The sequence below is a fragment of the Protopterus annectens genome, chromosome 2.part0, assembly GCF_019279795.1.
Source record: "Protopterus annectens isolate FY-2018-M chromosome 2.part0, PAN1.0, whole genome shotgun sequence".
Taxonomy (NCBI): Eukaryota; Metazoa; Chordata; order Ceratodontiformes; family Protopteridae; genus Protopterus; species Protopterus annectens.
In genome coordinates, this window is record NC_056728.1 from 1,498,252,616 (window position 1) to 1,498,324,704 (window position 72,089).

Genomic DNA, 72,089 nt, shown 5'->3' on the forward strand with positions numbered 1-72,089 from the left:
AACCGAAAGCATAGGTCCCGAAACATCACCCCCGGGTCCAGCCGAAGAAGTCAGCGTACCAAACTCGGACCCGAAGGCCCGGGTTGGAGTAAGGGTCGGAGCCGTCCCTGAGATCTCCACCGGCTCCAACAGCACCTGCTCGACGGAGCTGAAGCAGTCGGAGGAGGAATGGCAATGGGGTGGGCCAAGGTCATCGGTTCCGAAGCCAACTGGGTCGGAACCGAAACAAATTTTTGGAAGACTGGGGACTGGAACAGTCTTTGGAGCACCCTGTCTATATCAGAATCTGACATCCTCGAAGACCGAGAGGAAACAGAACGGGTTCGAGACGGCCTCTCCAACGGCCCCAAAGGGCTAGGGGACCGGCTCCGAGGCGACTCGATGAGTATCAGCGCCGAGGGAATGCACACAGCAGATTCCATCGGTGCCGAGGTGGACTTCGGCGCCGAGGAGGAAGTGTCTGAGCGGGCGACCCTTGTCGGCTCCGAGAGCAGTGGAGCCGACGAAGGTGACCCGCCTCTCGATGCCCCAGCCATCGGCTCCGAAGCCAGAGGAGTCGATACTGGTGGCATCGAGGCAGACCGTTCCGACCTCGGCTCTGAAGTCCTTGGAGCCGAAGGAGAGGCCTGCCTATGTTTCTTAGCGGTCGATCCGACGGACTGGTCGGAACCGACGCCCTTTTCTTTTTGGCCGGAGAAGGAGAGGAGGCCAAGGCTTCTTCGAAAGAAGGTTTAATTAATCCCTTAAGAATTAATTTATTTTTCCTCTCCTGGAGGACCCTTGAGGAAAAAGCGTGACATACGCTACATGATTCCTGTAAATGTTTTGCCCCTAAGCAATACACACAGAGCGAGTGATCGTCCGTGATGGACATTTTGAAACTACATTTTACACATTTTTTAAAGCCCGAAGGCCTAGGATTCTGAGACATTATGGGGAGAATTTCAGTAATCTGACTGGAAAAAAATACAATTACTGGAGACACCCCTAAGAATAGGCTTACAGATATCACTCGCTAATGACAGGGGACTTTGAAAACCCTGTAAGAACAAACAGCTACAAAGAATTTAAAGCCTTTTTTACTATATGTAGATATAGAAGGGTTGATTAACCGGGAAGGCCCTAGATGAAGGGGGGCCTGTCAAACTCAACCCAATCACACAACAAATTTCTACAACAAATCCAACCAATCACACAACAATTGAAAGAATAGCTGTTAAAACAGCTTTTTTGAGAGAAAAACAGCAAAAACTGACAGAAAGTTAGTTAAAAAATAACTACTCAGCTCAGCCAGCTCGAGACCACGTCTTCGCAGGTTAGCGGCAAACGAGATCTGGGGGACTGGTAGTGGTGCATCCTGGGATATAGTAAGCTCAGCCAATAAGAGACTTCGCTCTTTGGCATAAGCGTGCCGAGTCGGAGCCGAGGGATCGGCTCCGAACCCATCAGTCAGAATGTAGGCGAGATAGGATCACATAACATCTATAAAGCAATTAAGGCAAGAATTGTCACTGTTAGAAGACTATAGAAGAGGGAACAGATCAACAAAATACTCAGAAAGATAGACACGATAAAAGCAACACACAGTATTATAACAGATCAGGATCTATCATGCATTATCACAAATAATAAACTAAAAATATCAGTACAGGCAGAAAAACTTAGAAGACATGCAGATAAATATAAGGGAAAAGTGCTGAATAAGCTATTTACTGATGACCCAAAAATGTTTAATAGAGAATTGGGAAACAAGGCAAAAGGAATTAAAAGGCCACCAAAAAGGAAGAAATAGATACATTTTGGAGAAATATCTATGAAAATCATGTGGAACATAACAAAGATGTTAAATGGATAGAAGAAGTGAAAGAAAGAATAAGAAGTTCAAATGTACAGGGTATGAAATGGGATAAAGTATTGGCCAGAGAGATTGAGGCAATGTAAGAAAAGCTCCTAAATGGAAAATCCCAGGCCCAGATATAGTACCTAACTTCTTGCTAAACATATTAACATCTTTACATGAAGATTTAGCCATGAGTAAGAGACATTTATATGCAAACTCTGAACAGACACCAACATGGTTAACAACAGGAAACACAATAATCTTACTTAAGAGCAAACCTGCAAGCTATCCTAAAAACTATGGAGCAATAACTTGCCATCCGACGACATGTAAACTATACACTGGAATGGATGCTGACAGAGTTTATAGTCATTTAAAAGAAAACTAATTCATGGCAATAGAACAAAAGGGTAACAAAAAAGTCATATAGAACAAAGTATCATTTGTTGTTAAATAATTCCATAATGGAGAACTGTAAAAAGAGGAAGAATCTAAGAATGGCATGGATAGACTACAAAAAAGCATTCAACAGTATCCCACATTCATGGATAAAAAAGTGTTTAAAAATGTATAAGATACATCCTACACTGCTTGATTAAATTACAGTAAGCAAAAAACAGTGGCAAACCACTTTGCAGTTCAGGCACGATAAAGGATAAATTATTATTCCAAGGATAAAAATTAAAAAGGTGGATATTCCAGAGTGGCTATCTGTCACCGCTGCTCTTTTGTTTTGCCCTTAACCCATTAAGCTGTCTACTTAACTGATTAGGTCATGGCAACAATTTGGCTCACAGAAAACAACAAAGTGTAAAGACTTATCTTCTTTTGTAGATGACTTAAAACCATAAAGTTCATCAGATGAGACACCGAAAGCACAAATGCAAGTGGAGAAAACATTTTCAGATGATATAGGAATGTGAGTAGGTCTTTAAATGTGCAAAAGTAACCTCTAAAGCAGGAAAGTTGCAGCAACAAGAAAACATCAGTTTGGGACAGGAATGTGATATAAAAGAACTTGAGCAATATGGAATGTATAAATGTGTGCGGACTGATGAAGGATCAACAATAAAATATGAACAAATTCTTATAGTAGGGGATACTTTAGAAGACTTAAATTAATATTGAAAACACCATTGACATCTAGGAATAAAGTCCAAGCTATAAACCAATTACCTCTTTCTGTCTTAACTTAAAGCTTTGGAGTGACTGACTGGTCCCAAATGGTGTTGGATAGTTTGGACAGGAAAACAAGAAGGATGCTTAATGTTCCTGAAATGATTTATAAAAATCAGTACACACCAAAATTTCCCCATTCTGAAGGAGGTATGGGCCTCCTCAAAATTGATTACATGTATAGAGCTTCATCGTGGAACTGCATACATATCGCCTGACCTCACAAGGCCCAAACATAGTAAAGGTATTGAAACACGAGGAGAATAAGTCTAATATGACTTCACTGCTTAGGAGAAGCATATCAGTGTCAAGTTGAAATGGAAATCAAACTGGAAATAGTTAAAAAACAGGCAGCAACTGAATGTGCCAAAAAATAAAAGAAAGAATATGAGATGAAGGATCAGATGAGACAGCAAGACATGTGGAAAATGCATAAATATAGTTGCAAGTATAGAAAACTCTTGGAAAAACCTTATGTTGATCAGAACTGCATGCAGGAATGGTTAAAGAGAGGTGAAGTTAAACTAAAAGACGAAAGGTTAAAATTGGCTGCCCAAGACAGTGAGCTACGCACACGTTGGCTTACAAAGTCCATTGAACATGTAGGAGAAATAGACAAATGTAGGTTTTATAAAACAGAAGTAGAAACAGTCACATATCTTGTTGCTGATTGTGATATACTAATGGCAAAAAGACTGTATACAGAAAGGTATAATAATGTAGCAAGACTGTTGCACTGGGGATTGTACAAACACTATAATAATGAAGTTGCTGAAAAACACTGGAAACATGAGCCACAAAGCATCATAGAAAATGTTGAAGTTTATATGACATGAGATCAACCATTACCAACAGTTCAAAAAATAAATGCGAGAAAACCAGTTATAGTAGTCCATGAAAAGAAGACAAAAGTATCATTAATAATTGAAATAGCTATACACGGTGACTACAGTGTCTTACTTACAGAGAGACGCAAAGTCATAAAAGGATTTGCAGGCAGAAATTAGGTCAATGTGGAAGAAGGATAAACAGGCAGTTCCATTAGTAGTAGGAGAAATGGGTCTTTTAAAAATGAAACTACAATTGTATTTAGATACGTTACTGATACATGTAACTCCATACAAATTGCAGGAGGAGTCACTACTGGGCACATTGCAGGTGCTGCATAGAGCACTTCTGGTTAACATCAAAGATTGAAACAATACTAATTTCATGAACTTTAATCATACTTTGACTTAGGAATGGAGTCATTCCCATCATGGCATTAGAAACCCAAAAGACTTGGAGAATTTAAAAAAGCAAGAAACAATGCAGCTGTGTGTCTGCAGCCCCTTTGCAACTGCAAAGGGAGCTATCTAACAGTTTTGAATGCTATAAATCACCATACTGGCACACAGATTGTAGTCAGAGAGGAAGTACCTGTTAACTCTCTGATCTTCAGGAAGTCCTTGATTTTGGCCTAAATGCTGTCTCTATCCATCCTAAAACTTTTAAATGTGTGAGACAGCTGTGATCAGACTAAGTGAATCATGGTGGATATTACAATTAAAGGCTTTTTACACTCCAGAAAATTGGTTGCTAATGCAAATTCTGTTATCACATCAATATCAGCATTTAAAAAGATAAACTTTATTTATGGCCTTTGCCCCTAGCTCTATGTGGCTTTTTCCCTTATTCTTGAGATAAACCACCAAGAGCTTTAAGAAATTACGTTGTCATACTTTTTATTTTTAGATTAGTAATATATTAAGGCAGTTAAAATTATGAAAGACTTTTATCTGATCTAACCTTTTCTTACATGTTCGCAAAATATTATAAAGAAATTCACTTCTTGAGGTTGGCATCAAGGTGAATGTTTTAAGCCCATTTCTAGAATGCATAACATCTTGGTTATAATCAGAGACCCAGTCATAGTAGTCATGTATCTTATATCCAGATTCGTACATATGCACCTGGCTTTAGCAGCATTATTTTCTCTCACCATTAGAGTATAATCTGACTTCTGTATGTACAGATCTCATCCTACTTGCTCAAGAATCAATGACAAGTCCAGACATAATGGGGGGGGGTACACAAAGCCTAAAATCCCCTGAAATGTTTACATTTTCATATAATTCACATAAAAGGGTATAGAGAATAGGTTTTGTATCACCACTGATTTTTGAATGATAGGAAGTATGAAACTCTAATCTCTGTCACTAATGACGCATCTATAATCTTGAGTATTATAAACCTGATCACAATCACAAGCATAACTTTTGTTCTAAAAAATTGTTTCTTTAAGAATATCTAGACATGTACTAATGCTTTTAAATATTCTGATGTCAGACATTTTTGTAAAAGAGTAATTCATATTTATATCCATATCTATATCTATACATGTATATTTATGAAAATACATACACACACATATATATATATATATATATATATATATATATATATATATATACACATATACATATATATATGGGTCTACCTGATAACACCAACACGCTACAACACCGAAAATGAAATCACCGACACCACAAAACCAAAAGTTCAAAAACACGAAACTTCACATGCCCGACAAACCACAATATCGACAGTCAACAAACAAAACAAATCCCCTGTTCAAAAACACACACACAACACAAGCATACCAAAAACCTTACAAACCTACACTAAACCTTACATACACAACTATCTATGCACTAACCTTAACCCAAACCCTAACCCTAAGGTCTGTCACTATCGCACACTCACCTAACCCACGCCCTAACCCTAACTCACTTAACCCACCCTTAACCCTACAGTCTGTCACTATCGCACACTCACCTGACCTGCACCCTAACCCTAACTCACTTAATCCGCCCCTAACCCTACAGTCCATCACTATCACACACTTACCTTAACATGCAGGTGTTCTCAGCATCGAGATTTTCAACTGTCGATCATCTCCGTTGCCGATCTTCCGGTGTCGGTGTTCTCGTCATCAGCGTTGTAGACTTTCGGCGTTTTCAGGTAGACCTATATATATATATATATATATATATATATATATATATATATATATATATATATATATGGATCCCATTTAGATGATCGAAATCTTAAAACATTGAATTTCATATGGCCGACACCATATGATCAAAGTTTTAAGACTTTGAACGTTCTAAACGGAGATCTCCATACAGCGCAGAATAGGAAACTTTCCCTTTTTCTTGCTGTAGTGCAATCTGGGAGTTTGTATATTTAAGTTGCGGGGGTGTGGGGGGTGCAGGGGGGGCTGACCCCCTGCACAAATGTTCAGGAAAGTTTTTTTTTTGTTTTTAGGTGTTGGAAGTCTAAAAACTTTGATCAAATGGTGTCAGCAGTATGATATTCGAAGTTTAAGACTTTGATCATCTAAATGGGACCCATATAAATATATATATATATATATATATATATATATATATATATATATATATATATATATATTATATGTATGTATGTATATACAGTTTCACTTTATAATCTCAAAAGACTAAAATATTGAATTTTAGTATCTGGAGACTATAAGGATGAAAGTGCAGTTATCTGAAACTGCATAATATTGAATGGAGAAATGTGGAATCCGTGGTTGTGTTGGCACGTTCGTGATGTGCAGTGTGGTTTGTTAATTTAGATGTGGATTCAGGTACATGGTGTTTCTGTAAGGGTATTGGGTAGGGATTTTAGTGTGTGTGAGTGTGTAGTGGTGGGTTTTATGTGTTTGTGTGTTTAGTGCAACCTCGGAGTTAGTATATATAAGTAGCGAGGGTGTGGGGGGGTTCCGGAGGGCTTACCCCCCTGACTATAGGTAGGGTAGGTGTGTTTGTTTGTTATGTTGCGTTTGTGTGTGTTGTTTTATTTGTTGTAGTCTAGTTAGGTATGAGTATTTCTGCTTGTTTGTGTGGTGGTGTGTGTATATGTGCATGTTCGCGATTTTGAATTTTGCGGTTGTAGGTTGTCGTTTTTTTAAATTTTTGGCTTTATAGTCTCGAGATAGTAAACTTCTGTATTTTAGTATTTTGAGATTATAAAGTGAATCCATGTATGTCTATAAATATATATATATATATATATATATATATATATATATATATATATACATATATATATATATATATATATATATATATATATATATATATACACACATATAAAATATATATATATATATATATATATATATATATATATATATATATATATATATATATATATACATACATGCACATACAACAAAACCTAGAGCTGAGGAAATGTAGTCTTCCAGTCTTAAGGGTAGTAAACAAATTCTTTAAGAAGAACAAACCAAACCAAAAAAAAAAAAAGGAAAACTAGTTGTACAAGAAAATATTGATATAGAAATTGCTAAAATAGACTGTTGCCATAAATTCTAATGTAAAATCCATGTTAAAGATCACTTTGCATTCTTATTAAAAACAGGAAAACAGGATTTAGGCTGGTATTGCTTGTTTAAACCATGGTTTATAAAGTAGAAATAAAAGATGAGTGCTTTCACATTTGTCAGAGCTTCATCATATCTAAGTTATACAAGTTACAGATAATATATATTTTACTATTTTCCATATAAAAGACATGTAAATTACAATGAAGGAATTAATCAAAGAGCACTTTCACAGAACACTTTCATTGACAGTGACTGGAGCAGTGGTACATGCACAGTTTGCAGTTTTATTTTGATTGGTGCTGTTTAGTCCTTCTAAGTAAGTACAAGGTCAGTGTGCATCTGGCTGTTAATCAGTGTGCTAGTTATAATGTCAAATAACAATATAAACACCTAGTCATGCATTTTACTGCTTACTGTAGCAATATAACAAAAACAATGTCATGATATTCCCCTCTGCTTGGAATGCTGTGATTCTAGAGGGGAAGAGCTTGATGATTATCCAAACTCAATATAATATTTACGCTGCTAAGGACAGACTAGTAATTAGGACTGAGTAACTGCGTGTGAGTCTCGGAAGTATTTAAGAAAAGAGAATAAAGGAATTGCCCTTCAGGCTGATACAAAGACAAGTGTTCTGACAGTCCCCCACCTTAGGATACCACAGTTTTTTGGCATCCCAATACCTCATAGAAATGTGGAAAATCCTCCTTATCACCCAGTGTTAGCAGGAGGCACTTCAGCCACTGACACTTTACCCATTTTTATGGAATTTAAGATTATAGAGCTCACTAGGATTACTCCCTCTTTCATTTTGGACTATTCAATTTCCTGAAAAATTCATAAACATACAACGGAGACGATGCCTCCATGATTGATGTACAAGCCCTATACACTGTTCTTCTCATAGTATTGTATTGCTGCTGTGAAAGAGTACATGGGCTCAAGGGCCGGCACCAACCACAGAGAAGTTAGAGCTCTTGAGAATATGGTGCATGCTTACAAACAACTACTTTCACTTAATCAAAAATGGTGCAAACAAACAGGGGGGACAGCTATGAGAGGTACTATGGCCCTAGCTTAGCCAATAGCATGTTGGGAAAAGAACAGAACACCATATTTTCCTCAAAATTTTGGTAGGCATCATGATTTTCTGGATACTGATCACTGTTGCTGTACTCTTATTTGTACATCTGCATGCCTATTTGTACATGTGCCTGCTATCCCTCCTTCCCACATCTACCTCTTAGAGCAAGAATTCTGGACAAAGCCAAAAGTTCTCACACCACAACACAGGCCCAGTAATCAAGGATTCTCAATCCTCACCCCAGGCACCAGTGGGGCTGCTCATTGGGAGGATGAAAAGTCACACACACCATTTCCAGATGGAGCTCTCTGCATCAAGTGCAATTCCCCTTAAAAGCAGACAGAGACCACAGTCAGCTTAAGGCTGGTTTCTTCCTCTTTCTCCAGATCTCCAATTAGACTCCCACTGGCATAGCTATGGAGTTGAGATCTCAAATGAGTGGCCAAGCCAAGACCTCCAACACTCTCCATGTCCAACCAGTGCTTTGTGTCTCTGCTCAAGTATCTGACACACACACTCCTTGATGTTTTCTTTATACACACACACACACACACACACACACACACACACACACACACACACACACACACACACACCTGGGAAAGGCTGGCACAGGTTAACTAGCTATGCCCCCTTCTGCCTAGACTATAAGGTAGTTACTACTGCCACCAGTCACCCTTATCAGCTACTTTAAGGGCCTTAACAAAGGGTGTCCAATATTACTGTGTAATGTTACTATTAATCCAAATGGTAGTTTGACTAAGAGCAAGGCTATTAGGTGTGGCCTACCGTGTCACCAAATAAATATTGCATGTACTCCCAGAACTTAAATATTTCTCACAGAGATCAGCCACAATGAAAAGTTTAAATATATTTAATTATAAATAATAAGAGAACAAGAAAATAGTATGTAATCACGGTTACATCAGAGCTCAAAATCACAGGAAATATTTAAAACAACATTGCAGGGTAGTCTGAAATAAATACAGACAACATCTAAACTATACATCACTATATTCCTTAATAGAGCTAAAAGAATTATACTGTTTCCTATATTTAGTTACTGAGCAAGCAGGCAGATGTAGTGAGTGGATGTTCTTGTCAGATCAAAGGCAAAATACATAATGCTTCCTCTCTTTCAGAGACTTCCCAAATTAATTTCCCAAATATTACTATGGGATACTTGCAGAATGACATAATTTATTGTCACCTGACTTCAGTTTCTAGGCTCAAAAACAACAACATTTAGCTAAACATGTTTTTTTTTTCCATAGATCTAAGTCAGATCCTGAAAGTCATAAAACAATTAACACTTCCAAGACAATACAAAAAACTTCTAGTTCTAGACATTGTGTCTGTTACTGCAATGGAACTGAGAGATAACATATTTTGTTTATGGCCCTGCAATAAAATGACTTAATTTCAAGTATTTTTCTGAAGTTTTGCAAGTTAATCTCCTGTGTTCCAGTCTCCCCTGTTAAAATGCATACATCTAAACAGTTGCAATAGTGCACATAAATTTCTGCTCAGTACTTTAAAAAATATCTCATCAGCACACGTCTGTACAATATGACATACAGTTCTAATACATCTGTAACACAAGCATCTTACATGAAGCATGTTGACATTCACAAATGACACACAACCACTTAGAAAATTCCAGATAGCTGGGCTGGCAGTATCGTCTTCTGTCACACTTCTATATAAATCATGTTAATATTCACAAATGACATATAATTATTTATAAAATTCCAGCTAGCTGGGCTGGCAGTATCGCTTTTTGTGACAAAAGTTAAAACAAAAAAAAATGAGTGTTTTGTCATTGTCAGAGCTTTGTCAGATCTAAATTTTACATATAACTAACAAGTAATATATACTTTTCAACAAAAGCCAAAAAAATGGTTGGACAAACGCCAAAAAATAGGGACAGTTTTTAAGTATTGCTCTTATAAACTTCAAACATTGATAGAATAATGGGTTTTGCAGTGGCATGCATTTTCTGAAGGGTATAAAGTCTGGTATGCAAATGTCCATCATTATTTAGTGACTTAAGCCCTCAATGACTATTCAGAAAAGCACAAATTTTATGAGGAATACATCAAAAATATGAGGCAAAAATCTGGACTGTTGAGAGTCAAGATCTATAACATTGTGGTCGATCATGCAGAGAGTCTCTGAAAGACTGTTGAATCTCACAGACTGGCAGGACTAAGTACTTCTCTCTCATTCTCCAGCTTGTACTGTCACTTAAATATGGTGGGCAATACTGCAGGAGACCTGATTGCCTGAAGCTATCCTAAGATTTCTTTTTTCATGAAAATGCCTTGCTAAATTCGGGGCTGCTTTTAGTTCCCAGAATTGCTTATTTTTTCTACTTTATATACAGTTAAATTGCAATCATAAGTATAAATTTCATAGTTATAATATGCAAACTACTTATATAAGTTCCATTACAGGTAATCATGATCAAAAACATGAATTTCATGGTTAGAATATGCAGTCTATTAAGTTAAGTTCCATTTCAAATATAGGGTTTGCTTTTTTGCTAACACTGACTATAGTTATCCTGTAGCATGAATGCAAACAGTATGACATTTCTTTCTGGCAGACATAAGGCTGCATAATTGTTCAGTTATGCTGAGTGCTGTCTTAGCAACGTGTCTTGTTCCTGATTACCATTTAGTAAATAATTTAAAGGTGAAAATGTAATGTGCATCCTCAAGTCTACCCTCTTACATGTTTTATTGGTACATCACTGATTCTACTATGTCCAGCCACAACAAAATGCATTACTCATGACAGGAGAAAATCTAAATGTTTGTGGAACCTGACTCCTTGCCATTCTTTCTGTAATAGACAATAACGTCTCTTGTAAGAGTATCAGTTATTGTTTGGCAGACACTTTCCTTTCTTCTGAAAGCAATCCTTTGCTAAGAGCACAGTGTTTACCTCATTAATTTTAGTGATGATTTCTTTCCCATACCATGATACAAACATCATGAATATATTGTTTGTATTATTTTTGTTCCCATCCATTTCTCCACCCATCCATCCACAACCCATTTTTTCACATGAGGTCAAGGTGTCACTTCTAAAGTGACAATCATCTAGAGCCATGGTTTACACCACTGGTTGGATAGCCCTGCCTTGCGAGTTCTTCCATACCACACACAAACACATACCACACACAAACACACACACACACACACACACACACATACACACACAAACACACACACACACACACACACACACACACACACACACACAGTCATACCTATGGCCAGTTTAGAATGTCAATCCACTTACAACATGTATTTAGAATGTGGGAGGAAACTGGAGAACCTGGAGGAAACACACTCAAATGCAGGGAGGAAATGCAGACTCTGTACAGAAAACACCAGGCTAATAATTGAACTAGGGAGCCTCTTGCTGTAAGGTGACAATGTTAACCTCTTTGCCACTGTGCTGCCCAATCCCCTGCTAATCATGTCACTCTATCATCCTAGCTGCTAAGCTGGCCTATTAGTTCCCAACATGCAATCACCTTATAGGTTCATAGGTTCATATGTAGGTACCAGGCTATTGGCCCTAGGGCCTATATAAGCCTAGCCTAAAAGGTACCCTGGCTTTCGCCACCCAAGAAAATTATTTTCTTGTGCCCCTGTCGAGCAGAGCCAGATAAATGATCCCCAGGGTGAGTTTCCTATTTTCCATCCAATCATCAAGATTTTTCTTGAAGAGTGCTAATGAGGAGCTATGTTTGATATAGACAGGTAGTTTGTTGCAGAGTATGGGAAGTCTCTGGGACAGGAATCTATCCCTCCAACATGTTCTGTTTATTGTGGTGACAAGGTTTAGGTCCCTAGAGCATGTAGCTTGGAGGGATTGGGATTTCTTTAAGTGGAGCATATCCAACAGATCTGGGTTTGACATAGTTTTGTATGTTAGGCAGAGATCACCTCTGAATAGGCGATATGCAACGGAGTAAAGCTGGAGTTTTTTGAGACAGTCTGCATAGGGCATCTGTTTGGGGCCGGTAATCCTCTTTGTGAGGTATTTCTGCGACCTTTCCAGTTGTTGTAGATGTCTTGTGAGGTACATACCAAAAGGGGCATTGTACTTTTTAATGGGTCTAATGAGTGACGAGTAGAGAGGAACAATGACCTCTTTTTTTCCTGGATGAAAAACCTTTTGTGATGAGGTGTGCCACGTAGAAGGATTTTCTGACTAATGTGGCAATATGATTATCAAAGGAGAGATTACTGTCCACCTGTGTCCCAAGGTCTCTTATCATACTTTCAGTGTTAAGTAGACTGCCACCTATGTGGTAGTTCATGGGTACAGAGTTTTTACCAAAGGGGATGACAATGCACTTTTTGCCATTGAGCTTGAGTCATGGCTTTGACACCAGGCATCTGTTTCAGTGAGGCTCTTTTGTAGGATGTCCACATCATTAGGAGTTTCAATTATGGCTCCTAGTTTGCAGTCATCTGCGAACTTCATTAGCCAAAGACCTTCTGTGTTAGCCTGTACTTCAGAGAAGCAGATACCAATCAGGAGTGGACCCAGGACTGAACCCTGTGGTACTCCATTTGTCACTGGTCTGAAGTCGGATTTGGAGTCTGCTACTTTCACAGTATGGGTTCTGTCAGTGAGCCATTTGGCAACTCATCTTGTGACATAGAGATTGATAGCTACTTTAGTGAGTTTATCTATAATTCCAGAGAGGGGGATGGTGTCGAAAGCCTTGGCAAGATCTAGATAGGCTGTGTGAACCACCTTACCCTCATCTACGGTTTTGATGACTGCTTCGAAGAAGTCTGTCAGGTTTTGGAGACATGATCTGCCTTTTACAAACCTGAACTGGGGTGGGGTCCTGAGTTTGGAGATTAACAATGTCTTTGTTTATAAGTCCCATGATGATACGTTCCATGGTCTTGCAGACCAGGCTCATCAGGCTAATGGGGTGGTAGTTCCCAGGGTCTGTGCTGGCTCCCCCTTTATGGAGTAGGATAACCATTGCTGTGTGCCATTCAGTGGGCACAAAGCCTGAGGCGAGGTTATGATTGAACATGGTCCTTAGGTGGGGTGCCAGTTCATTCTGTAGTTCGTGTAGAACGCAGCCTGGGATGTTCTCAGGTCCCATGGATGCTGTTTTCTTGGCTTTGAATAGTGTGTTTTTTACCTCTGCAGCCATGATTACAGGAACTTTGCAGTCTTGCAGTATAGAGATGGGGTGAGAGGGGGGGTAAAGTTAGCACTGAACCTATCTATCAGGATGTTGGCAATATCAGTTGGTTCTGTATAATTAGTGCCATTGTGCTGTAATTCAGAGCAGATCTGAGTGTTGCCATTGAAATTCTTGACATTGCTATAGAATGCTTTGTGGTTGTCTTTAGAATCTGTGGTGATTTTGTTTTTGTAACTTACTTTGGAGGATTTTATGAGGGATCTCATCTTCTTACTGAGGCTGACCAGGGAGTTCCTCCAATAATGGGATCTTACTCTTTTTTGCAACAGTTTCTTTTTTTCTGTTGTAGAGTTTGTTTATGGCAGGCAACCACCAGATTGGCTTCCTTTTTTGGAGGATAGCATCTTGGTTCTGTTAGGGATAGCATGATCCATGCACTCATATAAGTGCTTATAAAGTGTATTTGTGTAGGATTCAACAGTCGTACCTCTATTGTCCATCTGCATGGGTGTCGTGAAGGTTGCCACTTCTGTCTTTAGAAGCGTGAAGTTGGCTTTGGAGAAATTTTTTACGGTGGTTTCCCAAATGGGGGGTAAGGGTGGGATGTGGATGTCTAGGGTGATTAGCTTGTGGTTGGATCTGACCAATGAGGAATTGATCTCTGATGTGGAACACCAGTCACCCATGTTGGTAATGACCAGGTCTAAGATACTGCTGCCGCTGGTGGGGGTGTGGATAAGTTGATCCAAGGCATTGGAATTTATGAATTCCCGAAAAGGTTGAGCAAAAGAGTTGGTACATGAGTAGTTTTCCCAGTTAATGGTGGGGTAGTTGAAATCGCCCATTATTAGGGTGTTGGGTTGTACCCTAGTTTTTTCCAGTGTGTCAAGAAATGAGGAGTGGGAATCATGGGGCATGGTGGGGGATCTGTAGCAAGCTATAATTTGGATTGTGGTCTTGCCCAGAGTTAGTTGCACTTGGATAATCTCGGATGCATTATGCTGAGCAACTAACCTGGAGGTGTGGATATTCTTAATGAATATGGACACACCTCCACCTTTAGTCTTTCGGTCCAGGTTAGGTGGCCAAAAGGTGTGGTATGAATTATAGCCTGGTAATGCACGGGTGCTCTCTGGTGCCTTGAACCAGGTCTCTGTCACTGCACAGATGACGATGTTCTCCATTTTAAGGAGTGCAATGAGTGAGTGCATTTTGAGGTTTAGATTTCTAGCACAGAGTAGCATTACCCTCAGATTTTGCTTACTTGTACCTGTTACGGTGATGAATTTGTTATTTGAACCTTGCCTAAGAAAGGCACTGTAGGGGTGGCAAGAGCTTTAGCCAGTATCCGGAATCCCAAGATTGACAGGTGCAGGCCTTCTCTGGCAACGCATGATGGTCTGTCGATCATGTCATCCCAGGCAGACAGATACTGGATTCCCTTAAAATGACACCAGAAGCTTAACCAATTGTTGAAGTCAATCATTTTGTCCTTGTACTGTGGTATCATTCTGGGTGATGGCAGGATGCTACTCAGGGCTAGGGTTATACCTGCCCGGGCTACAAGATCGGAGAATGCCTCCATGTCTCTTTTCATGTAGTCTAGGGAGGTATGTCTCAGGTCATCCACAACAACATGGACAATGACAGAGTCATATTTGTACTTGTGGAGTGAACTGAGTGCATGCGTTATGTGGTGGATCCTGGCACCGACAGGCAGCTGACAGTAACTTTCTCCTTGTTTAGCCTGGTGAGTGGAACATCAGTGTGCCTGACTATAGAGTCACACTAGAGTGCTGGGTACATTGTTGTACCTTATAAGCTGTGGTTGAGTGGCACACTGAGTTTGTGGGCTATGTGTCATTTGGGTTGTGTTGGGGGTGGAGGTTGCTTGTTTTTCTGCTTTGGAGGTATCTGTTTCTTGAGCAGATTTTTATTGAGAGCCTCCATGAATGTAGGTGTATGTTTTGTCTTTCGATATGTGTGCTTTGGTGGTGTAGGTTTTGAGGGACTATGTGATGAGTGTGGTGTGGTGTAAGTGTTTACCTTCTCCTCTTGATTGTCTAGTCCAGTCTTGGGTGAAGAGAGCTTTGCTTCCAGTTTGGCTATATAAGTGCATCTCTCACAGGTTGTAGTGTTGGGTGGTAGGAGGAGAGGGTTGTCTGTGTACATGAGGCAATTGCTGCATTTCCCCAAGATGCCCAGATTCATCAGGTAGACAGGATGAGAGCCAAGTGAACCTGGAGCAGGAGCTGTCATCCCACCATAAGAGATTGGATTGCCCATTTACCTAACTCCTCCCTGTGTTGACTTGTGAACTGCTGTTCAGAGAAGACAGATGACTTCTAGCTGTCATGCAGCCCCCTTATTTTATTTATTTATTTATTTTATTTTACATTTGTTGACTCGGATTGTCAGACTGAACTGAAGATCCCTTTTTCAGCAGAGGCCTGGGGAGAAAAGCTCCAACATATTATACAATTTTCATTGTAAATTAGCCTTAAACAGCAATGTTGCAGGATTATTACAAGGCATTAAGCCACGGTGGTGGTGCTGCGGTAGCATTGTCACCTCACAGTAGGATGCTGTCCGGTTCAATTCTCAGCTAGAGCGTCTTCTGCATGGAGACATGCGTGAATGGTGTGCCTTCGTTGAAGGTTGTGAGTCAGGGATGGTAACTCGGCAAGTAAAAATCAACTACCAATCATTAGCAGACAGGAGTTCCGCTGTGGAGACCCCTAACCGGGAAAAGCCGAAAGACACAACAACAACAACATTAAGTAGCAATACAATGTTATACAGTGACAATAATCAGGAGTATAGCATAAATATTTCAAGATGTATAAAATGAAATATGTCATTAAGATGAGTATAGCTTCTGGAGTAAGTGGTTAAAAAAACAGTTTTATCATGATGTAGTTGCATGAAGGCAAGACAATTACAATATAATGTTTCTCTAAGGCAATTTGCTTAATAGATTTTAGAAGACAGTAGAAAAAGTTGTCAAGGAAGATTAAAGTGAGCTAGTGAGAAGAGTGAGTTAGGGGCAGAAATTAGATTAAGGTATGAGAAGTAGGGGATGTTAAGGAGGGAGAGTGCAGTGGTAGAACCAGTGACTTTTTAAGTGCTCTTTGGTGGCTGTCTTAAATTGTTTAGGATTTGTAAGGGTCCTGATTTCTAGTGGGAGCCTATTCCAGGCAATAGTGGGGTGATAGCTGTACATGTTGCCTCCAAATTTAGACTTGGGTTTGTAGATTTGTAGTAGGTCTTGGTTAGAGCTCCGGAGAGGTCTGGAGGGAGAATAATGGGAGATGAGAGGGGATAGTGCTGGGAAGTAGGAAGGCTGGTATAGGACAGAATGGATGATCTGGAGCTGAGAGAGAAGAAGCTGGTGGGGTAATTCAAGCCAGTTTAGGTGTTTTAGAGAGAGACAGTGATGTGATTTGTAGGTTTGTAGGTACCTTATAGGTAAACTACCACTACTGCAGCTTAGTGACGCTGAGCGTTTCAATGCCTGTGACACATGTGCACTACTGCAGTCATAAGTGTAGTGATCTGACCCAACAATCCCTCCCCCAGGATGAGCAAGCTAGCAAGAGCTGCAACCTATCACCCCTGCCAGTTCTCTAGCTCTCCGGCCAATAGCAACATGAGACATCTTATATGAAGTTAGCAATTTATCCCACGAAGTCATCGGGCTGTGGTAATATCATGAACACATTTTTCACATTACAAAAGCCAAAAGCTCTGTGATAAATTGTGCAAAAAGTTGGGTAGTAGTGGGAAGATCTGTTTTTTGTTAATATTTCTGAAATTGATGAACATAATTCAAACAAAGAAGAGTGAATTTTCAAAATGGTATTTTCAGCTAAATAGGTATGCTTTCACGGTTCCTTCTGTGACCTTTTTAGTTGTTCGCATTGAAATATATCAGCAATTGTGATTTATATTTAATAAGTACCATTTCTCTGTTTTGCTTTGCTGTCATTGGTTAAAACTGTTGGAATTTAATAACTTATGATGGCCTTCTAAATCACAAGATTTACTAGGTTAGAGTCACTGCATATCCTGCTAAGTAAATTTCTGTGTTCACCCAACATTACGTAAACAGAAGTATGACTTTGGTATCACTGAGTAGTGAAAAAATGAAGAAAAGAATGTCACAATAATAAACAAGCAAACAAGTGCATTAATTAAATGGTTTCAGCTCTAACCCTAAATTCTGAAGGACACTGTCAAATCACTGCAGAATTTATTAGCACAACTACTACCTGGATCCTAAGAAAAACAACAGTCCCAAGGATGAAGCAGCAGCAAAAACTAATAAAAAACAAACCATCAGTCTGACCAAACAATGAAGGAAACCACCAGCAATAGTGAAAAACACAGTTTAGTATCACCTTCATCTCAAAACACTTCTTCAGAATGAAATAAAATGCACACAGCAGCATCCCCTTATATATCAAATCAAAATAATTACATAATTAAACAATCAATTACTTAAAGTGTACTAGCAAAAGGAATACAGTCATTTAAAGGCACACATCTAATAACACAACATAGACAGTTAATTTTAAAATCTTCAGTCTTCTATTCTGGAGAAAACATTTAATATTCACTGACTCATTAATACTAACCTGAGCTGCCACATCGTTTCTCTTTGTTCTAGTTGGTCCTTATGGGAGCCCCCCCCCCTTATATTTCTAACTACATGTTCCAAAACAGCAAACAGAAACTTTTTAAAACCACTATATATAATGGAATGTTTAAATAGAGCATTGTTGATGTTCTTAGTTCTAATACAATAATAATGCTATTTAATTCTTTTACTAAGTGGTCGTGTGGACATACCTACATAAATTTCATTGCACACAGAACAAACAGCAACATAGACTATGCCACTAGTATTGCAATTATATACACCATCAATGGAAAGTGTCCTGTTCAAACAGGATAAATCAATATAGGGTCCCTCTAAAATAAAATGACATGAAGAACAAAAAACACATTTATACATCCCTTTACAGCATTTGCTGTTGTCATGGGGACTTACATATATATGGATTCAACTTTTTTAAACATTCAGTTTTTTTTATATACAAAATTGGGTCTGTCACCTACAACTTGTATTTATTCACTATTTCCACATAAGATGTTCCAATTTCTAGTAATAATGGACCTGATGTTAAATGCATCAACAAACATATCCACAATGCAAGAAGTACCAAAAGTATTTGTGTTAGTGTTGTTAGAACTTGAATTATTAACACCTGGGACTCCATGTGGCTTAGTTGTAATAGTAGTAAAACCATTTTTCAAAATCGGTGGAAAATCAGTAGCCCTTCTTGTTCTAATTTCATTAGCTAGTTTGCCAAGTAAATCTGAGGGGTAACCTCTAGCCAAAAGCATATTCTGCATAAAGCTGACTTCTGATTCAGAATCAGCTTCTTCAGAAATCATTTGTGAAGCACGAATAAACTGACCCTTCGGTATATTATTTTTCATAAAAACAGGATGGTTGCTCAAATAATGCAAATAACTGTTAACAAAAGTCTCCTTCCTATGTATTCCACTTGTGAAGCATTTATTACAAGTATCACAAGTCAGGGTAACATCCAAAAAATGCACTGATAGCCCAGCATTCCCCAATACAAATTAAAAAAAATCACTGGAATTGTTAATACTATCACAAAAAGAATGAACCTGGTCTATGCCACTTTCCAGGATAAAAAACAAATCATCCGCATATCTGCCATAAAAAATTACATGATATTGTTCCATAATAGATCCGAGAACACTATGCTCCCACCACCCAAGAACTAGATTGGCGTAAGCTGGTGCAACAGCGGACCCCATAGCTACCCCTCTTAGCTGCTTGTAAATTTTCTTGTCAAATAGAAAATAATTGTTATTAAGCACTAGTTCGATTAAGGTGCATAAAACAAACATGCTGTCAGAATGAAGGTGGGCTACATTTCCCAAGAACTAACAAAATCGACCCCTTGATCATGGGGGATGCTTGTAAGCAATGATTGGACATCCACTGTAAACAAAATGTTCTTCTTAGAATCAAAGGAATATACAGAACTAAAAGTCCTAATCAAATCCAAAAAATACGAGTCCTTAATAAATTAACCTAATTTTTGGACAAGTGGATTTAACACGCAGTCAACTACTAAAGAAATACCTTCTGTGACTAAATTAGGTAAAGATACTATGGGTCTAAATGGGGGGGGGTTAAGATTTTTGTGAATTTTGGGGATACCAAACATGGTCCCCAAAGTGGATGTTCAACTAACATAAAATAATACATGTCATTAGTAATATACGCATTGACTGACAGATCATATAAAATAGAACATATACTGTGATATGCCTTAAAAAACAGCTGTTGACTAACTAGTGAATATTCAGTCTCAAGACTTAGCATATTTTCCGTAGAGTTGACATATTTATCTTGTTCAAGAATTACCAGCCCCCCTCCCTTATCGGCTTTCATAAACTGAAGATGGCTTAAAGACCTCAGTTCTTTTAAGGCTGTTCTTTGAGCTCTAGTAAGATTATAAAACTTATAAACTACCTTAGTGTGAACAAGTTGTCTGATGTCTTAAGTGCAACAATTTTCAAAAACACATAAGGTGTTAGTTAAGGGGGGAGTAATGGTACTTGGTTTGGCAAACAGACATTTATTAAACTCCATACTAGAAAAAACATAACTTAAATTTAGTTTACGACAAAACATTTTAAATCCAACAATGTGTGTCCTAAATTCATCCTTTTGCTAGGCACAAAGTTAAAACCAAGCCCTAAAACAAATAACTGATCAGAAGTAAAGACAAGTTATAACATTTTTCATTCAAAAAGTCAGTATTAGAATGTTCAGTAAAAGCAGTTACTTTTTCTTGTTCCTTGTGGAAGTCTTTCTTGTTGAAATGTCACCTGTCTCATTCTGACATAAAACAGGTCTATTCTCTAAAGGGGCTCACCCTGTGTTAACTGGAATCTGAACAGAACCATTAATAGCATCCTGCTCATCACCAGAAGTATCAGACATATCATTCATATCTAATACATTCTCAGCAGGAGCAACACCAGGCACTTCACTTGTGGAACAGTCAGAATTCAAAGTCAAACAGGAAGTGACATCACCATCTGTCTTAACTTCATTAAAGAAAGTAGGAAGAAGATCAGAAGCTCCTTGGTTTCTATCATGACCCCTAAGTTGGTTCTGTGTCTTAAAGGGGCCAATAGCCTTTTTAACATCAGCGAAATGGGAAAAAGCAGTATTGTTGGAATATGCATCAATGTCCTGTCGTAACTTCTTTAGCTTCCTCTGTATTAAACCCTGCTCAAATTCTTCCATAGAAAAAAGCAAAGCAGAGTAGTCTTTGTTTAAACAGGGTATATTTCTTATAAGCTTCTGCAAATAAGCTTCTGTCTTAATATCATTGCATACCTCCTCAATTCATTTCTTATTACGACCAACAAACAATTTTAAGAAGTCAAGACCTGTTTTAGAAAAAAATTGCACCAATTCAGAAAAACAGGACTCAGTTGGAAGTACACCATTAGGGCATTTTAAAAAAATGCATACCCTTAGGTACTACTCTCACTTGTATGCATTTATCAAAGGACTTAGTTTCAACAACCAAAACTCTGTACTTTTTTAGAAGTTTTCCAACAAAGATATGTATTTTACCCTCTTTTTCCACTTCTACATCCCTGCCATTAAGCATAGTAGAAGTTAAAACTAAATAGTAGGCATCAAATGGGTCTGAATCAAAGTCTAAGACTCTAGTAATGTCACTAAACACAATATTGTTCTCAGAATGAAGTACTGAAGCAGTCTTATCAATTACAGTCTCCATACTTTCATTTTCTGAAATAAGTGAAGACAGTTTACTTAAACCAGTCTTTTGATAATTACTTGCCATCAAAGTTTCAAGAGTCTTTTGCATGTCTTTCATAGTGCACACCAACATGGAAAGCAGGTTGGTATCTTGAAAATCAGAGGTACCAGGGGTATGATGAACAGACATCTCCAAAAGTGGGTCCTCGTTCAGGCCAGCCATCCACAGGAAAGACACATCAACTAAGAAAAATAACAGTCCCAAGGATGAAGCATCAGCAAAAACTAATAATAAACAAACCACCAGTCTGACCGAACAATGAAGGAAACCACCAGCAATAGCGAAAACCACAGTTTAATATCACCTTCATCTCAAAACACTTCTTCAGAATGAAATAAAATGCACACAGCAGCATCCCCTTATATATCAAATCAAAATAATTACATAATAAAACAATTACTTAAAGTACTCTAGCAAAAGGAATACAGTCATTTAAAGGCACACCTCTAATAACATAACATAGACAGTTCATTTTAAAATCTTCAGTCTTCTATTCTTCAGAAAACATTTAATATTTACTGAGTCATTAATACCAGGTTTTTTGTCAGCCCCTAACCTGAGCTGCCACATAGTTTCTCTTTGTTCCAGTTGGTCCTTATAGGACCTCCCTTATATTTCTAACTACATGTTCCAAAACAGCAAACAGAAACTTTTTAAAACCACTTCATGTAATGGAATGTTTAAATAGAGCATTGTTGATGTTCTTAGTTCTAATACAATAATAATGCTCTTTAATTCTTTTACTAAGTGGTCGTATGGACATACCTACATACAATTAATTGCACACAGAACAAACAGCAAGATAGACTATGCCACTACTATTGCAATTGTGTACACTATCAATGTGTACTGTTCAACCAGGGTAAATCAATACAGGGTCCCTCGAAAATAAAACATGAAGAACAAAAACCACATTTATCATATCTATACATCTTCATGTCATTTTAATTTAGAGGGAGAATTAAATAGCATTATTATTGTATTAGAACTAAGAACATCAACAATGCTCTATTTAAACATTCCATTATATGTAGTGGTTTTAAAAAGTTTCTGTTTGCTGTTTTGGAACATGTAGTTAGAAATATAAGGGGGGGGTTCCTATAAAGACCAACTGGAACAAAGAGAAACTATGTGGCAGCTCAGGTTAGGGGCTGACAAAAAAAACTGGTATTAATGACTCAGTAAATATTAAATGTTTTCTGAATAATAGAAGACTGAAGATTTTAAAATGAACTGTCTATGTTATGTTATTAGATGTGTGCCTTTAAATGACTGTATTCATTTTGCTAGTGTACTTTAAGTAATTGATTGTTTTATTATGTAATTATTTTTATTTGATATATAAGAGGATGCTGCTGTGTGTAATGTATTTCATTCTGAAGAAGTCTTTTGAGACAGAAGCCATATTAAACTGTTTTTTGCTATTGTTGACGGTTTCCTTCATTGTTCGGTCAGACTGAAGGTTTGGGTTTTGCGATATGGATCCTCCAAAATTAAAAACAAAAATTTCTCTCAAGGATCACATAAAAGCTAGAATAAAAAGAAAAATGTATTTCTGTTACTGAGGACTGGTGAATTTGAAGGAAATTTGACTTTAAAACTCCACAGAAAACATCAGAGTGTATTGCGAAGAAGTGCTAGACATTAAGGAATGTTGTCAGTATTCACAACTGAATTAACAAATGACTTCCTCAGCTTGCAGTTGCCAAGTGTTTTACATAAAAGTGTTCAGCAGACTTTAGCTGATGTAACAGATTACTTTAAACAAAATGAACAAAATGTAACTGGGAAAGCTGATTATACAGCAAGACTGGTGTCTGCATTTTAGTTTTGAACTCTGTGTTCCTCCTCATTCAAAATGCTTAATTTCCAGATTTTGGTGGCAATATTTTTTATTAAAACTAAACTAGATTTTATCTAGAATGCAAGACACTTTAGGATCTCTCAAGTTTTTCAACTGAATATAATTCACACAATTTTTGAAGCCGTTTAATATCAAATTCTAGATTTGCTATGTTACAGGCTAACTATTCTTTAATGATGGAAATAAATAATTAGCAATGCAACAAAAACACTGAATTTATGTTCAGGAATTTTCTCAGAGAAAAGTGTTGAAGCTGTAACCTATTGTATTCTGGTGCTATGCATTTAAACTATTTAAAATTGTTGTTAAAATGTAATTATATATAACATCGTCTGGTGCTATGCATTTAAAATATTTAAAATTGTTGTTAAAATGTAATTATATATAACATAATTTTACTATGATATACTGCAGTGGTGGTGCTGCGGTAGCATTGTCGCCTCACAATAATATGTTGTCTGGTTCGATTCTCAGCTAGAGTGTCTTCTGTGTGGAGACATGTGTGAATGGGTGTACCTTTGTTGAAGGTTGTGCATCAGGGCTGGCAAATCGGCATGTAAAAATCTACTGCCAATCATTAGCGGACCTGCGTTCTGCTGTGGTGACCCCTAACTGGGAAAAGCCGAAAGACACAACAAAATCATTTTATTATGATCTACAGCCCTTAAGAACTTCAGATAACAGATCTTTGAGCTTATTCAAAAAAATGGATAACTTGAACTGCAGGATTATTGTCTTCAAAAACCTTCTAATTCAAAGACAGGAAATGTTAAGTAGAGATAATCTTACTTCATTTCATTTGCTTATTTTATCACTTTGACAAATCCACTTGGAGATGATAACTTACAGTTTACTTGGTGCAAATGAAAAACTAGGGACTGTTCAGAATAACATAACATGTGGTGTAGCATGAAGGCTCTGACAAATAGCACATCAGTGGTCTTATGGTATAGCATCATGCAGCTACAGCTGTTTGTCTACAAGGCTAATATAAATTAGCCACGTGATCTGCCGTGGAGGTACACAATGTGACTGAAATAAGGCAGAGGGGTGATTCAGTGGCAAATGTGCTGCTGCAGAGCAAAACTAAAGGAATTTTTGTGAACCCATTGTTGCCCATGGTAAGAGAGGTCCTGTTAGTACATAAACAGGTAAGTACTGTAAAGGTGTGTGTGTGTGTGTGTGTGTGTGTGTGTGTGTGTGTGTGTGTGTGTGTGTGTGTGTGTGTGTGTGTGTGTGTGTGTGTGTGTGTGTGTGTGTGTGTGTGTGTGTGTGTGTGTGTGTTCATAGGTTCATAGGTTCATAGGTTTATACTAGGCTATCTGCCCTAAGGCATTTATAAGCCTAGCTCAAATTATTGTGGCTTACGCCACCCCTTATATGAAAAATACTGTGCCCATTAGTTTGTTGTGCCTCTGTCCAGCAGTGACCCAGAGATGATTCCCGGGGTAAACCTACGATCTCCCATCCACAGGTCTAGATTTCTCTTGAACAGAGTCAGCGAGGTGCTCTGCCTCACATGGACCGGGATTTTATTCCACAGCATAGGAGTCTCTGAGTGATAAATCTATCCCTCCAGCACGCCCTATTTATATCCGTGCTAAGGTTTAAGTCGCTTGCTCTAGTGGTTTTGGTGGATTTGGATTTTTGAGGTGGAGCATGTCCATTAATTCCGGGTTGGACATGGCCTTGTATGTCAGGCACATGTCACCTCTGAGCAGACGGTATGCGACTGAATAGAGCTGGAGTTTCTTCAATCTGGCAGCATATGACAGATTTTGGAGTCCCTTTATCCTTTTGGTGAGGAACTTTGGGGCCTCTCCAATTGCTGCAGATGTCGGGTGAGATACATCCCGAATGGGGCATTGTACTCGATCATTGGTCTGATAAGTGAAGAGTACAGGGAACAATGACCTCACTAGATCTGGATGTGAATCCTTCATGATCAGGTGGGCAATGTAGAAGGTCTTTCTAACCACTTTAGCAATGTGAGTGTCAAAAGAAAGGCCACTGTCAACCTGGGTCCCCAGGTCCCTGATAACCTCTTCTGTGCTTAGTGGATTGCCACCTATATGGTAGCTTGGGGTTACCTTGTTTTTCCCGAAGGGTATGACTATACATTTTTGGCGTTTAACTTCAGGCCATGGCTCTGGCACCAGCTATCTGTTTCCGTGAGTCCCTTCTGAAGGATATCAGTGTCCGATGCACTTTCCACTATGGCCCAGTTTGCAGTCATCTGCAAACTTTGTCAGCCAAAGTCCTCCCATGTTGGCCTGTACTTCTGAGAAGTAGATGCCAAACAATAGGGGCCAAGGACCGAGCCCTGTGGGACACCACTTGTGACCGGCTTGGAGTCTGACACAGCGCCAGCAACTCTAACCCTGTGGGTTCTGTCCTTAAGCCAGTTTGCAACCCATCTTGTGACATATGGGTTTACATTTAAGCTGGTAAGTTTTTCTACAATACCCGAGTGGGGTATTGTGTCGAAAGCCTTTGCAAGGTCAAGGTAGGCTGTATGGACTGCCTTTCCTCATCAATGGCCTTGGTGACTATTTCAAGAAGTCGACCAAGTTCAAAAGGCATGATCTTCCCTTGACAAAGCCAAACTGGGTCGGGTCCAATGTCTGCAAGTCCCCTATATCTTTGTTTATGAGCTCCATTATGATCCTCTCCATAGCTTTGCAGACTAGACTTGTTAAGCTTATGGGGCGGTAATTACCAGGGTCCGAGAGGCGCCACCTTTGTGGAGTGGGACCACAGTTGCCGACGCCACTCCTTGGGCACGTATCCTGTGGTAAGGCTGAGATTAAACAGCTGCCTTATGTGCGGGTTTAATTCCTCATTTAGCTCTGTAGCACACAGCCGGGGACACCATCCGGTCCCATTGATGCTGTGTTTTTAGCTTTAGAGAGAGCAGCTTTCACCTGCGCATTTGAGATGTCCGGGAGGCTACACTCGGCTGGGATAGTTATCTCTCCTTTAGGGGGGAGGGGGTGAAGTTTGCACTGAACCTGTCTGCCAGTATGTTGGCAATGTCTGTGGGTTCAGTGATTTTTGTATCATTTTGGACTAATTCTGAGCATATCTGTGAGTTTCCACCCAGGTTCCTAACATAGCTGAAAAAGGCCTTATGATTGTCCTTTTGAATCCATGGCAATTTTTCTCTCAAAATTGGCCTTAGTTGATTTTATGAGTGCTCGTAATTTTTACTAATAATGATCAGGGGTGACTTCCCTTTTATGGATTTTGTTCTATCATGTAATAGCTTTCTCCTCTTATTGTAAAGTTTGTTAATGGCTGGGGTCCACCAGACTGGACGTTTGCCCTTTGTGGAAAGAGTCTTGGTTTTATTTGGGATTGCCTGATCCATGCAGTCCTGGAGGTGTTCATAGAAGGCATTTGTAAGGGCTTCCAGCTTGGGTTGTAGTTTCCTCTGACTCAGGGGCCTTGAAGGATACCACACCAGTCTTGAGTAGTGTGAAGTTTGCTTTAGAGAAGTTCTTCACTATGGTCTTTTTGTTTGTGGTGGGCGACGGATGTGGATTTCCAGTGAGATTAGTTTATGATCAGATCTCACCAATGAGGGATATACTTCCGTAGTGGAGCATTTTGTCCCCATGTTTGTGACAATGAGATCTAGTATATTTTCTCCTCTCGTGGGAACAGTGACTAGCTGTTCCATGGCATTTGAATTTATGAACTCCAGGAACCGTTGGGCTAGAAAGTTAGGGCTTGAGTAATGTTCCCAGTCTATATTCGGGTAGTTGAAGTCACCCAATATGATGGTGTTTGGAGATACATTTATACCCTCCAGTGTCTTCAGGAAGGCTGTGTGGGGTTCCTGAGTTTGAGAGGGTGGCCTGTAGCATGCTACAATTTGTAGAGCAGTTTTGCCTATTGTTAGTTGCACCTGGATGGTTTCCGAAGCTTCATGCGTTGCCACCAACCTGGAGGTGTGAGTATCCTTTATGAATATGGATACACCCTCCTTTTGTGGAGTGGTCCGGGTTTTGGGGCCGAACGCATGATATGAGGTAAAACCTAATAGTGCCGGGTGCTCTCAGGAGCCTTGAACCAGGTTTCAGTTACAGCACAGACATCGATGTTCTCCATACTGAGAAGGGCCTCGAGTGCATTTTGAGATTTAGACTTCTGGCATTGAGCAGCATTACCCTCAATTTCTTCCCATTTTTGTTTTCTAGGGTGGTAGGTTTAGAATTTGAGCCTTGCCTGAAAAAGGCACTATGGGGGTGGCAAGAGCCTTAGCCAATAACCGGAATCCCAGGGGTGACAGGTGCAAGCCGTCCCTCATGGCAGCGTGGCTTGTCAAGCATGTCATCCCAGGCAGACAGACACTGGATCCCCTTTGAATGACACCAGACATTAAGCCAACTGTTAAAGCTGATCATCTTGTCTCTATATTGTGGCATCATTCTTGGTGAAGGAAGGATACTGCTCAGGGTTAGGGTCATACCTGCCTGGGCTACATAATCAGAGAGCTCCTCTATGTCTCTTTTCATGCAGTCCAGGGAGGTACGCCTCAGGTCGTTCACACCAGCATGGACAATGACTGTGTCATATTTGTACTTGCTGTGGAGTGACCAGTGCTTGTGTTATGTGGCGGATTCTAGCGCCCGATAGGCAGCTTACTGTGACCCTCTCCTTGTTCAGCCTGGTGAGTGGGACGCCAGTGTGTCTGACTATGGAGTCACCTATGACAAGTATGTTTGGTGTTGTATTTGGCCTTAAGGGCTGTGACTGCTTTGCACACTGCTTTTGTGGTTTATGTGTTGCTTTTGGGGTGTCTTGAGGTAGCAGTTGTTTGGGTGTCTGCTTTGGAGGCCTCTGCTGTTTAGGTAAATTTTACTCAGAGCCTCGAGTATGTCTTTGTGTGTTTATGTGTTTGATTCAGTGGAGTGGTAGCATTATGTGAGGCTGGTTTTGTGGTGTGTGTAGTTGCCTTCTCCTCCTGTCTGGTCTTGCCAGTCCTGAGTTGAGAGAGCTCAGCCTCCAGTTTGGCTAAATAGCTGCATCTCTCGCAAGTATTTGTGTTATGTGGGAGGAGGAGAGGGTTGTCTGTGTACATGAGGCAGTTATAACATTGCCTCAAGATTCCCAGATTCACCAGCTGGACCGGAGAGGAGATTGACAACTGACCTTTGGACATGCTAGAATAATATTGGGAAATCCTTAATTGAAAACAAGGGCCAGTGGGGAGTGAGGGTGTAGTGCTTTTAATTTTTAGTGCTGACTTATATAATTGCTTTAGTGAGCAAGTGCCAGGTAACTTGAGTGCAATGTGATACAAGTAACTAAATGCAAAACGACAAACAGTAACTTTCTTTCAAGTGAAACAAGGAAATAAGTACAGTAAGCAATGCAGATATCACTAGTGATCCACAGAAATGCTGAGAAGTTGCGTATTAGGTGAATTAGCTTCCAGGGAAATAACAAGCAAACAAACAACAAGTATATAAACAAAGCTAGATTCAGTAGGCCTGGATCTAGTCTATGATAGAGCAAACAAGGTGAACCAATTTCAGTAAGATACAGTTCAAATATTCAGGCACTATAAACCTTTAACCAGAAAATTCCCAGCTCAGAAGGGCAGAGTCCAGCCTCTTCTCCCACAAGAGTGCAGTCCACGAACCTTCTTAATGTAAAATAACTGGCCTGAAGCCCAAGTGCCTAAACCAGAACTAATACACTTGGACACTGGGCTCTCAATCAGCAGTTCCCAACTTAGAAGGATGAAAGCTACCTGTCCTGCCACCACAGTGCTTGCCACAAACCTTCCTAATGTAAAACAACTGGTCTGAAGCCCAAGTGCTTAATCCAAAAGACTTGAATGATAGCTACACTTTAATCAAGTTACAACCAAGCAGTAATAAATACCATTGAATACTTTAGAGAATGTCTGGATTAGTGCTCAAGTTACACAAACAAAGCTAGATCCAGCAGGCCCAAATCCAGTCTATGCCACAGCAAACAAGGCGCACCAACTTCAGTAAGAAACAGTTCAGATATGCATGCACTATAAGCCTTTAACCAGAAATTCCCAGCTCAGAAGGGCAGAGTCCAGCCTCTCCTCCCACAAGAGTGCAGACCACGAACCCTCTTAATGTAAAATAACTGGCTTGAAAGCCCAAGTGCTTAAACCAGAATTAATACACTTTTAGAATAACAGACACTGAGCCCTCAATCAGCAGTTCTCAACCTAGAAGGATGTAAGCTACATGTTCTGCCACAACAGTGCAGACCACAAACCTCTCAGTGCAAAACAACTAACTGGTCCGAAGCCCAAGTGTTTAAACCAAAAGGCTTAGAATGAGTTACACCAAGCAGTAATAAATACAATTGAGTATTTTAAGATGATGCAAAAGTAAAAAGAAGTAGGTAAAAACACAAGTACAGTAAAAGCAGATGAAATTTTTTTTTTTTTTTTTTTTTTTTTTTCTGAACAAGTGCTGAGATCAAAGAAACAGATTTGAGTGCTGAAACTAGAAAACTGGCTAGTTACAAGAAAAAAAAAAACAAGCTAGAAGGCTTCCCTCAAACACAGAAGGGCTTGGGGGCTCAGAAGCCTACAAATAGTCTGTACCACTTAACAAGAAAGGCAGGAAATAAGCTTAATTTTTTTTTTTTTTTCTATTTCCCAGATGCTCTCTTTGTACACAGTAGGAGTGCCTGAAATCAGAATATGATCTCACTGCACTCAGTTGAGTGAGCAAATGAGATGGGCCCAGAGGCAGGCTGAGGGGCGGGCAGTTTCAATGCCACTAAGATTAACACCAAAACAAAACAGGGTGGGTGGGAATAACTGAAGAGCAGAATAACCAGTTAAAAATTCCTTCAACACTCCTTCATACACAGTTTAAATCAATTTAAATACTGTATTTTTGAAAGTAAAAGTGCATAAAAGGTACTTAAATTCTCTTATACGTCCAGTTGAATATAACCAAGTTCTTAGCTTGCCAAGCTGAAGTTTTAAAGCAGGAATTATTTCACATGCACCAGTTTAAATATGCAAGGACAGGAAATCACTGACTGTGGCTACCCCACACCTGTAATTACTAGCAAATAACAAAATTCAGCCAACACTAGCTTTTAGTTCAAGTTACTGAAGAGCAGAATAACCAGTTAAAAATTCCTTCAACACTCCTTCATACACAGTTTAAATCAATTTAAATACTGTATTTTTAAAAGTAAAAGTGCATAAAAGGTACTTAAATTCTCTTATACGTCCAGTTGAATATAACCAAGTTCTTAGCTTGCCAAGCTGAAGTTTTAAAGCAGGAATTATTTCACATGCACCAGTTTAAATATGCAAGGACAGGAAATCACTGACTGTGGCTACCCCGACACCTGTAATTACTAGCAAATAACAAAATTCAGCCAACACTAGCTTTTAGTTCAAGTTACTGAAGAGCAGAATAACCAGTTAAAAATTCCTTCAACACTCCTTCATACACAGTTTAAATCAATTTAAATACTGTATTTTTAAAAGTAAAAGTGCATAAAAAGGTACTTAAATTCTCTTATACGTCCAGTTGAATATAACCAAGTTCTTAGCTTGCCAAGCTGAAGTTTTAAAGCAGGAATGATTTCACATGCACCAGTTTAAATATGCAAGGACAGGAAATCACTGACTGTGGCTACCCCCACACCTGTAATTACTAGCAAATAACAAAATTCAGCCAACACTAGCTTTTAGTTCAAGTTACTGAAGAGCAGAATAACCAGTTAAAAATTCCTTCAACACTCCTTCATACACAGTTTAAATCAATTTAAATACTGTATTTTTAAAAGTAAAAGTGCATAAAAGGTACTTAAATTCTCTTATACGTCCAGTTGAATATAACCAAGTTCTTAGCTTGCCAAGCTGAAGTTTTAAAGCAGGAATTATTTCACATGCACCAGTTTAAATATGCAAGGACAGGAAATCACTGACTGTGGCTACCCCACACCTGTAATTACTAGCAAATAACAAAATTCAGCCAACACTAGCTTTTAGTTCAAGTTACTGAAGAGCAGAATAACCAGTTAAAAATTCCTTCAACACTCCTTCATACACAGTTTAAATCAATTTAAATACTGTATTTTTAAAAGTAAAAGTGCATAAAAAGGTACTTAAATTCTCTTATACGTCCAGTTGAATATAACCAAGTTCTTAGCTTGCCAAGCTGAAGTTTTAAAGCAGGAATGATTTCACATGCACCAGTTTAAATATGCAAGGACAGGAAATCACTGACTGTGGCTACCCCCACACCTGTAATTACTAGCAAATAACAAAATTCAGCCAACACTAGCTTTTAGTTCAAGTTACTGAAGAGCAGAATAACCAGTTAAAAATTCCTTCAACACTCCTTCATACACAGTTTAAATCAATTTAAATACTGTATTTTTAAAAGTAAAAGTGCATAAAAAGGTACTTAAATTCTCTTATACGTCCAGTTGAATATAACCAAGTTCTTAGCTTGCCAAGCTGAAGTTTTAAAGCAGGAATTATTTCACATGCACCAGTTTAAATATGCAAGGACAGGAAATCACTGACTGTGGCTACCCCCACACCTGTAATTACTAGCAAATAACAAAATTCAGCCAACACTAGCTTTTAGTTCAAGTTAATGAAGAGCAGAATAACCAGTTAAAAATTCCTTCAACACTCCTTCAAACACAGTTTAAATCAATTTAAATACTGTATTTTTTAAAAGTAAAAGTGCATAAAAAGGTACTTAAATTCTCTTATACGTCCAGTTGAATATAACCAAGTTCTTGTGTGTGTGTGTGTGAGATTAGGATGCAGGCAGGGCCAGGCTTAGTTGAAATGTAGCCCTGGGAAAAGAATTTCATGATACTCTGCCTACTGCCCACAAGTCCCCACTATTTCCCCCTCTCCTGGATACCTAACACTATAATAATAAATTTTGTTTTTCTTTATTTTTTCATTTTTCACACAATGTCCTCCTCTTGTGGACCTCTAAGCTCTCAGAAGTCATAGGTTTTTAGATGCTGTGAGGTGCATTTTTTTCCAACCTTTTGGTCGAGTCGTTTTTGCATTTAAGTTACCTGTAACACATTGCACTTAAGTTACCTGGCACTTGCTCACTAAAGCAATTATATAAGTCAGCACTAAAAATTAAAAGCACTACACCCTCACTCCCCACTGGCCCTGGTTTTCAATTATTAAGGAATTCCCAATATTATTCTAGCATGTCCAAAGGTCAGTTGTCAATCTCCTCTCCGGTCCAGCTGGTGAATCTGGGAATCTTGAGGCAATGTTACAACTGCCTCATGTACACAGACAACCCTCTCCTCCTCCCAACAAATTCCAACACATGTGAGAGATGCAACCATATAGCCAAACTGGAGGCTAAGCTCTCTCAACTCAGTACTGGCATAACCAGTCAGGAGGAGAAGGAAACCACATTCACTACAATTCCAGTCTCACATAGACCTACCACGACAGCAAACCAAACACATAATCACACAAAACATACCGGAGGCTCTAAATAAAGATCTGCCGAAGCAGCAGAGACCTCCAAAGCAGACACCCAAGCAGCCGCTAACCCAAAACAAAACACGTGCAACACATGTCTCACAAAGCCAGTGTGCCGAACAGTCACAGCCCTTAAGACTAAACAACACACCTGATACACTTGTAATAGGTGACTCTATCGTCAGGCACACTGACGTCCCGCTCACCAGGCTGAACAAGGAGAGGGTCATGGTGAGCAGCCTGTCGGGCGCTAGGATCCGCCACATAACACAAGCACTCAGGTCACTCCAAGGCAAGTACAAATATGACTCAGTCATTGTCCATGCTGGTGTGAATGACCTGAGACGTACCTCCCTGGACTACATGAAAAGAGACATAAAGGAGCTCTCTGAGCATGTAGTCCAGGCCGGTATGACCCTGACCTTGAGTAGCATCTTACCCTCACCAAGAATGATGCCACAATATGAAGACAAGATGATCAATTTCAACAACTGGCTTAAGTACTGGTGTCATTCAAAGGGGATCCAATGCCTGTCAGCTTGGGATGATATGCTTGACAAGCCACGATGCTTTGCTAGGGACGGCTTGCACCTGTCACCCCTGGACTTTCGGATATTGGCAAAGGCTCTTGCTACCCCCATAGTGCCTTTTTTAGGCAAGGCTCAAAAGACAAACCCACCTCCATAGGTATCACAAGGGATAAGAAACTAAGAGTAATGCTACTCAATGCCAGAAGTCTAAACCTCAAGATGCATGCACTCGAAACTCTCCTTAGCATGGAGAACATCGATATCTGTGTAGTAACAGAAACCTGGTTCAGGGCTCCCGAGAGCACCCCAACACTACCAGGTTATACCTCATACCATGCTTTTCGGCCCCAAAACTTGGACCAAACCACAAAAGGAGGGGGAGTATCGATATTCATCAAAGATACCCACACCTCCAGGTTGGTGGCAAAGCACAAAGCATCAGAGACTATCCATGTGCAACTAACAGTGGGTAAAACTGCCTTCCAGTTTATAGCCTGCTACAGACCACCCTCCCAAACCCAGGAACCCCACTCGGCCTTCCTGAGAACACTGGAAAATATGAAGGTCTCTCCAAACACCATTATATTGGGTGACTTCAACTACCCAAACATAGACTGGGAGCATTACTCTAGCTCCAACACCCTAGCCCAAAGGTTCCTAGAATTTATAAACTCAAATGCTATGGAACAACTTGTTACCACTCCCACAAGAGGGGAAACATACTGGACCTGATCATCACCCACATGGGGACTCTATGCTCCAGACCAGAAGTGTATCCCTCACTGGTAAGATCAGACCATAAACTAATCTCACTGGATATTCACATCCCGGCCCCACCCCCTGCCCAGAAAACCACAGTGAAAAACTTCTCTAAAGCAAATTTCAAACTCCTGAAAACTGAGGTGGAATCCTTCAAAGCCCCCGGGCCTGTGGAAAATACGGCCCAGACCGCAGAATCCTTTATAAATGCATTCTATGAACACCTTCAGGAATGCATGGATCATGCAATCCCAAATAAAACCAAGACCCAATCCTCCAAAGGCAGACGTCCTGTCTGGTGGACCCTAGCCATAAACAAACTATGCAATAGAAGGAGGAAGCTACTAAATGATAGAGCAAAATCCCAAAAAGGGAAGGCATCACTGATCAGTATTAGCAAAAAACTATGGGCACACATAAAATTGTCTAAGGCCAGCTTCGAGAGAAAAATTGCACAGGACACTAAGGATAATCACAAGGCTTTCTTTAGTTATGTTAGGAACCTGGGTGGTAATTCCCAGATATGCTCAGAATTAGTCCAAAATGACAAAAAATACATTGAACCCACAGACATTGCCAACATCCTAGCTGACAGGTTCAGCGCAAACTTCTCCCCTCCCACCAAAAGGGCAAATATCTATCCCAGCAGAGTGCTGCCCCTGACATCTCAGATGCTCAGGTAAGAGCCGCCCTCTCCAAAGCAAAAAACACAGCATCAATGGAACCAGACGGTGTCCCGGGCCGCATCCTACATGAACTCCAAGAAGAGCTAAACCCAAACATAAAACTACTGTTCAATCTCAGCCTTACTACAGGATATGTGCCCAAAGAGTGGCGTACAGCAACAGTGGTCCCTCTTCATAAAGGTGGTGCCTCAACGGATCCTGGAAACTATCGCCCCATAAGCCTGACTAGCTTGGTCTGCAAAGCTATGGAAAGGATCATCATGGACCTCATAAATAAATATATTGGGGACCTACAAACACTGGATCCTACCCAGTTCGGCTTTGTTAAGGGCAGATCCTGCCTCTTAAACCTGGTTAATTTCTTTGAAACAGTCACCAAGGCCATTGACGAGGGGAAGGTGGTCCACACAGCCTACCTGGACCTCGCAAAAGCCTTCGATACAATACCCCACTCGGGCATTATAGATAAGCTCACCAGCTTAAATATAAACCCCTATGTCACTAGATGGATTGCAAACTGGCTCAAGGACAGAACCCACATGGTTAGAATTGCTGGAGCCATGTCAGACTCCAAACCAGTTACAAGTGGTGTCCCACAAGGCTCAGTCCTGGGACCTCTCTTGTTTGGTTTATATTTCTCGGAGGTACAGGCCAACACGGAAGGACTGTGGATGACCAAGTTCGCAGATGACTGCAAACTGGGCGCCATAATCGACTCTCCAGCCAACACAAGCATCCTCCAAAAGGGCCTCACAGAAACAGACAACTGGTGCCAGAGCCATGGCCTCAAGCTAAATGCCAAAAAATGTATAGTCATCCCCTTTGGCAAAAACAAAGTGCCCACAAATTACCACATAGGTGGTAATCCATTAAGTACAGAAGAAGTAGTTAGGGACCTGGGGACCCAAGTTGATAGCAATCTCTCATTTGACAACCACGTGGCCAAAGTGGTTAGGAAAACATTTTATATAGCTCACCTAATCATGAAGGGATTCACATCTAGATCAGGGGACGTCATCGTGCCTCTTTACTCATCCCTCATCAGGCCCATAATTGAGTACAATGCCCCTTTGGGATGTACCTTACCAGACACCTGCAGCAACTGGAAAGACCCCAAAAGTACCTCACCAAGAGGATCAAAGGGCTCAAACAGATGCCATATGCTGCCCGGTTAAAGAACCTCCAGCTCTACTCAGTGGCATACCGCCTGTTCAGAGGCGATCTGTGCCTGACGTATAAAGCCATGTCCAACCCGGAATTAATGGACATGCTGCACCTCAGAAAATCCAAATCCCATTGAGCTACGCTCGAGAGACTTGAACCTCAGCACTGAAATAAATAGGACATGCTGGAGGGACAGATTCATAACCCAGAGGCTCCCTTCACTCTGGAATAAAATCACAGTCCACGTTAGGCAGATTCCCTCATTGACTCTCTTCAAGAGGAATCTTGATGAGTGGATGGGAGATCGTAGGTTTACCCCAGGTATCACTTCTGTGTCACTGTTAGACAGAGGCACAGTATACTAACCTCGAAAAAGGGCATAGCAAAATAAATTTAAAATTTAGGCTTATAAATGCCCTAGGGCAGATAGCCTAGTATGAACCTATGAACCTATGAACCTATGAGTGATAGCCAGAAGAAAAAGTATGACTAAGGAACAAAATTAATTTTCTCATTTTGAGTTGCTTTTAACTTTTTCCTCCAACCTTTCAAGAGACCTTAACTGAGCAAGACTGCACTGTAATAACTGTGAGGAAATAAATGAATTAAGCAGGTGATGTGGAGCCGCTAAGGCCCCACAACTCACATGATTCTCGATATTCTGAGGTGCATTTTAGACCTTTTTTACCTCAAGCAATGAGCTGGTTCCTATTGTCCTGGTATTGATTCCTTCAGACTTTGTCTATTGAGTTATTCTGAGCATGTCAGTTAATCAAACCGCATTCTAGGGCAACCGCGAACCCTAATTAACCAGGCTCCTCAATAGTCTCACTGACTGCATCCCTAGTAACTGGCAATGATTTTCCTGATTTATTCAGGACCTGATCAAAAAGCAATGAGTATGGAAAGAAATGAATTTACTGGCTTAGTCTTACTCTGCACCTTTTTCTTCCATCCTCCTAACGCATGATAATTGGCCGAGATTGCAAAATAATAACAGCACAGGAAGCAAAATAATTAAATACGGCAACTGGGGTTTGCTACTCTCTCAGAAACCATATGGTCCAGATGCTATGAGGTGGAGTTTAGAGCTTTTTACAACCTTATGATCAAATGCTGGCCAAAACAGAAATTATGAGTAAGAAAAGAAAGCCAGTTTTATATAAGGTTGTAAACCGCAAAAACAGAAAAACTGTGTCAAAAGCAAAAAGTAAAGCAGCAAAATGCTGAAGCAAAGGCTAGGCAGGTACCAGTCAAATAACCCTTTATTTGTAAGCACTTTCGGTAGAGAGATTCTCCCCACCTTCCTCAGACAAAATATTACAATCATAAGAAAGCCATCAACATGCTAAATACTATGACTAATTATGACATCACAATCAATCACAAGTAATTGAAAAATATAATAATATATATATTAAGCATGACACTTAGCATTCATTAAAAACCTTGGTTTAAAATAAAATGTTGATTAGTTGTATAAAAACTAATTATGTAAAAAAGTTATATACTAAAACCAAATTGTATTAAAACTATAAGTTTATATACAAATGCAAGCCACTGATCGGCAAGACGCAAGCAAGCAAAAAAAGTATCGAAGAAAAAATATATATATGTTTAACACAATACATATATATAATATATCAATATATCATAAGCTCCTCAATAAAATATTATATTTAATTTATATATATTTTATACTAAATAAGACATATAAATATAAACCATTACTCTATGTATGTATCATAAAAAATGTATATATGAATGTACAACTGTTGTATATTAATATATGCACTAATAGCACAAAATACTCATAAAATTGAATTCATCTATTTAATGCCATTACTTTCAAAAAGCATTTAATGGACAATATCTCATTTAGACCCGGAGTCATATAAGCAGCAGTACGAATCTGCCAAAAAGCCTCTTGTTGTTCCAATTTTAGCTGCCATGGACCCCCCCTCAAATGTGGTTGTACTTGTTGTACCACTGAGAAATAAAAACCATGACCTGAATTATAACATACATGTTTTGCAAGTGCATTATTCAGATCTCTCCTTTCAATGGCATAGAGGTGTTCGTACATTCTTTTCTTGAGTGGTCTGTCGGTCTTGCCTATGTAAAAAGCCGGACACTTTTTACATAGTGCCACATAGACCACTCCTTTAGAATTACAATTAAAAGAGCCATTGATGTCGAAATTTCTCCCAGCCATGTTAATATTGGTATTGACTGAAATGTACTTACAATAATGACATGTGCCACACCTACTCATACCTAAGCTCTTCTTATTTGTTTTAATTTTTATCTGTTCTAATAATTGTTTTAAATTTTGCCCACGCCTATACATGATTGTGGGCCTATCACCAAATAGTTTAACCAATTGTTGATCTTCTGCAATAATTCTCCAGTTTTTAAAAATGATATTATTTATGATCTGAGCATCCATGCTATAGGTAAAGAGAAAGCTGGTGTTAGACACTCTGTCGTTGTTATCAATCCTACTAACCATGTTTCCACCTCGAAGTAGTGGTTCAAAATGTCTGGACTCTCTTTTTGTGTAAACCTCTTGTTTTATGTCTTCCACAAAAAGAGTGGGATATCCCCTTGCTGTAAACATGGATTGAATATTCTCACATTCAATTCTAAAATCTGATAAATTGGACACCATTTGGGCTGCTCGGACAAATTGTCCCTTAACTACACTTCTTTTTTGGTGTATGGGGTGGGAACTATTAAAGTGTAGATAATTATTAGAAAATGTACATTTTCTGAAAATAGTTGACTTAAATTGTTCAGAATTATAGTCTTTACTTATTTAAACGTCAAGGAAGGAAATTTCGTCCAAATTGGTGACATAAGTGAATTCCAGAAATTGTGTCATTTTAGATACATTCTCAATAAATGCTGGAATGCCTTCTATAGACCCTCTCCACAAAAAGAACATGTCATCTTTGTACCTTGTGTACTAAGTGACATTTTCCTGGTATAGCTCATTTTGAAAAAGGAATTCATATTCCCAGTAAGCTAAGACACTGTTAGCGAAGGTGCATCCACAGGGTGAACCCATGGCAATCCCAGTGGTTTGAAGATAGTAATCATTCTTAAAAATTAGAAAATTATTAGAAAGAATGATGTCTAACAACGTTTCCACTAGGTACATCTGATCTTTAGAAGCACCCTTTTTGAGCATGAAATCAACTGTCCATTGTACTCCTACACCATGCGGAATAACAGTGTACAGGTCCTTGATGTCTACAACCAGGAAGATTAAAGTTGGATCATATGCAATTTTACTAATATTTTCAAGAAAGCCCCAAGAATCTCTACATAGTTGACCTTCTTGTTTTAATAAAGGCTTTAGAATACTGTCAACCAATTTGGCACAAGCATAAGTAACTGACCCTCTACCTTCAACAATTGGTCTAAAAGGAGGGTCAGTTAAATTTTTATGAATTTTGGGAGTGCCGAAAAGAGTTGGAATTCTTGGGGCTGTCATGGTAAGATATTGAAGTAAATCAGAATCTATTGTTCCCTCAAGAAACAAATCATCCAACATGTCTTTGATTCTTTTGTTGGCAATGTTGACCTCATTTAAACTTGAAAGTACATAAGGGCCTGTATTAAGGTATTCCGACATTTTGTTTTCATATTCAAAATTGCCCATAAATATTAGGCCCCCACCTTTGTCAGGTGCCATGACTAGAACATGGCACTCATTAAGTAACTGAATGAATGCCAGTTCATTATTGTTAACATTCAAGTTTGTCCGTTTTTTATTTCCAAGAGGAAAATATTGCTTGTTAGCCATTGCCCTCAGATCCAACTCACATATCTTTTCAAAAACACTAAGTGTGCTATTAAGTGGTGGGTTAAAAATGCTAGAAACTCTTTGCGTACTAAGTAAAGAAGGAGTGTTCCCTAACAGGGATGTGAGATTAAGCTTCTGAACATATAACTTTAAATCAACAATGGTGTTTACAAGATTACATTTTTTATCAGGGATGAAGAACAGTCCTTTCGCAAAAAAATTGACAATGTTTTCATCTATTGTTAAAACAGTATAATTATAAATCTTAAAATCGCCACTACAATTAAGCAATATTGTTGGCTTCAGTAAAAAAGATGAAGCATTGACACAGTCAATTTGATCTGCGACTAGCGCCTCCGCTGATTGCCCCTCTTCTTCCTTTGATTGCGTCCACGATAATTGTTATTCGATGTTGTATTCCTGGTGGTAGTAGCCCTCTGAAAACCCTGGTTGGTTTCAACTTCATTCACACTCTCATCAATACCCTGAGCATTATTGTTAGCATTCCTCCCATGATAGTTGTTATTTACCCCATTATTCCTAATACGTTCGCTTCTGCAAACTGGTTGTAATTCACTCTCTTCCCCAACATTATTAACGTTTGAATTAGGGCTGACTTCTTCCTGTATTGACTGCTGTCTCCAAGCAGCAACTTGTCCCAGTGGGGGTGGGGGATAAGCCCTATTGTTTTGGTAATCAGTAATATCCCTCTCTATTTTGCGTTTCTTATTATTCACCATTTTATTAATAGAAACTTCAATACTAGAAAGAACTCTTTGGTAATCATACCTATACCTACAAAAATCAACATGTTCTTTTAAAAATGTTTCTAGTTTCATTAAATCATCATGTAATATACCAACTTCAACAAGATAAAACTTAATTAAACAGTCCATAAACTCGATTCCCTGTTTATCAAACATGCTGAGAAGTTCTTTATGGAAGTCTGAGTTCCTTATTGTCCCAGCTGGGTAACACCATTGGCGCAATCCCTTGGGGACAATGTGTTTATTAACACATTCACGGAGATACGAAATCTCCAGCTGCAGTTTTGTATAAGGCATAATGCTCAAAGGTGACAAAATAGCAGTCATCAATAAACCAAGAAGACAAATGATTGAAAGGATAAACATATCATTATCTGGGAACAGTTCCCACGTCCCTATCCACCCCATCTTCTCCACAAACAAATTGTCAAACCATGCCTCTCAACTCTTACCTATTTTGGAGGAACATTCCTATTTTCAGGCTTAATTTACAAACCCATGTAATTTTCTGCCCTTTGCTACACACATACACACACACACACACACACACACACACACACACACACACACACACACACACACACACACACATTTGTGAAGCTCTTTAGAACACAGAGTACATATCCAAAATAATTGTGGCAGCAATAATTTAAAGAAGTTGGACCCATCTTCCTTTTTCAAAAATAACAATATATGACTGTGTGAGGTTAATGTTAGCAATATCATTTATTAAGGTCAACACCTTTTACACTTTCTTCAATAATATGTTTATATTTTACTCAAAATCAGTTTAGAAACGTGTGTTTCTCAGTGGTATTCCACACTTGTTCTGGTAGTGGGAGGGTCTATATGTTATAATTGAGAGATTTTGTACCTCTTTTCGGCATCTGCAAGTTGAGAAGTATGCGTCACATTGTTATGCTTTTTAAATTGTTGCTGTCATGCATAAACAGAGCATGACATCTCATCAACACCCTCATAAGGCAGCCCACTTCTGTGAATACAACAGTGGAAGAACAAATTATCTCAGTACTATTTTTCAACTTGTTACTGTTAAGTGTGTACAACCTGCTATGCACACCTCTGAGAGACTCGAAAAACATCATTTCATCTATGGCATGACTTTGGGTTGTGGAGAAAATAAGACCACTTGGATAAAATCCAAATATAGACAAGGCAGAAATGCTTACTCCCTGCAGAAGGAAAATCAGCCGAAGAACTCAAACAGGGAACCAAGCACAGTGATATGACAACACTACTCTCTGAACTATTGTGCCAATAAACAGGATGGTTTCAGATACAATCTGCCCAGACTATTGAATTCTGCAACTTACTGTGTAGAATGCTTATGTTTGTCCATAAGGGAAAGTGGAAGAAATTATGGATAACTTAATACTTTCAGAAAAACTGCAACAACCCCCCCATACACACATAAATAATTCAAGGCATTTTTTCTGTATACACTAATTTTAACAGATACAATGTATTGTCTTATGCTGTTCTTGCCAGGCTAGAGCAGTGTCTGTTTAAATACAATACAATCACAGCAATGTGTCACTTTCATGCACAGATAGTGCCCTGCTCACCAATTAAAGCAACTTTATCAACTATGTACAAGCACCTCAGATGTCTTATTATGATTTTAAAAGCTGGCCCAGTATAGTATTCCATTTTAGTTCAAGCAAATGTACATTAGCCCTGCAAAGCCACACTATTTCTTTCCTCAACAGACCTGTATTGAGCAATCATAACCACTTTGTTGACTATGCAGAGCTGAAATGTCTGATTGCAATAGCTAACTAACCCAAATAATAATAATAATAATAATAATAATAATAATAATAATCATGGCCCTAGTAATGTATTTCAAATTAGTTTCAAACAATCATGCAAATGGATACTGATCCTCCAAACCCATATTAATGAAGCATACCAGGGAATACAAAAGCAAAGTCAGTCAGTTTCATGCACTGATAGCCCCCATGCCCAACAATTATAGGGACTAATTGTAATTTAACATATGCAGTGAGCCAGTCACAGTATAAAAATGAAGCTTCATTGCAAAAATGTAAATTAATCTTGAGAAGTTTTGTCATACCATTGGCATTCAAGGATAAAGCCATGACTAAGGTCCAGGTTACCTGTGTCACTAAGAAGATTGGATGCCAACTGAACTAGCAGGTAGGATGGGCATACATATCCAGGGTGGACAGCCAGTCATAGGCTGTAGCATTCCTTTAGAGGAAAGAGGCTGGACAAAAAATCCAGAGTATGAGGGTGGCTGACTAAGTCACTGACTGTGTGTGAAAGAGTATGCTGTTGCAAAGAGGAAGGAATTATGGATCCGGCAGTAATGTCATCACATATCACCATGCCTGCGATCCTCAATGCCAGGATACCAGTGAAGACACACAAATCACCTCTTGGCAGGAGGATGATGGAAAGATGCCCCACCCCAAAAGACTTTGAGAAAACAAGCATGAGTTTGGAAAGAGAGGGTTGATGGATAGGATGTGGGTACAAAAGCATAATGGCAAACAAAGTCTTATAAAAGTCACTGATCACACAGGTCTCAACTGACTCAGATTTTGGAGAATGCCCCTGATTTTACATCAAAGTTTTGTTCTGTTCTTTAAGGAATGCAGTCTCTATACAATGATAGACACTGGAGTTTAAGACTTATCCTTCAAAAATGTTTCCTAATGCAAACAGCTCTCTAACTTCTTAACTATGTAAAAAAGCCTGTCCCTGATTTTGGGCATGTGCCCTCTTTATTTTTTGTCTTTGACCCTGATTCTTTGAGCTAAAAGATTGGCTTTGTTACCAATTCTTGAGATAAGAGATTGACAGGTATGACTGTCAATACCTTTTGTATTATTATACGTTTTTGTTTAATTTACAGGCTTTCTCCTTGGTGCTAGCCATCACAAACTAGACATTGAGTCACAATCTTGTCAACATTGTGATGGGTAGGACTGAGCAGAAAGCACAGAAACTTAATATTTGCTGTGCTTAAATGAGGCATCAAATTCTTATTCAAATTAAAAAATAAAAGAAAGATTAACAGAGTGGCACCCTAGATGACCACCTAACTTCCATTGTTGACTATGTTTATGGATAAGAATGGGTGTAAAAGAAAGTATAAGTATGTTCATATGGGTTTTATGTGTGTGTGTGTGAGTGTGTGTGTGTGTGTGTGTGCGTGCGCTCGCGTGCGCTTGTCAGTCTTTTTGCCTGTGTGTGCGGGCATGTGTCTATCAGTGAGTGAGAGTGTGTGTGTGTGTGTGTGTGTGTGTGTGTGTGTATGTGTGTGTGCATGTGTATGTGTGTGGGTGTCTGTGTCTGTGTGTGTGTGTGTGTGTGTGTGTGTGTGTGTGTGTGTGTGTGTGTGTGTGTGTCTATCAGTGAGTGTGTGTGTGTGTGTGTGTGTGTGTGTGTGTGTGTGTGTGTGTGTGTGTGTGCGTGTGCACATCTGTCAGTCTTCTTGCGTGTGTGTGCATTTGTCTATCAGTGAGCTTGTGTGTGTGTGTGTGTGTGTGTGTGTGTGTGTGTGTGTGTGTGTGTGTGTGTGTGTGTGTGTGTGTGTGTGTGTGTGTGTGTGTGTGCACGCATGTGTGTTTCTGAATGTGTGCCTAGACGTGAATATGCTGAAGAAAGATTTAATACATTTCTTCTAACTAGGCTAAGTCAGAGCAGGTCATCTAGTGCAATGCAGTAATACATAGCATTAGCTAGTTGATGGCCACCACATGAAGGCCAACATCTGTGTTTTGTGGCCGACAATAAGATCCCTGTGGTATATGCACCAAAATAGAAACCCCATTCTTATAAAAGGAAAGGAAAGAGGGTAGCTAGCTAAGTGTGAAAGTACAGAACAACAATGAGATGTAAACATGTAAGAGAAACAATAAGGCACTAGTTGGTGGGGAGAGAAGGAAATGCATTTTGTCTATTTTAGGGATAGAGTCTTTTTGTAAATGACATAAAAAAAGGACAGGTAGAAACAATGTAAAGTGATGGCCATCGATAATATAGATGGAGAATGGCTGGTAGCAGTAGTAAACAGACAGACAAACATAGAATGCAGACACAAATAGACAGAGGTGGTATGCACACAAGATATGGAGGGCAGAGGATGGGAACACGTATATTGATGGTGAATGCTGGTGATGGTGATAGTTGGTTAATGAACATGGAATAAAGAATGAAACAAAAGGAGAAAAAACACCAGGTAGTAGATAGAATGGGTCGCTGTCAGGACTAAATGCCATGTTAGTCAATGGACAACAAACCCATGCATCAATAACCATAGTAATCAAAATCATATGTTGTTTTTTCGTCTGGGGATCTGATGAGCAGGGCCTGCATAGTCAAGTGACTAAACTATTCTTGACAGAATGTTCTCTTTGTTTTAAAGTTGGCATGTAGTTGTTACCAGACATTGATCTCAGCTGCTCTGTCCACTATTAGGACAGGCATCTTCGTCTCCTTTGTGGGAGCAGACTTAAATGACCCTTATAAGTTAACTCTGGCACAAAGCCATCATCCCCTTTCTCAGAAGCAGATCTGGTAGCTGCTAGTGACCCAACAAAAGAAGATGCAATGGGTGGAGACTAAGGTAACTACAGTCTCTCATTATCCTCTGATTAAAATTGAACCTGCAGGTGAATGGCAGAATGAAAAGGAATTATCACCCAGATATAATATAAACACAGCTGCATTTCTATACTGCAATAGCTCATAACACATATACACCCAGCTGCCTGGAAAACACTCCTAAATTCTGTGGCCTACAGCCATGTTGAGTCCATGTTTCTCTGCATCTCAATAACAAATCCCATATACTGTTATTCAAGGCAATCCATTCTGATTGAGCTGCACATTAATACAGAAGCTTCTTGTAAATCCCAAAAGCCCCACTGGCTACAGACTGCTGACACTTTTTGTATCAACTAAATTGTTCAGTTTCTAGGCATTCTGCATAGTCACACCCTCCACCAGCTACATGACAAATCACAGAACCTTGTCTACATCATGACAAGTAGAAGTGAGCAGAAAGCGAGGAAACTTCATGAAGGAGAGATTCAGTGAAGTGCATCACTGTACCTAGTAAAAAACAAAAGGAAATACCAAAACAATAAATGCTTTAACCAAAATCTCTGGCTCTCACTCCTGAATTCCTTCATTCCTTCTTCTGAGTGTTGGAACAGGTTGTCATGGTGCTGCCTTGGGTCACCATAATGATGGCAGTATTGATTTCCAGTATGGGCAATGCCAGTGCCATCACTCAACATCATGGATCAATTGAAACAGGCATCTTTCTTCTCATTCTTCTTCGTCTTCTAAGGGCCAGCATACTGATCCAAAAGATCATTCCTGATGTAGCTGTGCAGGACAAACAGGAAAATCCTGATCACTCTGGCAAAGCAGAAACAGGAAAATTCTGATCACTCTGGCAGACCACATAGAAGTCTTGCTGTGGCATCCATGGGCACTATGGTGGTACGTATTATGGTACACCCATGTACATGGGCACATGCATGTGAATCCAGTGTTGCCCAACATAGTGCTGCATAGTGATGTATTGCACATATACATGGTTTATAAATGAGCATGCTTCATTCTCAACATTATTTAATGCTTAGTGTCTTTATATACATATATATTTAGTTATTTTCACACTTGTTGACCAGCTTAGTCAGAATAGGCTGAAAGTCCTCTTTCTTAATGGAGGTCTGAGGAGAAAAGCTCGAGAGTTACTCAAATATTACAATATACAATTTGGTATAAAAAGTGTAATCCAGTAAAGTTAGATGAATGAAGCATGGACAGATACAAATTCAGACCGAGACTATTTACAAATCAGTACATGTACTATAGGTGAAATACATCAAAATCAGTGTAAAACAAATCAATATACAAAGAAGCAGAGAAACAATGTTCAGCAGTGATTTAGTACATATAGTATAGGTGCATGCATCAAAAATAGTAAATGCAAGAATACTCAGCAATGATGTTTTTCAGTGTAAAAATAAAAATATATTACAAAGAAGTAGGCAACAATATTCAACAGTAAGAGCAAAGACTCCCAGGCAATATAGAATGTGGGAGTGCAGTAATAGTTTAGTACATAGAGGAGATGGGGGAGTTGGAAGATAGATTGGAAGGGGGTTTAGGTGGGATCATGGCATGGGCAAGACCATGAGTTTAGCAGGAGGAATTTTAGCTATTTTTTAAAGAAATCAGTGTTGGTAATGGCATGCATGTGAGTGGGGTAATTTGTTCCTAGCCTGTGCTAAGGACTGGCTATATAGGAGTTTGCCAGTGTTCTTCTTTGGCATGTTAAACTTCAGAATGTTCTGTTGTGATCTTCAAAGAGCTCGCTTTGGAGTATAGTAAGATATCAGAGAGGTGAGAGCTGGGCAAGAGGAGGGGTAATTAGGAATGGAAGGAGTTAGGTAAAGCTGAGGTAGAAGGAGTTGATGGTGAAACTCTAGCCACTGGAGGATTTTTAGAGATAGGCAGTGGAGAGATAGATACGGCATATTAGCAGTAAATGTAGCAACTTTGTTGTATGTGAGCTCCAGTTTAGTTTTAAGGTTGAATTGTAGGCTGGAGGGGATAGGGGCAGCATAGAATAGAGTGGGGAACAGGAAAGCCTGAGCATGGGTGGGTTTGGATTTTTCTGATAGGAATGTTTGTGCATATATAGTAGCGCTAATTTCTGGAGTTTTTTTTTAATAATTTATTGAATATGGAGGTCGAATTTGAGTTGGTCATCTACTGTCACACCAAGGAGTTTAGTGTGAGTTTCAATGGTAATTGTAGTGTTATTTAGGGACGTGACAGTAGAATTGAATTTTAGAGGTTCAAATGTTTTTGGTAGGAGGAGTTTGTTTTTTAGGGTTAAACAGAGGTTTGTTTGATGTTAGCCATTTTGACAGAGTGTAGAGATTTTGAGTGATAGTGTGTAATTTGTCAAAATTGTTTGAGCAGGACATAATGGCTGAGTCATCAGCATATTGTACAACAGTAGAAAGGGGCATGAGGTGAAGAGGGAGTTAGTAAAAATGTTGAAGAGAAGGGGACCGTGAAGGGTGCCTTGTGGAACTCTGTTTTTTACAGTTAGGAAGGGAGAAAAGGATGATGGCCATTTGACAGATTAAAATCTATTTGAGAGGAAACTACTGAACCAGTTTATAGCAGAGCCAGAAATGTTTAAGTTAGAGACTTTGGACAGCAGTAGGGGGTGGGAGATGGTATCAAAGTGCTTGGAGAGGTCAAGGAATAAACAGGAGACTAATTTATTTTCATCACGAGCTTTGGCAATAGTATGAGTGAAAGATAATAGTGCAGTAGATGTGCTATGATGAGAATGAAATCCATGCTGAGTAGGGGTTATGAGATTTTCATGTAACAGATGATTAAGGAGCTGGTTGTGAACACTTTTTTGAGTATTTTGCAGAGAGGAGACAGTATGGCAATATGTCAGAAATTAGAGGGGTCAGTAAAATTGCCACCTTTGTGAAGTGATAAAACATAGAATTTTTTCCAGATATCAGGGACTGCATTTTTATTGATCTGTTTTTAAGTATGGAGATGGGGTAAACAAGTTAATTTAAATCATGTTTAAGAAATATGGGGGGTAGATTGTATTAATTTGCAAAGGAGAGACCTAATGTAATTAGTAGGAACAGAAGTGAGTGGGAAGGAACTAGGAAGTGAAGTTGTACAGATACATGGGGAGTTATTATTGTCTGGATTGGTTAATTATTTTGATGGTTTCAATAAAAGATTAATTGAGGAAAGTGACTGTTTCAAGGGTGGAGATGTTGGGTTGCAGTCGTTACTCATGTTGGATAACACCAAGTCCAAGATATTTTCACCTCTTGTGGGGGTGTCGACCAGCTGGTCCAAGGCATTTGCATTGACAAAATCAAGGTATCTGTGGGCATTTGTGTTCTGGCATGAGTAGGTCTTCCAATCGATGGTTGAATAGTTAAAGTCGCCTAGGATCAGGGTAAAGGGTTGAATCTTGATGGAGTTGAAGAGGTCCAGATAGGTGAAGAGGGCATCTTGAGTCAAAGTCTGGGACCTGTAACTAGCTATGATTTGAATAGGTGTCATGTCAATGGTTAACTACACCTGGAGTGTCTTCTGTGTGTCATACTGTTTGACCAACCTGGAGATGTGTATGTCTTTTATATATATTGCAACTCCACCTCTGTTTGCTCTGCTGCCCATGGTTCGGGGTCTGAATGTATGATAGGATGAGCAAAGTGGTATGGCTTGGGTGCTCTCCAAAGCTTTGAACCAGGTTTCTTTGACTGCACAAATGTCAGTATCTTCCATGGCTCACAATACTTGCAATGAGAGCATTTTCATGTTTAGACTCCTAGCATTTAGCAGCATAACCTTTAAATTGTGTTTTGATGAAATTTCATGTAATTTTGACTTTATGGCATTGCCTAAAAAAAGCACTATGGGAGAGTAAAGTTCCATAGCCAGGGGCTTGAAGCTCAAGGGAGACAGATGCAGGCCATCTCTGGCAAAGCATAGTGGTTTGTCAATCATGTATTCCCAGGCTGTCAGGTACTGGATCCCCTTCGAATGTCAGCAGAAACTAAGTTAATTGTTTAAGTCAATCATTTTCTGTTTGTACTGAGGCATCATTTTGGGTGACAGTAGAATGCTGCTTAAGGCTAGGGACATGCCTGGGGCACATATTCATTGAGCACAACCATGTCTCTCTTCATTTAGTCCAGGGAGGTACATCTCCAGTCATTCACACCAACGTGGACTATGACAGAGTTATAACATTACCTGCTGTTCAGAGACTTGAGTGCATGGGTGACATGGTGGATTCTGGCACCTGACAAAAAATAACCATGACTTTCTTCTTATCCAGCCTGGTGAGGGGCACATTGTGTCTGACAATGGAGTCTCCTATGACTAATATGTTAGGTTTATGTTTAGGCCTTAGTGACTGTGGGACACAGGTGTGTGGACTATGTGTGGTGTGTGGTATGGTGCACAGTGGAGTTTGTGTGTGGTTTTGCCTTGGAGGTCTCTTTTGTTTGGGTATGTTTTTGTTAAAGACCTCCATATATGTGGGTGTGTGTTGTGTAGGTATGGATGGTGCTTCAGGTGTGGTGTTTGTGTCGACAACCTTCTCAGTGCCAGATATACTTGTGTTAGTGCAATTCCAAACATGGACCTTGCCATGTGCACCATAAATCTATTTGTTTTAGTTCCTCTTTTGCTTCACTCCCCTTTTTTATTGATTATATGGGGATAAGAATTCATTTTAAAATCATTGCTTATAAGGTTTTAGATGTGTTTTATATTACAGGCTAGGTATATATGAATTTAAGTGATTATTCTGAAGCCTGGGCATGATGACATGCTTAATTAAAAACATACAGATTTTTTGTTATAAGCAATTGTTTTTTTTCCTTGATTCAAAGAGGGAGTGAATTGCTAGTAAAAACAAGGTTTTTATTTTAATCATTTTAGACTGCTTAAATGGTTGTTTTATAAATATTTCAGTTTGAATAGATTACATTTACAAATGGCAGAATGAATGATCGGGTATCTTCATGGAGGTTTTCTTCTTTGTCATAAGCAAGAAAGAACAATGTTGCCACTTTCCATTCAGATTCTTATAGCATATGTGCTTAATGATGTATTATTAATTTATTACACTTAAAAGATTGTGGTTCTGAATTTGTTTGAAGCTGTGCTTTTATTTAAATTTTAAACTTGAATTTTATTGTTTAGATACAATAGATAAATATTTTAATTAATGTGAGTGTTTTCTGGTTTATAAAGAGACATTATATATTAGAAACAAATGGAAAGAGGTTTTGCACATCATTGACAGCTAAACTGAGTAGAATTTTGCACCTCCTGGCACATGCAGATTTTTTGTCTGGACATCTTTCACCTGAGATAAATTTCTGAAAATTAAATTTTGCAGTCTAGATATAAACAAATGAAAATATCTCAATAACTGTAAAAATGACAAAGAAAGTGAAAATATAAATGTTCTTCATCAGGCACTTTTCTTCATGATGGTGACAATTTTCATTGGGCAATCCCCACCCCACGAGTAGAAGAACTTGACACTGTCATGACTTTGCAACCAGATGTACTAACAATATGTCAACTGCATCAATATCAAACAGCAATATTAACAAGTAAAATACATTGATATTCCTGCACCACAAAACAACAGGACAATGTGATAGACTACTCACCTACCTGTTAACCACTTTAACAATAACTTCAACAATATATCTTACAAAACTAGGCAGTATGTTATACTACTCACCTGCACTTATTAGCAGCATCCCACAACTCGCTAACCACAACTTAACTCCCTCAGATAGCATAATACCACTCAGCTGGACCAATAAGAGTGCCAACTAAAACCCAAAGAGTGGGGGAAAAGAAGGACCCTGCCCCTTGAAAAATTACTAAGGCCTTTCTTCCACCAACCAGGCTGCTTCACAGCCTGCTACTCACTTCTAAACCTAACAACTATTTCCCAAATAAATCTACCAAAAATAACAACAACTGCATCGTAAGCATGTCTAAAACGATATCACAAAGATGAACACCATCATTATGGAACCAGGCCAGATCTCTACCAAAAAATTCCAGTGCCACAGCACAAAAAAGCCTGATGCCTCACTCAGACTAGCTACCCTATGGTTAAGAAACCTGTTGGCCACCACTAATGTCTTAAACTTATCAGCACCCCTCCAAACAACCTGGGAATAATAGCGAGCCAAATAACCTTAACCCGCAAAAACCTTTATGAAACTACTGACAAGCCCCATAACAAGAAGGGAAGCAATTTCCTTTTAGGTATAGTTCCAATATCATTACCTGCTAGATGTATAACTAACTTGACTGGGTCACAAAATTGTTGTCATACCTTCCCATGTGGGTAATAATTGACAGTACTGAATACTTTGATGACCATCCCACTGTACTTGCTATTGCACTTAATCCAAACCCAAATGCAAACCACCAGATCACACCTCTGCTCTTCTAACAGCCAGGTAAATAAAAGAGTGAGCCATCTTCCCTAAAAGCTTCCTTACAACAAAAAATAATAATAATTTCAACTAATAAAGTTATGTTCACATATATACTAATGAATGTAACTGAAATATGTCTTAGATCACCATCGCCCTGATCTTTTAGTCACTGCCTTCCTTAGCCAAACCAAACACCCTTCCTATAATAAAAGAATAATTTGAATAATTATCAACTGAATCTTCTTGCACTTTAAAAGCCATCCACAACCAAGACACAAACTTACCAGCATCCACCTGTTTCCCCTTCAAATCATGAAAAACTAACCCCCCAGCTACTTACACATGCCTGTTGCCACTCTCTAGCCATGCCCAGAGACATAATAAATCCACTCCACTCCTTGGCAATATCACCTGCTTACCCTTACCCTGCAGATCAGTTTTGATCATCTCAGCCAGATCAACACCCTCATTGAAGTAATCCTGAGGTCTTCCTATTTCAAATAACCCAGCAATCCACTAACTTGAAATGCTTCAATGTGATGAAAACTGCCACTGTTGCCCACACCACATAATCAAAATGAAAAGAAGTCACCTTGTGGAATCCTACCAATAAAATCAGTAATACATTCTTCTGTAATGGTGACCTTCTATCCTCTTTCCATGAACACACCTTCTCCTAGCCCTTCAACAACCTCAATATCCTCTAATCCTTATTGATCTCCTACAACCCAACAGTTTCACCACGACACTAAACAGAGCAAGGTGTACCCTGACTCTCATGATCACCTCACCAACCTTCCACCTCTCCACTAAATATCTAAATACTAAATCAAATGACTTGTTCCTCATACTCAATGCCAAACTACTAACAAACTGCTTAAAACCCATCAAAGCCTTACTGTATGCCTCCCCTGCAGGCTCAGACCAGGATTGCTGAACCACATACCATGCTTAATTAATCTCTCATACCTTCCCAGAAAGAATTCTGTGGCCCATCTGAGGTCTGTAAGACAGCTGCTGAAATCTGCAAAACCAAAAGCAGGACAAACTCTCAGACAAAATGTTGCAATAGCCAGGAATATGCTGATCTAACAAAGAAAATTTACTGATTAAAAAGAGCAAAACAATCTTTTTGAGTATCTGTTGCACCTATCTAGATTTCACTGTTGTTTTCTAAGTTAAAACTTGCACTTTTGCCAAATTATCCAAATGAGCTACCACCTTGTTGTTCTGAAAGCCCTTCCCCCACATTAGTAATGATGACCAAACTGGCATCAATTCCAAGAAAGTAATATCCCTTTGATGATCGTCAGTCTACCCTTTAGCCATGCTTCAGGAAACCATATGCTCCCATACCTAGCACCCCTGCTGCATCTGTAAACAAATCAACATCTGACAATGCAACCCAGTTATCTTGCCAAAAAGATACTCTGTTGAAGTGCTGAACAAATTCCAGACAAATAGACGTTTCCCTTGACTTGCCTGTCTATCCTATCCAATGATGCTTTCACATCAAACCCTGTGACAAACTGACCACAGCACTTGTAAATGTATGCTTTAGCAATATTGTTCTGCTTGCAATATATGGAAGCCCTAGAACCTCCATGACCTCCGTAATCCTCATCTTTTTTTTTTCCCCTGACCACCATTTCTTCCCCTTTCCATTCAACAAAAAATCAACCAAATAATGCACCACTCCCATGTCTACAGCCCTCTGCTGTCACACCCAGTGCAAAGCTCTGCTGAATTTTACAAAAGTGGCACCCATGACTGCACAGTCGATAGGCATAGGCTTATCATGTCCCAATTAGACCAACCCTGCTTCCTCACCAGAAATAACCTAAAAACTGACTCACTATCCAGCTTTTCCAAAAAGGGATCTTTAAATGACATAATCACCCTAGCAGTCTCATCCAGAGGAGAATACTGAACCTTAACATCTGACCAGTCAATGTGAACATTAACAGACTCATCTTCTGGGAAACACAAGTGAAGTATTAACCTACATTTTCTTGACAACTTCTTGGGCACCAAACCTAATGAGAATATCCAGAATTTAAAATGGAGAGGCTTCAAAGGGATCAAAAAACCTACCTGCAGACAACTCCTTGCCAAACATATCTGCACTAATTCTTCCTTAGCCAAAACTACAACCTAGCCTACCTACATAAATGGTACTGTCAAAGAGGACTCCCTTCCCCTTAACCAGAACTTATACAACCTGCCTTTCCTTCCCTGTCTGTTTGGTGACCTCACTCAAATTCCTAATCCCCCCAAAACCTCCTAGCCATAATAGCTTAAAGGCAGAGCCCAGTGACAAATTAGTCTGCTAGGCAAACTCCATTCATATGTCAGCCAGACATAATGGTGAAGCTATACTAAACTAGTACTCCAATAATACATAAATTGTATTATTATAATTAAGCAACAACTGTCAATATTCATCTAACTATAATAGATAGACCCTTAACAATTAATGTGACTTTTGTTTTTGCAGACGTGATCTTCAAATTGCTGTAAAACAGTTATGTAAATGTTACTCCATTATTGAGATATTTTCATAATTATGATTTATGCACATATTTGTTACATATTGAATGGACAAATAAATGCAAATATATGCAACAAGGTGCTAATCAGACACCAACGATCAGTGCAATATTATTCCAGCATTGTGTCTGAAATACAATCTAAAAATCTTCTGATTCAAGTTATTAATATAGTTATTAACACATAGCATAGCATGCACTCATAATATTTCCAAACAGTAGCACATTTTCTTTGTTTTTGAGTGACATTTTTTTCTTAGTTCCCTATCCTGCCATCTGTTTTGACTGAATCTGCAAAATGTTGTCTAACAAAGTATCCAAGAGGACAATGTATGAGATATTTACAGAAATATTATATTTATAAATAAATGCATATTTTATTACTAAAGAAATAAAAACATCTGCAAATTGGCAGTACGTAGACATCAGTGATAATGTTACAACATTGTGTAAACTTTCATTGATAACATGCAGTATCATGCAAACTCTTATCAGTGTAACGTTACTGATAAAACTATTAGTCAAGCATGTGTTGATAATATGACATTAAAATACTTCAGACTTTTACACTTAGTGGTTGTTCTGGTGGCCTAGCAGTTAGTGTTTGGGACACTCATCACTGCAGTATTTATCTGATCCCTAGTTAGGGAATTTCAATGAATTTTGAATCTGGCAATTCCGCTCAGAGGAATATGGCTCTAAATTACTAACAGCCTTCATCCTGCAATTCAAATATCAATTCCTGCAGTTTGAATGTTATATACCGAGGATTCATATGGTCTCTTTGATCATTTGTTTAGTATTGTTCTTATCTTTTTATGTTCCTATGTTCTTAGTTTCTCGTGTACAATTACAATATTTCATTCAGCAGTCATTCCCTACCTCTATGCTGAATTGTCATGTAAATTACTGTCCAACCACAAAGATATGGGATTGCCATTTGAGATATTTACATATAATATAAAAATATGCATTTACATTATATTTAATGGTAGGCAAATATAAACAATTGCAAAGTGGTGGCAGTTAGACACCACATAGCAGTAAAAAGCATCCCAGTATTATGTTAGCTTTTGTTTGATACAATTAGATTACTTGCAGGTCAAGGTAATAATATTGTATATATTCATAATTTTGAATAAAAATGAATCACAGCGTGACATTTACTGAACATCTAATTTCTACCTTGAGGTACTCTTAAACTTTTGTGCTGGGACTATGAAATAAAGTTCTACAATGCTACAACTAGATATTCACATAATTATGGTGTGTATGCATATTTTTATTGTTAAAGAGCAAACACTATTTCCCTTTTCAGCTGATGTCAGGAAGTAGTATATAAATCCTTCTGGTTAAAGTTATTAATAGAAATACTACTTGCATATATATTCAGAATTATGAATGAAAACAAACCATAGAGTGTGTGTGTGTGTGTGTGTGTGTGTGTGTGTGTGTGTGTGTGTGTGTGTATGTGTGTACAGCCCATTACACCCCCCACACACACATACACAAAGGCATCTCCGCCAATTACATCAAATGTATTGATTATGCATATTTTAAATGTATGAGATCAAATGAATGAATGCATATGTACATAAATAATACCCTCGGTTAAATATTTCAATTGTCCTTTCAGGCACAAACTCAGCAGCACCTTTTTTATGTATTTGTGTGTGTGTTTATGTATATTGTATATTTTACACCCGCACTTACAAACACACACACACACACACACACACACACACACACACACACATGTACATCCGTGTGTGTGTGTGTGTGTGTGTGTGTGTGTGTGTGTGTGTGTGTGTGTGTATACCACAACCCCATAAGCAAAAATGGGAAAATGGGGTTTTTGATGGATGGATGAATGGATATATACATAAACATTCATGTATACATCTACACACACACATACTATATCTATATCTCTATCTATGTCTATATCTATATCTATATCCATATCTATATCTATACATACGCACATATGCAAACATATACGTACATGTGTGTATACTCATATGCATATAAGATCTGCATGACTACAACAAACAACCTTACATTGATGAGCATTTTATTGAATGTAAATCTACCAAAGGCCAATAAAAGCTACTGAGCAGATCTACCCAACACATATAACCCTGCCACAACCCAATCCTACTAAACTATGTAGCTCTCCCAGAATCCAGTCTCTAACTGTAAAACCCTGTGATCCCTCTCTAACACTTTCTACCTGATTGCACCTTACCATTAAAATGTCCCTCCCACTATCTAAATCTAAGACTGTCCTTTCCCTCTCTAAAACATAACACCTCAGTCACATCATTGTACCAGAAAACTCATGGCTTGATTGCTGCTTAAACCTATACCATGACTCTGTAACTTGGATCACACAAATTACTTGTACTCTCTTTACAAACATTTTTTTGCTTTATAATGTATTTTAAGCTTGTTTTTTTTTTTATTCTAACTATTGTATGGAGTGATCTTCTCATACTTGGAGCTTTTCTCCCCGGGCCTCTACTGAAAATGGATATGTATCCAGCTAGACTACCCGGTCAACAAATATAAAATAAAAAATAAATAAAAAATTTAAAAAAATCACTATCTAATCCTAATTCTCACCTTCCATTCCCTTAAGATAAACAGTTGATAGCTCCCTAAAAAGGAGTCCCCTACAACTACCTACATTTAAATTCCTTGTTTGTGCTTGAGCTCTAAAACTCTCTTCCAGCTCTTGAAACATAAGGACACTAGTCATTCCTCTTCTTGGCCTGTATGCTGACACATCCTGTGAAATGAGGATTCCTAAAGTTTCTAAGAGAACCAACTACTCTTGCTACCATGTAAAGCGAGATTTGATGCCATGAAATGCTATATAATTCTTAATTGGTCAGAAGTATTAATAGGGGTTATATTCATCATATCATTTGGCATGAGAATAAATCACACCTTATAACTTACTGCTGATCTATTTGTATCAGAGTTAATTCCTGGCCCATGTGCTTTATAAATCCTTATTGATCAGAAATATTAATATGACTTATAACCATCATATCATTTGGCATGAGAGTGAATTACATTTTATAACTTACTGACTACGCTGTTTGTATCAAGAGTCCATTCCTGGCTTATGCACTGACTTGGTGTTCCACAATGCTTCCATGTGGACATTGCATTGCTAAGGTACAAATGTGTGCAGAGTGCTGATAGCCAAACTGCAAATATTGTTGACACATTTTCACTCAGTACTATAAAGTACTGTATACACTAGTTCCTGGTCATATAATTATTATTATCAGGACTTTTAACATGATATATATACATAATTTGGAATGAACTTATGCTCTCATTTACTGAACACTCACCATGTTTTGGTCAGCAGCCATTCTTTACTAGTGTAATGAATTAGCCTGGGAAATACTGAGAAACAATGCCACTAAGTGGTCCATGCCTGATGCAGTTTTCTAAACATGACAGGTTTAACTGAATAAACATCAAAAAGGTTACTTATTCTGATCCATAAGTCCATAAACAGCCTTACCTGCAGCCAGCAATTGCTGTCACCTTGCATGTTGGGAGCAGAGTCAGCCAAAGCCCAGCAGCTGTAGCCACCATGCACACTACACGTCAGACTGTGATAAAAAGGAAAAAGTAAATGCCTAATGAATTAATTCAAACTTGCATCACTCTCTCTCTCACACACACACACACACACACACACACACACACACACACACACACACACACACACACACACACAATCTCTCCAACAATTTGTCTCTTAAAAGATGTAAACAAGTTTACACCTCATAATTTCTCTCCCCCACTCAGAATCAGACTTTCCAGCATGCTGGTCAGTAATCAAACTCATATTATCTAGCATACAATCAGATGATCATAACTGTCTTCCATTTGTCTGGCGATTCTTACAGATATAAGCTAGTTTAATCTTGCATTTTGTTAATTTTTCTATTTACACTGTATGGAATTTTAGAATGCTAAAAGGGGATTTTTAGAAAATTAGATTAAAAATCTATGGGCTAAGGAGAATGTTAACTGAGTAGACAGCATATTTTCTTAGCATCTACATGTTAGAAACTGCTCACTTGAGCACTGTTGCTGTGTTGTTGTATGATCTTTATTTTCAAATATTAGTGTAGGCTTCTGTTGTGTTTAGGTGTCTGGACAGCAACAAGTTAAAAGCTGTTCATACTATACTTAAGTACAGAGTTTACTTTAATATTAGTGCATACTTCTTTTAGAGTGTTGGAATCGTTTGGCACCCCCACATAGCGATTTAGAAAATCACCCTTAGTGAGCATTCCTCCCTGTTGTTGAACTTGTGCAAATGTTAACTGAGTAGGCAGCATGTTATAAAAGCTGTTCATACATTGCTTTAATACAGGGGTTTAATTGTTTAAACTTCTTTACTTTAAAATATCAGTGTAGGCTTCTATTGGACTTGGGTGTCTGTCCAGCTACAGTTTAAAAGACATTCAAACTTTAGTATGGAAGCTGTGTTGTTTTAAGTTCTTTATTTGAAATACCAGAATAGGTTGCTGTTGGGCCTGGGTGCTGGAATTGCTTAGTACTTCATTACCATATTATTTAGGGAACTCTCCCTTGTGATACTTGTTCAAGGATTGACTGAGCAACACAATGTGTTCCCAGAACAGCTACTTTTCTTCAGTTCATAGACTGTATTGTTCTATGTTGTCTACTTTAAAAGTGTAGACTTCTGTTGGGCTTGGTTGCCTGGAAATCTGTAAGCTAAAATGCCTTCATATTTCACTTTGATTTAGTCTGTGTTGTTTTTTTCTTTATTTTAAAAATATCAGCGTAGGCTTCCTTTGGGCATGGGTGTTAGAGATGCTTGATGCATATTAGCCACACTATTTAAGAAGTCTTCTTTGCAAGCATAAATGAGCAAAAGAGTGGCTTCTACTCACACATCATTGTGGGGTCAGCATGATTGGCAGAAGGACAGCTAAAGTGCATTTTTCCAAGCATTAAGGTTTTTGATACTGATACATAAACAAGTCTGAACCTAATTTAGATAAATAGTCTTTCAAATTGGTGTTATTCTTAAACTTGTTTTATTATTGTTACAATGGAAGTTACGTATAACTGTTGTTTAGGAGGCTTACCTGAGAAAGGTTTTCTAGTGTGTCATGTGGAGTGCAAAATGCACCTTGAAAAAAAATCACTGAACACTGACCCTTAGTCATTGAAGTGTTGTAGATGCTTATCCTATTTTCAAAATGCTGAACATCTCTTTTCTGATTACTCTTTTGTGGATTATCCTAATACCTGCAATATGTTTTCCTGCTTTGAGAAATTTAATTTGCTTAGTGATAATTTTAAACTGTCTTTGGAAATGGAAAACTTTTAAATATTATCAAGGTGATTCTGCATTTTATTTTAAAATATAAATAAAAAGTGTGATAGCTGTACTCAGATATATATTTTTTTCTTTCTGAAGAAATTATGTTTCATACTAGTAGCATGGTGGAGAAATGTTTTTTTAAGGAAACTCATATGGAAAATTACTTTGCTGATGGTCTAGATGTGAATTCAGAACAGTGCAGATTAATCATTTACTGAATTACTCTTTCGTAGAACTGTTGTTGCAAGGGTCACTCTATCTGAACAATGGTTAGCAAATAGTAATAATGTTTTTCAGTTGTCTCTGGAAGTTGCAATGCACAGAGTGTAGGAATGTTTATACTGTGTTTCTAAACCTGCTCATGAGTTCTCTAATTCTGGGGGTTCAGATCCTTTCTGAGTTATTCCATCAGATAAGTAAAAGTAATAAAAAGAGCTCTAGTTCTCATTGAAAATAATGATTCCTTTCCCAATGAAAGAAAAGAAAAAGAAGACAGGCAGTAGGGAAAATCAATGTAAGGAAGGAAATGAACCACAATAGTGTCTTTGGCCTGAAATAAAATAGTAATCCTCATGAGAGTGGATCTACCTGTTCAGCTTTTCTTGGTAATGAAGTCAGGATGAATGTCAACAGTTTTCCTGAGCATGTCGTTAGGGTTAAGAAATTTTTAATTTCAAGAGACTCACAATTAAGAGAGGTATGAAATTTACTCCCAAGAATTAAATAGGTGTCAGCAACAGTTTCTTCACTTTCAGGCTATAAAATGTGATATTTTGGTAGGTTTACAGAAATTTTATTTAAAAGGTAAAGCATATGACTTGATTATTTTAGTTAGCATATGGGGAAAACATCTTCATAACACTGGGGGCAGTCTATATAGGACACCATTGTCCTTGTAAAATGAAAAAAATATATATAGTATAGATTTCAGATGTTTTCTTCTCACTAATATCTGGGACATTTCTGAAGATTATAATTAATAGTTTAGACAAATGTCAACATTTCAGGAACAACAATGAGAAAATTCACCACAGGGAGGACTTTGTAGACAAGCTATAATTCATGGCTCCCTATTATGCTGTTGCAGATGCAGGTTGTCGAATGAGACTTTGTCGAATTGAAAAGCATAAAAAGGCAAAATAGCAAAGTGGCTTTTCAGCAAATTCTTTCCCTGGGAAAGAATTTGTTTGGCCGCTTTCGCTACTTTGCATTTTCGGCACTGTAGTGCAATCTCGGAGTTGGTATATTTAAGTAGGGGGAGTGTGGGGAGGTGAAGCCCCCCACATTATGTAACGTTTTACAGTTTTTTTTTTCCGGTACAGCATTTTTTTCCCTTGGAAAAAAATTGCTGTTCTGAAGTTTCGACGTTGTAAACTTTCACTTACATGGGGTCGATCATGTGTCGTTTGCTTTTCTGAGCATGCAATATCATAATATAGACCCATAATTCATTGCTATTGGCAAGTTGCACCTAGCAAAAATTTAAGTAACAGGAAATTTTGTTTCTTATAGGATCATAGGATCATAGGAGATTACTAATTTCAGAGTTGACAGAGTTAAGGTGCCATGAAAAGACAGTGTAGAAAAATCACCTGACTTATCTGCTAACTAATGATAGAATCTTTAACAATAAGGTGGGGACTTTAAAGTTAGGTTATTGGCTGATTGTAAGATTACTTTTGTTACAGAGTCATAGTTCAGTCATACTTGTTTTAAGACATACCATAAATTCAGAACTAATCAAAATAGGAAATATATTTTAACAACATTCATTCTCCTTTATTATTGTTGCCTCAGTTGTCATTGCTGCTTTTTTCTGGAATATTACTTGCTTTTATAGTGCCCCCTACCAAGTCCATCTAGGTTAGGAATACATTTGTTGTTAAACTTTTAGGGCATTTTAAAGGAAACATTTTAAAAATACTAGCTGTTTATTTAAATGCTTATAATAAATGTCTCTTGGTCTTCTTTAAAAAATCATGACAGTAAACTGCTATATATTTTCTAGTACTCTCAATGGAAAAAATACTGAAGACATTGGTAGCTCAAAACATCCATGTGTCTCTTAGGAAATCCCAGTACAATCACCAGACATGTTTCCTTGATGGCAAGTATAAGGAAACATCACTGCTATAACTACCAGGCTATTAATAAAGAAATATCAAATTGGAATTGATGTAATTTTATGTATAACAATAATATTGAAGACTTTTGTGCTTCTTTTTTTTACAATTTTATGGAGTCTAGTGTATCTCAATGTGTTCTATTGTCTATAGCAGTGTCCATAGGTGACAAAGCCATATGGTGTAGAATGCTCTGTCCTGAGCAAAGTCTAATAACTCACATTGTACTGATGGTCCCAATGGTTATTTTTATCAAAGGAATATCATTCTCCAACTTCATGTGTAACGTTTTTGTTTCAGCACTCTTTCTATTCTAGTTATGTACTCAGCAAATGCAGGGTATCGATTGTTCCCATCCCCAAGGGTGATAATTCTCTGAATGTCAGTAATTACAGATCCATTAGCCTTGTTAGTTTGAATGGGTATTGTTGTCCCTTTTTAATGACTTGCATAGGCAACTATTAGACTTCTAACAACACTGCTTTGTTTCAGAACAGTCTAATTAGAGTAAGTCATAGGAGATTTATAATAACGTTACCTTCTGTTTTGAAATTAGGTACCACTCACTATAGTATATTTTCCTGTATTGGCACTGATATCCTTAAAATTTACTAGAGCCCACAAGCTATCTGAAGTTTGTCATTCTCAAAATCCCCCTGCCTTGCACTTATAATTTTTGGTAGTATTTATCTAACCTAATGGCAACTATTCTCAATAAAATCTTAGTATCTGTGTTTATCAGAGAAATAGGATAAAAAGCATGTTGATTATTCTGTACCTTTAGGTAAAAGTTCTGTTGTTGTTTTGTTCATAGAAGGAGGTGTGGAATCAGTCTTGAATGTTTATATAGCACACTATTTTCTTTACAGTTGTTAATGTTATAAATGTGTTCGTAAATGTGCATTTTCAGTGCATGCTGTGTTTTATCAAAGTAGAATGCTGGACAACCTTCACACTTTGCCAAGGAAACAACTCCTGGGGTGGAACAATTCACTTCTGAAATATAACTTTAGTTTTCAGGATTTGTCAAGTTCAAGGGATTGTGCCTTTGTTATAAAGCTACATTGCTTACAACAACAACAGGGGACAGTACCCCTGTCATTTGATGACACCTGAGACTTTTTGTTCTCAAAATGTTGTTTAAAATAAGATGCGGTCTTCATAATAAAAATAGGTTTAATCCCCACCATATTGTGTATGTCAGAATTAACTTTAAAAATATTCCAGTTTCTCTTAACTAGTTCTGTTGTCTCTTCAGAAAACTGGTTATGCTGTAAAGCAAAAGCGTTTTCATATTTAACCCTCTTTCTTCCACTTGTGGCTTGTCTATACCTATTTCCAACAGGGGATTATATATAGTCCGCCATTAACTGAAAACTTCTTTAATCAAGCCACTGACCAGGTTCTTGGGATAACCCCTAACTACAAATATCTCTTTAAACTTAACCAATTCATCCCACACTTCCTCATACTGAGATGTCATCCTCACCACCATGATTGCTTGACTCTTTACTAACCTTTTCTTTTGTGAAAAAGGGTGGGAACTGGTAAAATGTAGATAAGAATTACAAAACGTCTTTTTCTATATATATTTGAGTTAAAACCAGATGTTGTGTGGGATATAAGAGTATCTCTGTTCCAGGTGTAGGTAAATGTTAAAAATCAATGGTACATACATACAAATATTTCAAGCATGGGCATTAAAAGCCCTTCTAGCTTGTCAATATAACAAAACACTTGTTCCCATAATGTGTCCAGGCTGTTCTTAAAAATATCTAAACTAGTACTTGCTTTAATGTAATTTGGTAGTCTGTTCCATGCATCAGCTACTCTGTCAGAGATCCAATTAGTTCACTTCACATTCCTATAGAATCTCCTACATAGGTTATCTGATGATTCTCTAGTACTTTTTTCAGAATCCCAAACATTCCCAGAGATAGTTGTCCCTAAATGCCCTATATACCTAAATAAGATCTCCTCTTAAATATCTGTAAGAGACACTGTACAAGTTCAGATGTTTTAGTCTTTCATAATAACTTAAATTTTCACATCCACGGATGCCCTTGGTATATTTCCACTGTACTCTTTCCAGTTTACTCATGTTTATTTTCTTATAGTGTTTCCATATTGTTCTTCCATACTCAAGTTTGGGTCTAATGAAACTAATAAACAATGACTTCATCATTTTTGATTTCCTAGACTGTACAACTCTTTTTATACAAACTATAGTTATATAACTATCACTAAGCAATTGGTTTATATGATTAGATAAAATCATAGCTGAATCTACCCAAATACACAGGTCCTTAAACAAGTATACAGTTTCAGTCACTGTGTGCTGTATTAAATATTTGCCTTTCAATTAGTGTCTCCCAAATCTCATGTGCTTAGTTTTTGATGTATTTATCAGCATATTATTCTCCTGTGCCCAAATGGTCAATTCAGTTAAGTTCATTTGCAGACATGCCTTATCTGTAACACATGTAATAAGTTTACCCAATTTCAGGTCATCTGCATATAGATTGTAGAACACCTCAGATGAAAAATTATGTCTGAAAGATACAATCTAAACAAGTAATGTCCTAGGAGAGAGCCCTGTAGAACACCCTGACTGTAACCATGGATTTCACCTGTCCAGTTGCTGTATGATACTCACTATGTCCTATTTGCAAGCCATGAAGCTATCCATCTTATCAAGAGTACATCAATACCTAGTTGTGCTAATTTATTGATCAGTATTTTGTGTATGACCCTGTCAAATGCTGAAGTTAAATCTATATAAATTACATCACAGCTCAATGTTTCATTCATAGCTGTTATTATTGTTATATAGAGCATCATGTTACAGGTGGTAATAGGTCTGTTTTCAAAATATGCATGTTGATATATGGTTTAAAGTCCCAACCTGTCCAGTTATGACGATAACTTATCTAATATTACCTTCTCCATTATTTTTCCACAACATGAAAATAGACTTAAGGGTCTATATGACTCTGGGCTTGTCCTTCTCCCCTTTCCCTTAAAGACAGATTTAATAGTGCATGTCTCTGCTTTTGTTAAGGTATTAAACAAATAAATGAATCTCAGCTTCTCTGCCATCCCATAAAATAAATATATCATCATGGAATCTTAGATATTACTGGAGATTCTTGGAAAACCTACTATAAAAAACATTGGTTTTCCCATCTAAACGAGACAATATAAGCAAAGCCATGGGGCACATGCTGCACCTATGGCAACACCCTTGACTTGTTTAAAAAATTCTCCTTTGAAAATAATAAAGTTATTTTCTAAAATTAAGGACATTAATTCCACAACTAAAGCCACTTCCTCTTTGGATAAAGATGAGAAAATGCTAACAGTGTCATGTAACAACTCAATCCCATCATTTTTGGAAATGACAGTGAACAAATCCATCATATCAATAGTTACGAATATTAAATCCTCCCTCCAAATATTATTCTTCAAATGACCCCAAATAATCATACAAGTCCATAATAAGTTGTGGCATTAACCCAATAACCTGTTTCACCCATCCATCTACAAGGACTGCAAGGGAATGTATCTTTGATGCCAGTGCTGAAACTATTGGCCTGAAGGGTGGTTTAGCCACATCCTTATGAATGTTTTGGAATTCAAAAAATTGTGGGGATGATAGGTTTAGAATTTCTTAGAAAATTGTAGATTTCAACATCCATAAACTGCTTAAGGACATACCCCTCCAAATAGGAATCAATATGCTGATATACGATGTCAATTTGATTTTTAGATATGGGGTGGATGTTTTATTGTTGTGCAAGATATACACCATAATGTTTGAATAATCTTGTGCATCAAATACCACTACACCGCCCCCTTATCAGGTTTCATAAAGCATAAACTCTTTTCTTTCCTAAGTTGCTCTAAGAATCCTTTTTCTTCCCTAGTAAGATTGTTTAGTGAGCACTTACTATTAGAATCCATATTGTAAATATCCTTCATCACTGCTCTTTCAAACAATTGCTATATCATATGTAGAGGAGGATTAACGATGTTATGTTTTCTAAGACAAATTTTATTAGATGGTTCATTAGCAACTTCAGTCTGAGTCTCATCATGAAAAAAAATGTTAAAACTAAGTTTCTTTGTAAACAATTTGAGCTCTATCAGGGAATCTGCCAAATCGATGTGCCTGGTGGGAAAAAATTGAAACCTTTTAAAAAGAAGGAAAATTGTTCTTTAGTAATGGGATTATTTGTTTAATTATAGATGTTAAACCCCCTAAACGAATTTATAATACCATCACTACCCTTAATTAACTTCTCCTTTTCTCCCTTCCCTTTTCTGATATCCTTTCTGGGGGGTACAGGGTTGAGATTCTTGTTTAGACCAAATTGTCAGTCTCTCTGAGTGCCTAGGTTACAGAGAATCCCAAGGATCAGCAGGAAAAAGTGTGCAAATGTGGTCTATCTCTTTCTTGTCCCCACCCATGCCAGGCCTGAAAGGTTCAGCTGGTGAATTTCATTATTATCGCCAAACACAACTTTTTTTTTTTTACCATACTTGGGCAGATTTAAATGTGCTGTGAAATAAACCTCCTTATTCGTATATTGCTTAATATCATGCTCAAGTTTAAGTTTTTTTCTTCAAAAATAAGTTGTTAATTCTCTTGTCAACCTTAGCTAGTACTTTTTCATATAAATTCTTATGCTCAGGAAACAATAAATCATTCAAAATTTGCTGATGTAATTTCTCAAAGTTCCTAAAGACATCTCTTTGTAATTAATTACTTTTGAATAATCTCTAAACGATACTTGTCAAACAACTTAATAAAATCTTCCATCTCATCATTGTAGTGGATTTCCTACCATTAGTCTAGTCACAAGAATTTGAATTATGCATATCAGTATATTCAAATCCAAGAAACATAATTCAAAAATCATAAAACTAAACAAATAAATAACACTATTAAAAAGTTATTTTTGCAGGATTGCCTCCCCTACAGTATCTTAACTCTCTCTCACACACACACACACACACACACACACACATATATATATATATATATATATATATATATATATATATATATATATATATACACACACACACACACGTGTGTGTATGTGTGTGTGTGTGTGTGTGTGTGTGTGTGTGTGTGTGTGTATACACCATGGTTATACTACAGTGGAGAAAAAAGAAAAAAAAAACACTGAAAGTACATTGACAGCTCATATAGATTTACATGCTGTGTTTGATTAAAGAATGAAAAAAAAAAGACAAAAATGGGCTCTTTCCTGCCAAATGTTCAGTACCAACTAACACATAAGGATGCATAATTGAGAAGTGAGACAAATCACAATTATTAAACCCAACAGTCAGAGAAAGTAGCAGATGTATCAAATGAAAAACATAAGACAGGCAGCCCATAGCATGATTTCAGACATGTAAGGAATAAGCAGATGGAGGGAAAGAGGAGACTGGCATTGCATACAAATACATTGAAAACAAATATGACATTCTACAAAAAAACATTTTAATATTTAATATTCAAAGTCTATCAATTGTAAAGATCTGAAAAAGTGCAGGAATATCTTTAAAGGTAATAAATTAAAGTAGATCATTTTGATGTGAAGGCATATATGTTCCCAATCATCCAGCAGTGTGAATTGATCCTTCTTTTCCGTATCAACCATTTTCCATTTTTCACTCCTTAGACCTTTTTCTTTGATTATCTAGGTGTCAACTCTAAACAGAGTGGCAATCCCTCTAATCTACCTTCCAGTTTATGGCCAGCAATAACTACTGGGAATTTTGAATTTTTTTTTATGATTTTTCTTACTTTCGGCTTTGTTTTTTGGAAACATAATTTGTGGCTATCTACTCTTTTAAATCTTAACATGATCTATTTTCTTCTTATTGGGTGGGTATTTCTTCCTTTGTTCCAGGTAGTTAAATGTAATGTTCAGTGGTCATTCTTAATGCTCCCTTTTTTGAAATCATCAGTATCAGTATATGAGCTACATCCTTCTTAGTCCACCCTTGAGTGAGAGAGTGTAAATTGTTGCCTATATCCATGTGTCTAAGGCCAAGTTTCATAAAGTTGTGTTCTAGCTCCCTCCAGTAATTTTTGTGTTTAACTAAGAAGTCTTAAATTAAAGGCATGTAACTTTCTTGTCAGTGGTGCAATCCACAAGTTTTTATTTCCCTTCTAACCTTATAAGTAAAAATCATGGAAATGCCTAGCATGTGAACAGAAAATAAAGGAGATTTTTGTAATGTTATATAACCAATTGTACTTTACCACTAGACTAGAGAAATAGATAGTACTTACTGTACACTTAACTTAGTGTATCTTCTGATAACAACAGAACAGCTGAAAGAGCTTATTTAAGTACTTCCTGTTCATCTTGGCAAAGAAAAATTGTAATCAGTAGACCAACATTTGAATGAAAGATAATAGTACTTCAGTGTCATGCTGCATATTAGTTATAGCAACAACTATGTTTATTTGTTAATAAGTAACTTTGCAGTCTAATGTACGCGTTTATATCATGTAATCGAAAGATGAAAATAGCGAACGCTATTTAATCGAACCTAAAATATCTAAACCATATAATATCTATTCCGAAACACATACACACAACACAAGCAGACATAAATAACATCAATGCACACACATACACTTATAATCCTACAACTAACCCTACACTAAACTATACATACATTACTATCTAGCCACTTACCTTAACCCAAACCCTAACCCTAAGGTCCGTCACTATCGCACACTTACCTAACCCGAGCCCTAACCCTAACTCACTTAACCCACCCCTAAACCAAATTCACCTAACCCTAACTCACGTAACCCGCGCCCTAACCCTAACTCACCTAACCCGTGCCCTAATCCTCACAACACAAAACCTACTATAAAAAACATTGGTTTTCCCATCTAAACGAGACAATATAAGCAAAGCCGTGGGGCACATGCTGCACCTATGGCAACACCCTTGACTTGTTTAAAAAATTCTCCTTTGAAAATAATAAAGTTATTTTCTAAAATTAAGGACATTAATTCCACAACTAAAGCCACTTCCTCTTTGGATAAAGATGAGAAAATGCTAACAGTGTCATGTAACAACTCAATCCCATCATTTTTGGAAATGACAGTGAACAAATCCATCATATCAATAGTTACGAATATTAAATCCTCCCTCCAAATATTATTCTTCAAATGACCCCAAATAATCATACAAGTCCATAATAAGTTGTGGCATTAACCCAATAACCTGTTTCACCCATCCATCTACAAGGACTGCAAGGGAATGTATCTTTGATGCCAGTGCTGAAACTATTGGCTTGAAGGGTGGTTTAGCCACATCCTTATGAATGTTTTGGAATTCCAAAAATTGTGGGGATGATAGGTTTAGAATTTCTTAGAAAATTGTAGATTTCTACATCCATAAACTGCTTAAGGACATACCCCTCCAAATAGGAATCAATATGCTGATATACGATGTCAATTTGATTTTTAGATATGGGGTGGATGTTTTATTGTTGTGCAAGATATACACCATAATGTTTGAATAATCTTGTGCATCAAATACCACTACACCGCCCCCTTATCAGGTTTCATAAAACATAAACTCTTTTCTTTCCTAAGTTGCTCTAAGAATCCTTTTTCTTCCCTAGTAAGATTGTTTAGTGAGCACTTACTATTAGAATCCATCTTGTAAATATCCTCCATCACTGCTCTTTCAAACAATTGCTATATCGTATGTAGAGGAGGATTAACGGTGTTATGTTTTCTAAGACAAATCTTATTAGATGGTTCATTAGCAACTTCAGTCTGAGTTTCATCATGAAAAAAAATGTTAAAACTAAGTTTCTTTGTAAACAATTTGAGCTCTATCAGGGAATCTGCCAAATCGATGTGCCTGGTGGGAAAAAATTGAAACCTTTTAAAAAGAAGGAAAATTGTTCTTTAGTAATGGGATTATTTGTTTAATTATAGATGTTAAACCCCCTAAAAGAATTTATAATACCATCACTACCCTTAATTAACTTCTCCTTTTCTCCCTTCCCTTTTCTGATATCCTTTCTGGGGGCTACAGGGTTGAGATTCTTGTTTAGACCAAATTGTCAGTCTCTCTGAGTGCCTAGGTTACAGAGAATCCCAAGGATCAGCAGGAAAAAGTGTGCAAATGTGGTCTATCTCTTTCTTGTCCCCACCCATGCCAGGCCTGAAAGGTTCAGCTGGTGAATTTACATTATTATCGCCAAACACAACTTTTTTTTTTTTACCATACTTGGGCAGATTTAAATGTGCTGTGAAATAAACCTCCTTATTCGTATATTGCTTAATATCATGCTCAAGTTTAAGTTTTTTTCTTCAAAAATAAGTTGTTAATTCTCTTGTCAACCTTAGCTAGTACTTTTTCATATAAATTCTTATGCTCAGGAAACAATAAATCATTCAAAATTTGCTGATGTAATTTCTCAAAGTTCCTAAAGACATCTCTTTGTAATTAATTACTTTTGAATAATCTCTAAACGATACTTGTCAAACAACTTAATAAAATCTTCCATCTCATCATTGTAGTGGATTTCCTACCATTAGTCTAGTCACAAGAATTTGAATTATGCATATCAGTATATTCAAATCCAAGAAACATAATTCAAAAATCATAAAACTAAACAAATAAATAACACTATTAAAAAGTTATTTTTGCAGGATTGCCTCCCCTACAGTATCTTAACTCACACACACACACACACACACACACACACACACACACACACATATATATATATATATATATACACACACACACACACACGTGTGTGTATGTGTGTGTGTGTGTGTGTGTGTGTGTGTGTGTGTGTGTGTGTGTGTGTATACACCATGGTTATACTACAGTGGAGAAAAAAGAAAAAAAAAACACTGAAAGTACATTGACAGCTCATATAGATTTACATGCTGTGTTTGATTAAAGAATGAAAAAAAAGACAAAAATGGGCTCTTTCCCGCCAAATGTTCAGTACCAACTAACACATAAGGATGCATAATTGAGAAGTGAGACAAATCACAATTATTAAACCCAACAGTCAGAGAAAGTAGCAGATGTATCAAATGAAAAACATAAGACAGGCAGCCCATAGCATGATTTCAGACATGTAAGGAATAAGCAGATGGAGGGAAAGAGGAGACTGGCATTGCATACAAATACATTGAAAACAAATATGACATTCTACAAAAAAACATTTTAATATTTAATATTCAAAGTCTATCAATTGTAAAGATCTGAAAAAGTGCAGGAATATCTTTAAAGGTAATAAATTAAAGTAGACCATTTTGATGTGAAGGCATATATGTTCCCAATCATCCAGCAGTGTGAATTGATCCTTCTTTTCCGTATCAACCATTTTCCATTTTTCACTCCTTAGACCTTTTTCTTTGATTATCTAGGTGTCAACTCTAAACAGAGTGGCAATCCCTCTAATCTACCTTCCAGTTTATGGCCAGCAATAACTACTGGGAATTTAGAATTTTTTTTTATGATTTTTCTTACTTTCGGCTTTGTTTTTTGGAAACATAGTTTGTGGCTATCTACTCTTTTAAATCTTAACATGATCTATTTTCTTCTTATTGGGTGGGTATTTCTTCCTTTGTTCCAGGTAGTTAAATGTAATGTTCAGTGGTCATTCTTAATGCTCCCTTTTTAATTTTTAAGCCAATATCCTGAAAATGAAATCATCAGTATCAGTATATGAGCTACATCCTTCTTAGTCCACCCTTGAGTGAGAGAGTGTAAATTGTTGCCTATATCCATGTGTCTAAGGCCAAGTTTCATAAAGTTGTGTTCTAGCTCCCTCCAGTAATTTTTGTGTTTAACTAAGAAGTCTTAAATTAAAGGCATGTAACTTTCTTGTCAGTGGTGCAATCCACAAGTTTTTATTTCCCTTCTAACCTTATAAGTAAAAATCATGGAAATGCCTAGCATGTGAACAGAAAATAAAGGAGATTTTTGTAATGTTATATAACCAGTTGTACTTTACCACTAGACTAGAGAAATAGATAGTACTTACTGTACACTTAACTTAGTGTATCTTCTGATAACAACAGAACAGCTGAAAGAGCTTATTTAAGTACTTCCTGTTCATCTTGGCAAAGAAAAATTGTAATCAGTAGACCAACATTTGAATGAAAGATAATAGTACTTCAGTGTCATGCTACATATTAGTTATAGCAACAACTATGTTTATTTGTTAATAAGTAACTTTGCAGTCTAATGTACGC